Source organism: Nicotiana tabacum, chromosome 14 (genome assembly GCF_000715075.1).
Source record: "Nicotiana tabacum cultivar K326 chromosome 14, ASM71507v2, whole genome shotgun sequence".
Lineage (NCBI taxonomy): Eukaryota > Viridiplantae > Streptophyta > Magnoliopsida > Solanales > Solanaceae > Nicotiana > Nicotiana tabacum.
The window spans coordinates 49,263,416-49,335,504 of NC_134093.1; the positions used below are offsets into that span (position 1 = coordinate 49,263,416).

At 38.2% G+C, this 72,089-nt stretch overlaps 2 protein-coding genes across 2 annotated transcripts; one reads left to right on the plus strand and one right to left on the minus strand.

Annotated features, from left to right (window-relative positions):
• Positions 1-30,090: 30,090 nt before the first annotated feature.
• Positions 30,091-32,583, minus strand: LOC142168934 (uncharacterized). Its single transcript, XM_075230110.1, has 5 exons — positions 31,810-32,583; positions 31,273-31,683; positions 31,040-31,186; positions 30,722-30,814; positions 30,091-30,192 (listed from the first exon to the last, which is right to left on the minus strand). Exons 1-5 carry the CDS (start codon positions 32,581-32,583, stop codon positions 30,091-30,093), a joined length of 1,527 nt encoding a protein of 508 aa, XP_075086211.1.
• A 2,797-nt stretch (positions 32,584-35,380) lies between these two features.
• On the plus strand, positions 35,381-40,973 carry LOC107825205 (type IV inositol polyphosphate 5-phosphatase 7). Its single transcript, XM_016652031.2, has 13 exons — positions 35,381-36,352; positions 36,488-36,575; positions 37,059-37,124; positions 37,234-37,324; positions 37,436-37,540; positions 37,632-38,421; positions 38,533-38,726; positions 38,974-39,082; positions 39,194-39,342; positions 39,516-39,771; positions 40,220-40,297; positions 40,374-40,563; positions 40,701-40,973. Exons 1-10 carry the CDS (start codon positions 36,323-36,325, stop codon positions 39,736-39,738), a joined length of 1,845 nt encoding a protein of 614 aa, XP_016507517.2. The 5' UTR covers positions 35,381-36,322; the 3' UTR covers positions 39,739-39,771; positions 40,220-40,297; positions 40,374-40,563; positions 40,701-40,973.
• Positions 40,974-72,089: the final 31,116 nt, after the last annotated feature.

Consider the following 72,089-nt stretch of genomic DNA (forward strand, 5'->3'; position numbering starts at 1 on the left):
TAGCGATTGCGATACAGGGGTCGCGTTCGCATAGGGCTTCTTGGTTGGCAGGCAAATTATTCTTCACGTTCACGAGTAGGTGCATGCGTTCACGATGATTTGATAGGTAGTGCCCTTTGCGATTGCGTGAGGGGTGACGCGTTCGTGTAGAAGGGAAGCTGGCTGGGGGCATCAGACCTTAAGCCTTTGCATTTGCGGAAGAGGGGACGCATTCGCGTAGGCATATCACTGTTGTTCATCACGTTTGCGACTTGGTCTTCACGTTCGGGTAGAAGGTTTTGGAAGCTTTAGGAGTTTGTTCTTCACGATCGCGAAGGTTTTTTCGCGATTACAAAGGGTATGCATGGGTAGATTTTAAGTACTCTATTTTTTGAGGGTTTTGTCATTTTAACATATTTTGAGTTGTGCAGCTCGGTCTAGGGCGATTTTTGGAGAGCTTTTCATCACAATTATAGAGGTACGTGATCTTTACTCACTTTTGACGATACATATTGATTACCCATCAATTATTACACCTAGATTATGTAGATTTAAGGTGAAATTTGGGGATTTTAGATTGTTATTGGAGAGTGAGATTTGATAATTTGGGGGTCGATTTGTGGTTGGAATTGAATGAAATTGGTATTATTGAACTCGTAATTGAGTGGGTGTCCGGAATTTATGAGTTTGACCGGGTTCCGAGGTGCGGGCCCGGGGTTGACTTTTTAGGTTAGCTTTCCGATTTTGATTAAAGACCTTAGCTTTATTGTGTGAGATTATTTCATATGGCTCTTATTGATGATATTAAGTTTTTTTGCACTAGATTCGAGTCGCTCAGAGGCTGATTCACGTGGGAAGGGCTTTTTGGACTATTGATCTCGCGTTTTGAGGTAAGTAATCTAAACTTGAATTTAAGGGTAAATATCCCATGGAACCATGTTATATGAGACGTATTGGGGTGACGCACGCGCTAGGTGACAGGCGTGTGTGCGTGCACCAGAGTATTTATGATTTGAGATGCTTTTAGACTACTATGGGATGTGTTTTTGCTATCATGCCTCGTTATATCCATATTTTCTAAACCTGTATTATTATTTGAGTTCTGATTCATGTTAGAAATCATGTTTAAGCTATATGCTAGTTGTTTGAGACAAGATATGGCAATACTTGTTGTTTTTGAGCTATTTGCTTTAATTGTACACATACTCTCAGTCATGATGATATATCCGTGTATGATATCTCTGTCTCAATACTTTCTTATTTGTTTTCCTCACATGTTGTTGATACCTCGTATGTGTAACACCGTTGAATTGAGTACTCTAATATGTGGTTAACTGAGACTTGAGCAGTTGATGACTGAGCTTGGGTCATAGAGCCGATTTGGTATTGATTTTGAGGTGATACATGCCAGGCTCATATTGGAGTAAGTGTTACTAATTTGGGGCGACGTGGGCGCCAGACCCTACTATTGGGCTATGTGATTCTGATTAGTGCTTGGGCAGGATCCGCCCCTCTGGAATCTGACATGACAGCATTGGGTGCATCACAATGTTATATATACGTGCTTTGGTAAGAGGCATTTATGACAGGTACCTATATAGTGCTAAGTATTTATGTGTGTGATGGGAAGGGCCTTATGCGGGGCGCCATAAACGTGCTAAGTGTTATTATTCTTGATGGCTCCATCGTGATGATATTGAGTTGACATATAGGTATAGAGATGTATTTCCCTCATGCTAGTTGGTAAATGAAATATTTTTATCTGTGTTTGGCTTTAATTGTTATACTTGAAACGCATGTCTAAATTTCATAAATATGAACGAGCTAAACATGATATCATCGAGTTATTTATTTATATTGTTTCCTTTATATCCTGAGCTGTATTGGTTATTAATATTGGTCTCTGACTGTTTCTTCTGAGTTTGACATTGCTTTTAGCTCATGGTTAGGTTTGTTACATAATAAGTACATGGGGTCGGTTATACTCATACTACACTATGCATTTCATGTGCAGATCCAGGTACTTTCGGACATGGTGATTGCTAGAGTTGTCTTGGTACCAATTGTTGGGAGACTACGAGGATGTTATGTCGTCTGCACACCTTGAAGTTCCCTTTCAGTATTTCTTTCATTACTGTTCTATTATTCAAATAGTTGTATTGAGGATTTGGCCTTGTATTTTGATACTTAGTAGTGCTCAGTACTCGTTGACACCAGATCATTGGGTTGGTTGTAGCAGTATTGTTGTTGTCAATTATTTTATAATATTTCCATTGTTGAGTTTATTAAACCATATTTATTCAATTCATTATTATTGTGTGACTGTTAGCTTGCCTAGCAAGTTAAGCGTCGTCGCGGCTCCGGTGGGAGTTGGGTAGTGACATTGATATTCCTATACTAGGTATCTACTTTGGTCACCACACTTTGGGATATGTGTATGATGCTCAACTTGTACATAATATTGAGCAAAAGGATTGTCAATTATTCCATGAACTTCCTTCAGAAATAAATTTTGGATTGAAGGTAAGTATTTTACCTTATTTTCTCTTTTAAATTCTTGAAATTGTATAATTTGATTTTTAATACAAGGCAATAGATTTTCACTATAACTCTATTAGAGTTTGTAAGAAATTATAATCACCCGAAGTGGTAAAATTTCTATGTCTTGCCATGATCAAATTCATGTATGATTGTAAGCACAAGAAGAGGAAACCCGTCCAATTGAATTTGCTTCATTCTCGGTCGTTTAAGAGAATGTAGTAGCAGTATTGTAACAATCCAACTGGTCATTTTGAGAATTAGCGTCTCGTTCGGTGGCTTAAGGTCTTGAGCAATTTCGTGTTATGTATTATGACTTGCATGTGTGGTCGAGTTCTGTTTTCGGATGATTCGGGATTGATTTGAAAGGATGATTCTTGTCTTAGAAGCTTAAGCAGTAAGAGTTGACCGGAGTTTGACTTTTGTGTAGACGACTCCAAAATGATGTTTTGACAACTCTAATAGCTTCGTATGGTGATTGTGAACTTAGGTACATGCCCGTATTTGGATTTAGAGGTCCGTAGGTTGATTTGATGCATTTTAGTGAAAATTGGAAAGTTGAAGGTTTGGAAGGTTAATAGGTTTGACCAAGAGTTGACTCTATGAATATCGGGCTCAAATTGCGATTCCGAGAGTTGGCATAGCTCCGTTATGTCATTTGGGACTTGCAAGCAAAATTTGAGGTTATTCCGGGTTGATTGGATATGATTCGACGCGAGTTGTAGAAGTTGAGAGTTCATAAGTCCATTAAGTTCGATTTGAGATGTGATTCGTAGTTTTGATGTTGTTTGATGTGATTTGACGACTCGAGTAGGTCCCGCGTTATGTTACGGAACTTATTAGTATGTTCAGACGGGGTCCAAGGGGGTTCGGGTGAGTTTTGAGGTGGTTTCGAACCACTTTTAGGCCATTTTTAATTGTTGGTTTTTGGCCACAAGGGTATGCATCGCGATTGCGAACTTTGGGTCGCGTTCGTGAAGAGAAAATTTGATGTTTGGGCACTGTGAATCTCGATCGCAGAATTGCTTTTGCGATTGCGTAGAGGAAATTCTCGTGTCACTTACCTGACTTTGGAAGCTTATATCTTGCAATCTATAATGAATTTTGAGATGATCAAATATGAAAGTTATACCCCTTTGAGTCTAGTTTCCAGAAAATTAAATCATTTATCATTTGGAATTTTGTACAAAAAGTTATGGATGTTACACTACAGACTGTCTGAGAGGAGTTTAGGAAGGGCAATGGGAATTTGTTCATCGCGATCGTGAATTGTAAAATTTGTGCTAGAAATTTTTTAATCGCGATCGCGAAGGGTACCTCTGGAGTAGTGTTTAAAGCACTCTATTTTGAAGGTTTTGGTTATTTTATCATATTTTGAGTTATGGAACTCGGATTTGAGCGATTTTGGAGGGGATTTTCACACTTTGGATTGGGGTAAATGTTCTTTATCTGGATTTAATTATATTTTGTGATTCCATTTTTATTTTTAACATTAAATTAGTTATTTGAATGGGAGAAAATGAGAATTTTTGTATAAACTTTCAAAAATATAAAATGAGGATTTGAAGGCCGATTTGATGTCGGGATTGGATAATTTTGGTATGGTTGGACTCGTATCAAAATGGGTGTTCAGATTTTGTGAATTTTTCGGGTTCCATGGTGCGGACTGGGGTTGACTTTTTAGTTTTCATTAAATATCGAAGCTTTATTTTTCGAAATTATTTTTTATGATTTTTATTTATGATATTAAGTTATTTTGGCTAGATTTGAGCCGTCCGGAGGCTGTTTCACACGAGAAGGTTATTTTAGAGTATCCGTTTAGCTTCTTTGAGGTAAGTATCTTGCCTAACTTTGTGTGGGAGAACTACCCCTTAGAATTTGAGTCGTTTGTGCTATTTGTGTCATGTAAAAGCCGTGTACGTGAGGGGACGAGTACGTACTCGGGCTTATATGTAAAAAATTAACCGGCTTAGACTCTTAGGTTTCTTCCATGTACTTATTTGGAAATGTTAGCACGTGTTATATCTTTTATTCGGCATGTCTACTATCACATGCTTTATTTGAATGTCACATTCTTTACTTGTCGAGTTTGCTCTTATATGCTTTATTTGAAGTTGTTATCACTTTTATCATTATGTGATTTCTTTTATTGTGGAGTTACTCTTAGTTTAAATTGTTGTTACATGATATCTTTTTTGTTTTCGGATTATTCTCATGCATTTAGACGTAGTGCTAGTTAGTGCCATCTCTTTCATTGTTAGCCTATTCATACAATAGAAGAAGTTTGCCATTTCATAGAAATACTTTCACTATTGAGTTTATCCTTCTACAATTATTTGGGATTGAGGTTATCGAAAGTCATTAATCTATTTTAATTGAAGTTGTGTTTAAAGGGGTTGTTGTTCTTTGTTGAGTTACTTTCTCGTTTATTTTGTTTTTGAGATTCTATACATATTGTGTTGAGCCGTGGGCTATTTGTTGTAAAAATATTGATATTATTGGATCTTCGGAAAGGTTTTGGCCTATGGGCACTTGTGATACGAGTTGATATGTTGTGTTGTTGTGATATTAGCATATATGAATTATTGTGTGGTTTGGTTGTTGTTATGTGGAGTATAAGGGTGGCATTTCACCGTTGTTGTAATGCGAGACGTAAGGGTGGCATCTCACTGTTGTTGAATGTATGGAGTGATACGAGTGGCTATTGTGCTATTGTTCGGGCGGAGTGATAAAGGTGGCTATTATTCGGAGTGATATGGGTGGCTAATGATATTGTCAGGGCGGAGTGATACGAGTGGCTATTATTCGGAGTGATGCGGGTGGCTATCGGAGTGATACAGGTGGCTAATGATATTGTTAAGGGCGGAGCGATACGGGTGTCTATCGGAAAGATAAGGGTGGCAATGTCAGGGATGATGTGTGATGGCTTGGGGAATTTGTGTTTGTGATTTTTGTGTGATAGTGTGCTTTTTCTTGTGTATGTCATACACCTTATGTGATTTGTTGTGTTTCTTCGATGAGCTACTCGATGTCTTTGATATTACTTGTTGACTTGGGCTACAGTAGTACACTCGCACAAGCATACACCGTAGCATGTCACTTATACTAGTTCAAAAGTATGAAACTTGACATTTATTAATCATGCCCATGTGTTTTGTATTATCGTTTTTCATGTGGATATTGAGCCTGTGACCACGCCAGGAGGATTGTGATTATGAGCTTGTGGCCATGGCAGACAAATTGTGATTGTGAGCCTGTGACCATGCCAGGCGGATTGTGATTGTGAGCCTATGATCATGCCGGGCGTATTGTGATTGTGAGCCTGTGATTATGCCGGGCGAATTGAGATATTGGCACGTGAGTTGTCTGTGCGGTTGTGATTCGAGATGTGGCACAAGGTGCCGTGAGTACCTAGTGAAGGTGGGTTGAGACCCATGACTTCTGATTATGATATGAGGTATCACGGAGTGATTTCGCTGTGAAACTTGTGTTAGAACGACTTAATTTATTAGTTGTCCTTTGTGTTGCCTATTTGGTTTTAACAATACTTCACAATGTTCTTATTGTTTTACTGTTTATATCATTTGTTGATTCTTATTTCCATTTATCGATTTCTACTTTCATTATTAGCTTTATACTTCTATACTGCAAAGGTTATTTTGTCTAGTGAGTGTCTTGACTTGTACCTCGTCACTACTCCACTGAGGTTAGTCTTGATACTTACTGGGTACCGACTGTGGTGTACTCATACTACACTTTTGCATATTTTTGTGTAGAGCCGGGTATTGGAGATATCGAACTCGGGAAGAGTTAGCATATTGGTCACGAGGATTCAAGATAGAGCTGCTTAGTCGTCGCAGTTTCTTGGAGTTCTTTCCTTTCATTATACTGTCATCTTGTTATTTAAACAGTATTGTATTTCGATCTTTGAGATCTTTCCATGTACTTAGCTAGAGTTTGTGACTCTGTATTACCAAATCTTGGGAGGTTATTATGATTATTGCCGCGTATGCTTATTACGCTTTTGTTTCGCTATTTATGTTAGACTCTGTTTCAAATTATCATTGTTAAAAATTTGCATAATCGTTGTTAGTAATCGGCTTACCTAGTCTTAAAGACTAGGTACCATCACGACGCCTAGATTGGATTTTTGGGTCGTGACAAGTATGTGGTAAGTCTGAAGAAGGAAAAATTATTATCGTGAATATATCAATGGATGTGGACATGGAAATAGATGAAATTATAATCGTCATCATTGTGATAATGAGAACAATAAGGATTCTCAAAATAATCCTTCACTCTATGAATGTAATGTTTGTCATCGATTTGACATGATATTTTACAAAGAACATATGAATACATATTCATTCTTGGAAGAATATGAGCATGCTAGTGGTAATGAATATACCACAATCACCTCTAGAAAGAGGTTTGAGATGAAATAAGAAAATAATTTCATTATTATGACATGAATGGTCATTGATCAAGTACCTATTGTGATTATGCCAAAATATAATGGCAATATGATTATTACAGGGCAAAAGTAGTGGAAGAAACATATCTTGCCTATAATGATTTTGACCATGACCATAATGGTATAATTTTTATAACGATCCGACCGGTCATTTTTAGATTTAGCATTTTATTTGGTAGTTTAAGATCTTGAGTAGATTAAATTATGTATTATTACTTGCATGTATGGTTGGTTTCGGTTTTTGAGCGATTCACAATTGATTTGAAAGAATGATTCTCATTTTAAAAGTTTTAAGTTGGAAGAGTTGATCAATTTTGATCTTTTGCATAATTAATCTCGGATCAGAGTTTTGATGGTTCCGTTAGGTCTGGATGGTGATTTTGGACTTAGTCATATGCTCGTAATTGGATTCAGAGGTTCCTAATTTGATTTTGTACTTTTTAGCGAAAGTTGGTAATTTGAAGATTTAGAAATTTTCTAAGTTTGTCATGTGTTGACTTTATGGCTATCGGATTCAGATTTTGGTTTCGGGACTTGGAATAGGTCCATTTTGTCATTTGAACTTGTCTACAAAATTTGGTGTCATTCTGAGTTAGTTTGATAGGAATAGGACGCATGGTTGTGTTTCTAGCAATTCTTGAGTTTCATTGTAATTTTCATGTATTTTGATGTCTGATTCATGGTTTCGGATGTCATATTGGTATTTTGATCACACGAGAAAGTTTGTATGATATTTATTTAAATGTGTGGGTATTTGGTGTGAAGACCGGGGGCTCCGATGAGTTTCGGACGCGTTCTGGAGAGTTTTGAATAAGGTTCAATTTTTGCTGGTGTGTTGTTCTCGCATTTACGAGGAGATGGTCATATTTGCGACCACCGCATTTACGAGATTCTCCTAACTTTCACGAAGTGAGCTGGGGACTGGAGAATTTGCATTTTACCCCATTGATTCCATTTGCGATGGGTAATTGGGCAAGGGTCTTCCGTATTTGCGACCAGGCGGCCGCTTTTGCGAAGGGGTCAAGGTTCGCAATTGCGAACTTTTTGTTGCTTTTGCGACATTTGCAGATTTTTAGCATGGGTCATTTTTGTGATGCCTTTTTATGCATTTGCGAGGGTCGCATTTGCGAACTAGTTCGCAAATGCGACATCTGCGGCTTGTTTAGAGTTGGGAATTTCGGGACTTAGCTTCATTTATTATATTTTTGAGCCCTAGACTCAGTGGGAGGCGATTTTGAGGAGAGATTTTCATACAAAACTATTGTGTAAGTGATTATGATTTATTTTTTATTACAAAACTTGATTATTTATGAGATTTAACATCTAAATCATGAGATTTGAAGAGAAGTTTGGAATTCTTGCCTATGTTTTGAAAAAATAAAAATTTGAGATTTGAGAGCTGAATTGGACTCAAATTTGAAAATCAAACACATATTTAGACTTGTGGACTATGGGTAGTCAAGATCTACCCTTCGACTCAGGTTTTGACTGGACAAGCCCGGGATTGACTTTTGTTGACTTTTAAAAAATTGTGTAAAGATCTTAACTTTATTAATTGAAATTAGTTTCTCTTGCATTGTTTGATGATATTAAGTCATTTTTAGTTAGATATGAGCCGAGTGGAGGTGGATATTAGAGGAAAAATATTTTTAGAGTATTGATTGAGGACTTTTGGGGGAAGTATCTTGCCTAATCTTGTGTGAGGAAATTACAGTATTTGGCGTAATTGCTTATTTGTGTTATGTGTAAGCGAAGTGTACAAGAGGTGATGAGTGTGTACACGGACATATATGTGCCTTATGACCGGATTTGACCCGAGGTTGTTTATATTTCCTTGTTTTGATTTAGAGGTCCCTGCACCACGTGTTTTCAATTTGAATATTTACTTGAATCTATATTCCATGCTAGAGATCATGCTTTAGGATTTTAATTTCCTTAATTGGCCATGTTAGTCATTTGTGAGATTGTTGCTAATTTGAGTTAGTTGAATTCATGTTTATAAGTTGAACACACATCCGCATTTTCTTTATTGGTTTGTCCTTGTGCACTGTGCTGGCAGATTGAGTTTATGTCTTGATGATAATTGTTGGCATATTGTGTTGTTATGATTATGGCACATGTGGATTTGTTGGGCGGATTATTCAGGTATTTGCATGAGGTTTTTGCCGTGCTATTGTTATATATATACACGGTGTGCGCATGTGAAAAGACAAGGAGGGATAATTGTTGATATGTGTGTGGCGAGATAAGACAGAATTTATTTTATTGTTGTGCACGCGGCGAGACAAGGGGGCTATGTGGGGATAACATGTGATGTCCTGGGGGTGTTTTATTGATGGGGTTTGTGTGTTGGTATAACTTCTTGTGTGTGTCATGCATTTCTACATATTTTGTTGTGTTATTTTCAATGTGCTAATCTGTGTCTCTGTCATTTACTTGATGATTTGATTATCAAGGTAAATTCACCTACATGGAGTTGTTATCTCAAATTCTGTTGAGTTGTTGGTGACATAACAGAATGAAATAAAAAGAAAGTTGTTATCATGCATTACTTTATTTAATTCTCGATAAATTTCTCTTGAACGTGTTATTGATACTTGGCATGGGTTGTGATATACATTGTGGTACGGGGTATTTTCCGTGTGGTTGTGATATATATTGTGGTAGAAGGTCTTTGCCGTGCGGTTGTGGTATATGTTATGGCACGAGGTCTTTGCGGTGCGGTTGTGATATACATTGTGGCACGAGGTCTTTGTCGTGCGCGTGTGACCTACATCGTGGCACGAGGTCTTTGCCGTGCGATGATGATTGATAAAATGAGCACGAGGTTCTGTGTGTGTGATTCTATTTGATGATTTATTATCGGAACAGGACCTTTATTTGTTCTTATCGGTTATCGCTTTAATCTGATTGAGATTTCAGTCTTTATTTCTTTCTGTTATTATTCTTTTTGCCTGTTCATGATATTTTTCGTAGGTTATTTGATTAGTAATTGTCTTGACTTAAACCTCGTCACTACTCCACCGAGGTTAGTTTTGATATTTACTGGGTACCGATTATGGTATACTCATACTACGCTTCTGTATATTTTATACAGATCCAGGTACCTCAGAGCGAGCTGGACGATAGAGAGCTGATTATCAGGGTTGCTGTGAAGACTTCATGGTATACCTACATGTCCGCTCGTAGGCGTCGGAGTCACCTTCTATTGTTCTTCGCTACTGTTTACTTTATTTTCAAATAGTGATGTATTTAATGATTTCTAGTGTACTCTTAATAGAGATTATGACTCCGTACTATTGATTTTGGGATATATGACTATTGTTAATTTTCAACTATGTTATGCCATTTATCAGATTTTACTTAATAGTTAAATGGCTTTTAATCTGTTAATCTCAGCACGTGTTAGGCTTACCCAGTTCTAGGAACTAGGTGTCATCACGATCCTTAAGGTGGGCTTTTGGGTCATGACAACTTTCTCTTGAAAGAGATATTCACCATATGGATGTTGATGAATATGTGGTAGTATAAAATTAATTAAGAGCTCTGAAAGAGCCAATTATACTATGGAGAAATAAAATTGATTATCAATAAGGTATTATATCGTAGTAAGTCTCAAAGAAACTTATTGAGTTTCTGATGTATTCGCGAAAACGGTTAGTTATATTGAGACTATAAATAAAGGAAAGATTTAATATCTTCTATTACTACAACTTGTAGCGGGATAATATGTATGTAAAAAACTACCCGCTTTATTTTCCAGTTCATAATACACAAATAAAAAAAATATCACAATAAAGTAAAAGTTTATTGATATAAAACACATATCATAATAAACTTGGAGTTTATTGATAATTGCATACATCATGGTGTAAACCTAAAGTTTATCAATGTTGACAATTTATCCATTTGACATAATTAGTTTAGCCATATTAATTTAAGTATAATGTGCAAATATAAAAAAGAACTCATATGGGTAAATATTAAAGAACTAGAAAGTTCTTTACGAATCCTCTTATGTTGCTTGTTCTCATTAATTATTAGACCAACTAAAATTGGGATTGAATCCCATGAATGCTGGAAATATCAAAGGTGAATATAGGCTTATTTACCTGCCATGTATATTATATAAGATGCATCTATGAAATAGTTACATGTGTGATTATTAATAACCCGCAACGTGATATTTGTGAGGTAACTTGCTCAATAATTTAATTTAGAGCATAATTTTCAGATTTTTATTCAAGACAATTCATCTTGATAAGTTGGTTTGCATCACAGTTGGTTTAGCAAAATAATTTATTTAGTGCCCCCACTTAATAGCTAAACTGTTGCTTATGAGAAAAAATTTGTCTGTATAAGTTTGATATACGTTTGTGTGCAGCAAATTTTCAACATATGAAAAATAAATGCAATCATAAAAGAATAAAGTATTTTTATTAATCAATTGAGAGTACAATTATGTTTCTTCCTTGATTCTTCTCTTCTGATTATCTCCGTGATTCGAGGGCTGAAGCAATATGTTTCTCGAATGTAGGATGATGCAGACTTTCTTGGATTTATTTGATATTCATGAAGTATGTTGTGGAACTTCTTGAATTATTTGATTATCAAGAATTATACCACCACATCTTGATCTTTTTGTGAATATATATCCCGTGAGTTTATGGGATTTTCGAGATGATCTCCATTTTTGAGATCCTTTTCTAAGGGAATATGTAACCCTTTTTATAGGAGTGGCCTAGGGTTAGGGCAGAGTAACTTCCAAGTTAGAGTTTTGGTAGAGTAGTCTCCAAGAGTTTGTAGACAATAAATTTGCGTCGAGAAAATATAATCATGACCGCAAAATATTACAACAATCATAATATTTATTTCAAATAATTTAAGCGTTACAATCTCTATGATTCCTCTTATTCTTCTTTCCAATAGTAAATAAATTCAAGGGCCTTTGAGCTTGATCTTGAATCTATATTTGTTGCCACAAATGATGATCTTGAATTTAACTAGCATGAACTTTGATTTGAATTAGCACTCTTTGAACTTTAATTTGTTCTTCGTTCTTGAGTTTGCACTTGATTTCTTGGGGCTGAACTTGATTGCTTGAGGCTTGAAGCTTGTAGAGAAATTGTGATGTTTGATCCACGAACTCTCTTTTGCTTATTGTTATGACTTTTTGGTGTCTTTTCTAAGTTATGAAGACCCCTATTTATAGTTGTGGAAGAGAAGAGTTATAATGAGAATAAACCCTTTCCGACCAATCAGATTGAAGTGTGACAAAATGGCATTTGATTGGCCAGAACATGTCATTTGCACAAGTGGCATAGTTTCGTTGGCCATTTAATTTGACTTGGCATGACTTGTTATTTTAACATATGGCATGATCCTATTGGCTCTTCCATTTGACTTGGTGTGCCACCAAATTGGGCCTCTAGGAAGATGACCTCTCAGGCTTAATAAAGTTGGCTCATCATTTGTAGCCCAACGGATTTGGCCTTATATGTTGGACTTATATAATTAATCTAATTAAATTAGCCCATAATATTTATTTTGACTTATATACTTTGAATTTAAAATAGTCCAAGTTATTTTATTTGATTTAATTCCGATAAAATTTATATGCCTACGACGTTATATACGAAAGTATATTACATTCTCCCCTCACAAGTAGTTTAGGGTCGGGAACAAAATAATTCCATCTATTATTATTATTATCAATGTGCGGTGTATATTTTGATTGACACAATAACGCACAAAGGTGGGTTTCTAAAGTTGAGAAAGAAAGTTAGTTTTTCTAACATGAAGGGGAGACTGGATAAATAGTTGAGAAAACATTATATGAAATGAATTATCATTTGTACATCTAGATACTCGAATAAGATAATATGACCTTGAAGTTCACAAAACGATAACTCATCTGCAATATATTGTAAAGCATGCCAGACACATTTGCTGACCCAAAGAAAGTAACTATATTCTTATTGTAAATGCTCCTATTAGAATTTGTCCTAGAAGGACAAAGTTTATGGTACGCTTAACGCGTATAGAAACATCGGTTTCAAATAAAACTTTTGATAAAGAAAATGAGCAAATGATCAAAATGATCATAATAAAGAGGGAAGTGATCTAGAAGATCACATGACATAACACTTCATAAAATCTCATGAGAGGTTCAGATACATGAAATATGAATGAATATTCGTCGACTACATCTATGATAACACTAAATATATATGAGGATATTAAATCTGGAGAAACAATTCAAGTAGAATTTGTTTCATATAAAAGACATGTAATTTTGGACCTCCAGTTCAAACACTTAAAAGTATAAAGTCAATGGTGTGTGCAATCACTGTATCTATCTTATATGTCTAGCATGACATGAAAATTTGATATGCATCTAAAGTCTATTTATATGACTTATATGACTTAACTTGTATGACAATCTCTACATGACTTAAATCGTTTAAAGCATATACAATTCTTGGTCCTAAGTACCATATCCTAAGTGCAATTTATTCACATATGTATCTTGCTATAACTATAAGCATGATAATATGATAGCGAGAATTTTACCTTTATGGAAGTATTGAAAAGACCATTCCATTACATATCTATCAAAAATGATGATTTCAAAGTGCAACATATTCATTCAAGTTAATATGGTTGATTTATTTATCAAATCTCTACCAACGATCTTTTGAAGATGGTGCATAAGATTGAAGGATCAAAGATGTGAATTGATTTCTCATCGGTGGAGTTAATATGCGTTGTACTCTTTTTTCCTTATAAGATTTTGTCCCACTAGGTTTTTCTTGCAAGATTTTTAACGAGGAAACCAAAAGGTGTATTGTTAGATATGTGTACCCTTTTTTCTTCACCAGAATATTTTTTCACTGTATTTTATTTTAGTTAAGGTTTTAAGGAGGCACATTATTTGTTGAATAGACATTCAAGGGGGAGTGTTATAGATAGTATTTTATTTATCGTGAGTGTGCATCTTTTAGAGATATTTTAAAATTTGTTACTTTGTGGCTAAGTCACATTTTTCCTATAAATAGAGGAGTTCTATTCAATTATAATTCATCCCAAATCAATAAGAATTCTCTCTCTACAATTCTGCTCTTCTTCTTCCTCTTTTATTGTTTTGTAACATATCATTTATTGTATATTATTATTAAATTTTTATTAAATAGATTTACATGCAATTATAGAAACGCTTTAGTCATTCAAGTTCTTGAAAACTCCTTTTTTTTTCACCCGTCCCATTAGGGGATTAATAATGTCCCCACTTATCCTCCAGCATCACTTGAATTCTCAACCTACCTAGATGGAGGATGTGCCCAACCACTAAAGCAACCTCTTGTCAAGTTCTTGAAAACTCTTATAAATTTTATTTTGGATAGCAATTTTGAGTTTTCCGAAGTTTAATTTTGTCTCGGTCATTAAAATTTGACTCGTAATCCGTAAGACAATTAAAATGGTAGCTTATTAATGGTAGAAACTTTGCTTTATATTCTTATGGTGTAAGACAAAAAAATGATTGAATAAATAAACTATAAAAACTGATCCTGCGGTTGTGGATAAAAAACGACTGCACAGTAAATGTATAGACCAACTTTACTTGCTAGTACGCCTCAATGCAGCCAAACAGAACTGCTGAGGAGGCTCTTCATTATCTTCCCTTCAATGGAACATATGGTAATTATATGTTAGCTGATAAGCATTAAGTGCTGATATATTTGATGTTTAATGAAAAAATACTGATAAGTTGTATTATTTTATTAAAATAACTAAAATACTTTTAAATATTTTGCAAAAAATAAATTTAAAAGTATCTTTATGTCACGATTCAAAATCCACAAGTCGTGATGGCACATAACCCGACCTATTAAGTCAGTCAATTAACAGTTAACACAAGTTTAATAAAATAAATGTGATCAATAATTGATATATCTGGATTCCGAACAATAACCCAAGGACTAGTAGTACAAGACATGAGCTACTAAGACTTGATTATTACAAAAACAGATATGAAATAAATACAACTTCTATTTGAAATATACATAAATAGAATTCAACTCTAGAACTACCCAGGGACAAGTGGTAGCTACATCTGGATAGCACGAACATCTTCAGAGTCGGCACCATGTCATCCACTACAGCTTCGCTCCAAAAATCTGTACGCAAGGTGCAAAAGTGTAGTATGAGTACAACCGATCCCATGTACTTAGTAAGTATCTTTACTAACCTCGGTGAAGTAGTGACGAAGATTTTTAGTTAAAAGATACTCACTGATATAACCTATACAATAAATTAGCAATAGAATGATATTACAATATAACAGAAAAGAATACATGAAACGAATATGCTAAGCAATAAATGAGTACTAGAAGATATCACAATTTAGCATTTCTCAATATCTCGACCAATCCTTTCCTTCGAGCGATAACCAATAAACTACGATAGTAACTCCATAACTTTCATAGTGTGAGAAATGTACTCAAGATATCAAGTCAATGGCACGACAACACCCTTCGTGCATTTATTTCATCCTCACCAAATATGCGTATAATAGTACCAACCGGGTAAAAGAAATACCAATAATAGTAATGACAAAGTAAAAAATACACAGGTAACAATAACGAACAAGGCAGTACATATGATCAACGATAGCAGACTAGGTAGGAGGCATAGAAATAATGACAGCAATTAGGAAAGAAGAATATAAATTTTACTAACTAGCATGGTACAAGGCCTAGGTGTAGATATAACAAACAAGAGGGAAAGCATGATCTTTATGAGATAACTCCTAGAAGGCATGAATAACTAATATGATAGAAAGCTTATACGAAAGTGCAACAAATGAGGAACGGTATGGATGTAGATATAACAACAAGGGAAACATGATATTTGCAAGTTAAACAAACAGAAGGCATGGGAAACACAACAACAATTGAGATAGAGAACAAAAACAGAACAACAACGACAAGTCACATAGAAAACTTAGGTACAACAGTAACAACTCAAGGTAAGGGCATGAACGTATACACCATGAAAAAATATCACAATATAATGCATGTCCCTCGTCCTCGCCTGCACGGAAACACCCTTCGTGCCATAAATCCATGATAATATAAAAATATGATAATATAAATAAAATGGCACGGCATCACCCTTCGTACTATTACACTCATCTTCACATGTTAATGTAAATGAGAACACGATAATATGAATAAAACGGCACCGCATCACCCTTCGTGCTTTTACTTTTACCCTCATATGATAACGTAAATAAAATGGAACGGCATTACCCTTCGTGCTTTACACTCTTCCTCATATGATAATGTATATGCAATGGCACGACATCACCTTTCGTGCTTTACGCTCTTCCTCACCAAGCATATGTATACCAATGACAAGCAATGTAGGAAGTATAAATAACATCAAGAAGAGTGTTTAAGCGAATATTCCAAATGAACATCAATCACAGCTTACCAGCCAATAACAATTCAACAAACCTCAAGTACTTTATTATTCAAGTATTTTGACAAGTCTAAAAAAATGATCTTTAACTCAAGTATAGAATCCAATATCTCAAGAATACCGGTCGTCGCGATGTATTAATGATTAAACATAATGATGACCGAATTTAACACATCAATGGTTTCACAAAAATTCGTCAAATTTTAATCAAGTTATAATGAACTAAATCTTGGTTCCTAGCATTTAATTTCATATTCTTGGTAATCTAGAAGTCAAGTAGGGCATGAAACGAGAAGGTCACAAAATTCTACAAGGCACAATTAATCGTATAATCTACCTCCGAGCATAAATAACCCTGACACATGCATATACACTCGTCACCTCATATATGCATCACCCCCGCATGTAGCAAATAATGGCAATTAGTAAAAAAAAATTTCTCAACAAAGTTAGGCAAGATACTTACCTCATTCGGCCAAATCAATACTCAAATTAGTTTTCCTTTACAAATTCACCTCCGCTCGATTCAATCTAGCCAAAGACTACTTAAATACATCAAACAATGCAAGAGAAAATAATTCCAATTAACAAAGTTATGATCTTTATACAATTTCTAAAAAGTCAACAAAAGCCAATTCCGGACCCGCCCGGTCAAAACCCGGGTCTAAGGGTAAGTCTTGACTACCCATAGCCCCACGAGTCCATATACATATTTTATTTCCAAATCCGAGTCCAATTCGACTCTCAAATCCCAAATTTTTATTTTTTTCAAAACTTTGACAAAATCTCCAAATTTTTCCCTTAGATTCTCATGAATTTGATGTTAAATCTTATGTATAATTACGAAATATAATTGAAAGTTGATTAAAATTACTTACCCAATAGTTTGGTAGGAAACTCCTTCCACAAAATTGTCTCCCATCGAGGCTAGGATTCAAAATATATCAAAATAAAGCTAAGTCTCGAAATTACTCAGCTATATGCAAGCTGCAGATGTCGCATTTGGGACATGGGGTTCGCAAATGTGAACCCCGCAAAAGCGGACAAGGCATATCGCAAATGCGAAAACAGCTGCCATCGCAAAAGCGGAAGAAATCTTCGCAAAAGCAAATAGCTCACACTCGCAAATGCGAGGAATGTCTTCACAAATGCGGACTCTTCCCTAACATCCCAGTTTCGCAAAATGCGAGGGTTACTTCGCAAATACGATAGTCGCATTTGCGACAAAAATATCGCAAATGCGATGGAACCAGTACGAGCACTCAAAAATTATATAAAATCATTTCGAAACCAATTCGAAACTCACCCGACCGAGGCTCCAAACTAAACACCCACACCAGTCCAAAAACATAACACGAACTCGCTCGCACGATTACAACATCAAAATAACCTCTAGAATCACGAATCGAACGCCAAACGGCATGGAAACCCCCATGAACTTAGAGAACCTCTAGAATCGCAACCATGCGTCCTAACCATATCAAATCAACTCCAAAAAAAAGCCAAATTTTGCAAGCAAGTTCCATATGAAGAAGCGGACCTATTTCCGAAATCAAAATCCGAACTCGATAGCCTTAAAGTCAAACCATAGTCGAACCTAAGAAAATTCCAAACCTTTAAATTGCCAACTTCCGCCAAATGATATCGAAACCCTCTAGAAATATCCAAATGCAAATCTGGGCATACGTCCAAGTCCAAAAATATCATCCGGACCTACTGGAATCATCAAAACTCCGATCCGAGGTCAAATACTCAAAAGTCAAATCTTGGTCAATTCTTTCAACTTCGAGCTTCTCAAATGAGAATCACTCCTTAAAATCATTTCCGAACCACTCAAAACCCCGAGCCGATGATGCACGTAAGTCATAATACACTAGGTGAAACTACTCATGACCTCAAACTGGCAAACCGGATGTAATTACTCAAAACGACCAGTCAGGTCGTTATACTTTACAGGGAGGAGAACTAGGAGTGAAAGATATGAATGGAGAGCAATTTAGGAGCTTTGTCTTGGGAAAAAGAATTTTGAGAAATAGAGAAAATATAAGGAAAAATAGCAAAAAAATTGATACCAACTTATGGTTAGCTTTTAACTGATTTTTAGCTTATAAGAACTTTTGATATGTACAAACTGTGTGAGTAAGTCAAATATGCTTATAACCTAATTTGAGGAGCTTAATTGCTTACTCAAACCATCCCAATAGAATTTGAATCCAAACAACTTTCCTGCAGACCTAATTCCTCGTTCCATTAGAAAACAAACAAAAAGGCAAATGAAACCAAAAATTAAAGCTATTGAATATCAGTGGGTCGAAAAAACTAGCCATGTTAATTTTCATCACTTATTAATTGCCGTTTGTCATATTATTTTTTTGTATAATATAATGTTCTGCGTCTTGAATGATTCATGACAACGTATTAGAAGCTATAGAAAAAGAAAAAGTGCATCGCAATAACCATTTTACAAATGGAAAAGTGCATGACAACCACTTCAAGGTGGTTAATTGATTTTATGCTGATTAGATAACCTTGATTAGAAAGTCCACATTTATATATATATATATATATATATATATATATTCAACTTGGTTGATTTTGTTCAACATATTCTTAAAGGAAAAAGTTGTTATCCACATTCAGTAGCCATATAAATTTAATTAATTTTATTCGTAACAATATCACCCATTAAAATAGTAGTCAGCATTTCTGTGAGTTATGGCTTGTCATTTATTTATTTTCAGTACGTCTCTTTTCATGGAAATGTACTATATATGAAGTTTAAAATATTTTTTCCCATTATTTAAATTTTGATTACATATTGATTTAACTTATGAATCGTCGTCATAAGAATGTGTGTCTTTTTTGGTGTCATGCATGGGAATATATCTTTATATAATCACCTATTATAAACAAATAATATTCCATTAGGCGCTATAAATCAAACTCATTGAACTATAATTAGGGCTCTTAATTAAATTTGACAACTATGATATCCACCCAATATATACAAACTGTGACAACCAGAGGACAACAAAAAAGGAATTTTCTTTTTCCAAACCTTAATGATCACAAAATTGAGGACCCAAATGGCTTCACGGTAGTGGAAGATACATTGGGTAGTGGAGTTTGTAGTAATATGGATTTCCTTCTCATTTGTCTGTGACATGATTTATGGCTTATAATTTATATGGGTCCTAATAGAAGCACTTCCGCCGTCAGCTGAATTAAAGTAATTTAACTGCTATACTTTAGTAGTATATGATTTTGTGCTTATTGATTACTTAGGCCCATTAATCATGAAAACGTGAAAGATTAGTCCCTCTTTTTCTGTTGCACATATGTTTATGACCAGTCAACCAAATATTTTTTAAAAAGCTTAATTCAGTGGATGATTAACTATATATTCAGCTAAAAACGGTTAGCTGAATATATGTAGCCGGATGAGGGAGCGGCACGGCCTTAGTAGTCAGGAGCAAATCTAGAATATTGACAAGTGTGTACATTTGCATTTAGTATATCTTAAACTGAACTATATACTATATAATTATAAACAATTGTAAATTCGTACTAATATATAATTAAGAAATTGGTCATGAGCGGATCATGTTTCGACTGAACTATATTTGTAGTCAAATAATTCCTAAATTAACATTAATCTTGATGTATAGTCAATACTAGCTACGTAGATAGTACTTATGAAACATGTCCGTTCGTTTTCCCCATAACAAGGAAATTAAAGGGGAAAAAAGCTTTGAGAAACCCCTTTAATGATAAGTCACATTCCTAAAGAGGAAGCTTTAAATCAACAAGAATTTACCGGTCAAAAATTAGGGTTGAAACCCCACGAAACTTGGCGGCTTGTGTGAGAACGATGTATTGAAAAAGAGGACCATAACAACCTAAATTGAGACAGCTGCCCTTGTCTCCCAGGGCACCATTGCCTATTTTGAGCCTCAAACTTGTCCAACAAATACTTTCTAAATTAAATTAATACTGTAATAATATTAATAATAATTTATGTGTGGCTAGATTTTTATACTTTATACCATTCTTTACCCTATGTTTTGTATGTAATATTAATAATTCGAACGGCGTTTGAGCTTGATTGAGTTTAATTTTTGTGTAGAAACACATGTATATGAAGTAGAGAAAAAGTTGCATGAAATGATACCTAAAAGCACAAAATAGAGCACAAAAAGAAGATACTGCAAGGCATTGAAAAGTCAACATCCATAATAATGCAAGGTCATAAAAACTCACGGCCTTAGATATCGCAAGGCAGTGTCCAGCACATCAAGATTGGCGCCCCTAACAGCGCGCACAAGGCGGAGCGAAATTGGTGCCTCTAATGGCGTCTGGCACTGAAATATTGGCGTCCCACGCCCTCAGCACTGACGAGTCTTTTGAGCAGTTTTGAGTCCCAGTCACTTTTGAACTTTGTTATTTCGGCCTAGACTATACCCTGGCATATAAATACCTCATAAACTTAGTTTTTAGGGACGGTCACTACTTTAGGGCTAAACAACACATTTGGAGGCAAGAATTCACTAGGAGCAAGGAGGAAGATTCAACCACGAGTTTTTCCTTCTTATTCCTATTTTTTATTGTTGGTTATGAATTGTAATATTGTGTTTTAACATACTTTTATGACTAGTTAATTTCTTATCTAGAGTTTTGATGGATCCTTACGGAGGATGAATTCTTGTTATATTTTAATATAATGTAGCCTTTGGATTTCTCTACTTGATTAATTATGTGCTTATTTCAGTTGATTGAATTATCATCAATTGACTGTACCTATTTATTATGTATTGCTTGGGAAAGGGTACATATTTTGGTGGTTATTGAACAATGTCACTCCTAACGTATTAAGGAATCAATACAGCGGGTTTAAAGGTAGGTTTAGGAATTATAAAACTTTGAGGTGGTCATAGTGAGTGTTAAGATAGTGCCAGCTAGCGTAGTTCGGAAGAATATATCTATTAAATTGTTGTAGTTACTCGGAAGATAATTACGATACCTGAAGTACTTACGATCGGTAAAAAAATACTTAGGCAAAATTATAGAAAACGTAGCGGGAAGGATCCTAAAAATTGGGAAAATCATAATTCCAGGCCTCCTGAATCTTGTATCCAACGTCATCCTTGTTAGTCGATAATTTTACTGCTTTCTAGTATTTGTTAGTTGATTTGTTAAAATAAAAATCTCAAACTTTATTATTTAAAAAATTGTTCAAACTTGTCTTCTTAGTGATAGCGAACAATTGTTGTTAAACCTTTGTTCTATGTGAGATTCGACTCCGAACTCTTAGACTAGATTGATAATACTAACCTAGTGTATGAACAATCACTACTAGAAAACTGCCTAAAACCGTCCAGAAATACCGACCGAAATCGGTCGAAAAACTGGAAAAACCGACTGATTTCTGACCGACTTTAATCCGTCAAAATTAGGCTGGTTGGTAATAAATAGCGACCAAAGTCGGTCGCAATTTCCGACCGATTGCGGTCAGTCAATTAAATTTCACAAACGACCCAAAAAGAAAAAATCTGCCGAAAAAATCGACCGAAGTCAGTCGGTATTTTTAATTATGCAATTAAAAATACACTGTCTGGGAATCGAACCAGGGTATGTACTGTGGCAAAATACTATTATACCACTAGACAATTAGTACATTTTGGTTTAAGACTTTATTTTATTTTATTTGTACTCTTTAATTGTATTTTGCGCGAAAATAACCGACCGATTTCGGTCGGTTTTATTAAAAACATAAAATTACTTTGGTTGGTTTTTTAAAATGACTGACTGAAATAACCGACCGATTTCGGTCGGTTTCTTAAAAAATAAATTTCTCGGGACGCTAAAATAGTTTACCGCTTTTTTGCGCAAAACAAACTGTCATAAGTTGGTCGGTTTCGTGTAAAAAAATTAAAAAATAAAATATTTTAAAAAATCGACCAACTTTGATCGTTTTTTTGACCGACCGAACTCGATCGGTTGGCCGCAATCGATTTTGGCCGAATTTCTAGTAGTGAATACACTATAGTCGAGCATAGTAGACCAGAACATAGTATGTAATTGACTCAACCGCTAGTTTACTGAGAGTTGATTCCCCTGCTTTCTCAATCTAAACTTGATCAATGGTATCTAACTGCTTACTACATTGACTCTATTCATTCTGTACTTGAGTCATATTGCAATAAGATCTTGAAACTTATTTCTGCTGAATAAGGTTTAGTAAATCAAATAGACTACTTACTACTGACAATTTGTGAAAGATTATGGCCATTTTTAAGATAGCAAACATGAAATAACACATTAGGAAAATAATAATAATAATGATAATAACAATATTATTAATAATATTTTTATTATCATTATTATTACACCTTTGACATGCAAAGTCACAATATTTTGCACGGATTAAGTTCAATTTCTTTCTCTGACTTTGTCAAGCTGCTTAGAAATTTCAATTTTTAAGAACTTAATTTGATAGGATGATTGATCACGCCCAACTTTAGTCCTACAAAAAGATAAGCGGTCAAACTGCAAATATAATCCAGTCTAAGAGTCCGGAGTCGAATCCAACAGAGAATTAAGGTTTAGCTATAACTATTCACTATCACTAAGAAGACAAGTTCGAACAATTTCTAAGTTAAGAATATTAAGATTCTTATGTCTAATTAATTAACTAACAAATTAAAGTATTAAATTAATGATACAAACTAAGGGTCCACCAAACTATATAGAGAACCAGATTCTCTATTAGTTCCCACAGAACACACACACACAACAGTTAATAATCAACACAATAGAGTTTTACGTGAAAAACTCCCAACTCACGGGATTAAAAATCACTACTACACTCGTACGATTTCAACATCACTACTGAGCAAACTTCATATTACAAACTATTGTAACCTAGGAATTAACCTCATAATCCCTCACTAACTTGTAATAACTCTATTACAAGCTCCTTTGTAATAACTTTATTACAAAGCTTACAACTCGACTAACTGTAGCCAAGACATAAATACAAGGTTTATGGTTTTACAAAAGGTTTCCTACACAATACTTCTAACTAAGCTAAGTATGAATTACAAGTAAATCACTTTAACAAAGGTACAACACAACTAAGGACATATAATGACTCAATGCAGGAAACAAGTCCTTCGTTATGTTGTTCTTTGTTCTTGACGCCTTGAATGTCACTTGCAGATTGGCAACACACTTGAGAGAGAGCTTGATGAATTTTGGAATGTGCAAGTATGATGTTTTGCCTTTGCTTCATGTTAATATTACATAAGTGACATCAATCGAATGATGTAAGCATGTTTGGTACAAGAAAATTCCCCATAAAATGATTGGTGCACTATATACACTGTTGCGTATGTGCTGAGGCACAGTTGCAGCCACTTTACAACTGTGGGGAGTTGACTGGCACAGTCAGCAAGGGAACTGATGTCTATATGTTCCCTCTGTTGTTTCTTTGATTCTGAGTGTTGGAACATGTCCCGGACTTGAGACTTGTTGATCTTGAGCACTTTGAGGATGTGGAGTAGGTTCCCCATCTAGTTCTTAACATTAAGTTTGTTAGATCATCAAAATATAACATGACACATAACTTATCAATTTTTCCTTTTTTGATGATGACAAACTTATAATTGAAATTCCTCCTAAGAAACAGAGTACCATACATAGTACCAAAAAAGAATTTCGTATTCCCTCTGAACCTGTTGCCCCCTTTGTTCCCTCCTTCAATTACTTTTCCCTCTTTTGGCATCATAAAAAGATTAGTAACAAGTAATAAGCATAAAGAAGTCTAGCAGGCTTAACTCATGCCACATGTGTGCACACAAACATGACTAAAAACATAGCAGAGGAGCAACGTATGAATAGCAAAAATGACAGGATATTCATTAATTTTGGAAATAAACAAGGAGCAGTACCATTGTTACAGAATTATCCACAAAATAAAATAACAAAAAAAGGCCAGTCACTAAAAATGTCCAAACAAGGGAGACCAAAACAGAGCGAAGACAGAGTAAACTTGACACTGGGAAGGGAACGAGCTTAAGGAGCACTGGAAGGGGGAGGCAGATATGAAGAGGCAAGAGTTTTAAGGAGGATATCCATTCGAGCATTTGCGGACCCTTGCTCATTGAGTAACCTCTCCTTCAAGTCCCCGACCTATCTCCTAAGATCAGCATTTGTTTTGGTCAGACAAGCAACCTCTGCGATTTGTGTGCTACTGGAACCAGGTGCCTCTTGGGCCTGACTAAGTTGTCCATCAAGGATAACATTCCTTGCCCTCAACTTCCTTATCTCTTCATTGGTAATATTCTGAGCTTCAATTAGTTAAGAGATGGTGGAATTGCTGCCAACCCCTCCTTTCTTATCGATGCACTCACACTCTTCTAAGGTAGTTTTAGAGAAGCTCTGCTTGCGAGTACCCACCGTAGCCTTTCCCAAAGGGAATTTGAAGAACTCAAATACGTTGGTGATTAGAAACCCGTAGGGCAGCACATGATTACCATCCTTGAAATCTGCCACTTTCTTCATGTGTTCAATCATGATACCCGGCAGATTGATAGTGGAGTATGCATCCAGTGCCTCCATGAGGAATAAGTCTGCTCATGACGTAATGGAATGCCTTTCTGCACGAGGGAGTGGAACCTTGTTCACCATCTCGAATAACAGTTGGTACACTGGAAGCAGGGCCTTCTTGTGTACCCGTTCCCCCTGCTGCACTGCATCATCCTTCAAGATGGCATTTCTGAAGTTTGAAGAACAAGTCCCCTTAATGGAGGATATTCCTTCAGTAGGCACACCCAAGATGGTTCCCAACATAGCTTCATCCAACACAAAGTCAACCCCATTGACTTTTATGCAGATGTTGTTATCCTCGATTGTGAAGAAGTCGTCATAGAAACTGCGCACCTCTGCCTCATACACCTTAGGACTCTTATTTGTGAACATATGTGTCCACTATTGAGAGTCACAGATATCAACCAGTTGGCGCATCCCTGCCATGTCAAGAATATCAGAGGCAAATGTTCTGCCCCACAGCACCTTCTGGTTTTTCAGATTTTCCCTTCCTCTGTTCTTGGCCACACCCACCTTGGTCATCTTGGAGGAACCATGTTCCTCGTTGGCACCAGCCTTCCGTTTTACTGATTTTTGCACACTCTTCTCTTTCTTTGCAGATTTCTCAGACACAGATTTCTCAGCCACTTTCTAGCCAGACTCTCCCATTTCAACATTGCTAACCTCCATCATTCTCACATATGACTCTTTCCCAGACTTTGGAACAGTAGGTTTCTTGGAGGACTTACGAACTAAGGAACTGGGTTCCTCCTCCACCTCGTCATCAACGTCGAAAACAAGTGCTTTAGGCACTACCTCTTCATGTACTAACTTTCCACCCTTTACCAACCTTCTCCTCTTCTTTTCTTTCTTACTTTTCTTCAGAGCTGACTTAAGAGCTTCCTTCCTTTGCAGCCTAGTAGTAGGTCTTTTAGGAGTGGGTGTTTTGGTAGTTGACCTTCTACTCCTAGAAATAATGAAGCTTGCAAGGGCCACATTGTCATAGTCTTCTTTACTACCCTCATTCTCTTCCTCAGATAGAAATCTCATCTCAGGAGCGACAATGGTTAATGGCTCAGCATATAAATGAGGGGAGGGAGCGGGATCAGTATTGACATGGGGTTCTTTTGAACAATATGAGGTTTCATCACAAGTAGGAGCAGAGGGATCCTCTTGGGCAGAGGGGTCAGGTCCCTCATGTAGTTCCCAAGTAGTACTTTTAGGTGCCAGATTTTTTACAGGCACCAATTCCCTACCCTCTCTCTGTAGACTATCACCTCCCCCCTAAGACTCATTGGTTTCAGACACACCTTCATAACCACCAACCAAATATATCTCAAGAGCTATTGACAACATATTCTCTATGGCCTCTTGTGTTTTTAACTCCAAGGTAAACTCAGAAGGCATAAGAAGAGTATTACCTATAGGATCTGCAATATTCAAATTGAGACCTGGGGTAGTCATTGTTGATTCATCACCAGTACGAACCACACCTTGTTGTTCCTCAGAACTCTCTTCCAAATGCAGACTGGAAACTTCCTGATTTTATTCTCCCTCTACTATTTCTCCCTCAGCCATTTTTTCCGATGAGGCAGAGGGAAAGGTCGTAGCCATAAATCACTTGGGATTCAAAGTTTTGCTACTCCGATGAGAACCAGAACTTGATTGGGTTGGAGAAGAGGCAGTGGGTGGTTAGGAATCTTGCTTAGGGTTTGGACTGGGTGGCGTAGGGTACTTAGACTCTGTCATTGGTGCTTCAAGAGATGAAGATACAATAGGGATGATACTAGGGACATTTGAGGTTTCGAGATTCTCAGACATTATGGAGTGTAATGAGAGTTTATGACCGAAGAGAGTGTTTGATTGTTGAGAGAAAAGGAAAATTTTGGCTTTTGATGTGAACAGTTGTGAGAGTGACAGAGTTTGGGTTTATTAAAAGGGGGTGAGGGACCTGTTGGGAAAAGGGTATTGATTTTCTGGGTAGACAAGTCATTTTGTAACGGGTAGGACGTTTGGGTTCCAAAGAAAAGAAACTGACAATTTAATGATTAGGCACCTTTTTTAGCTGTTTAAAAAGTTGTGCATGAGAGTACAAAGGAACTACTGACCTGTGTCAAAGGAACCAGGTTCCGTGACTAGTTTTCTAAATGTGAGCCTCATCCTTTTGCCAAAGTGCAATACATTAGCTCCTTGTTTTCTCTGTAATTGTCATGCGTGTCTACCTGTAATGGTATAGAAATGAGTTAGACCTTGCGAAAAAATACTTTTTAGCTGTTTTACCTGTACATTTCTTTCATAACCAATCATCGAGGGACCGGGTTCTTAGCTTGATTTTATTAACCCAAGTTCCAGACGATTCTTTTCAAAGTGCTCTTTGCTCAGTGCTTTGGTGAAGATGTCTGAAATTTGATGTTTTGTGTTGCAAAACTTCATGCAGATAAGCCCTTTTTCAACATTGTCTCTGAGAAAATGATGTCGCATGTCAATGTGATTTGTTCTCTTATGCTGAATTGGGTTTTTTGCCATGTTGAGAGCACTGGTGTTATCACATAGTAGTGTCACACAATCAGAAAATATGCCAAAATCTTCTAACTGCTACATGATCCACAACAATTGAGCACAACAAGATGAAGCTGCCACATACTCAGCTTCTGCAGTTGAAAGAGCCACTGAGTTTTGTTTTCTTATACCTCATGAAATGAGACACGATCCCAGAAAGTATGTCATGCCAGAAGTGATTTTCCTATCCACCAGATAACCAGCATAATCAATGTCAGCATACCCGATCAAGTCAAAGATGTCTCCTGAGGGGTAGTAGAGAACCAAGTCCTGTGTTCCCTTTAGATATCTCAGGATTCTCTTGGCAGCCTTCAGATGAGATTCTTTTGGATTTGATTGAAACCTGGCACATAGTCCCACACTAAAAATGATATCTGGTCTGCTTGCTGTGACATACAAGAGTGACTCAATGATACCTCTGTACATGGTCTCGTTCACAGGGGAACCAGGTTTATCCATGTCCAGTCGAGTGGCAGTGGCAATAGGAGTGTCAATGACTTTTGAGCTTTCCATTTCAAATCTCTTCAGAAGCTCTTTGATGTACGTTTGCTGACTTATCATTGTGCCCTTAGGAGTTTGCTTGACTTGCAGGACTAAGATGAAATTCAATTCCCCCATCATGCTCATTTCAAACTCACTTCCCCTGAGCTTTGCAAACTCCTCACACAGAGAATCATTTGTATGTCATCAACATAAACTTGCACAATGAGCAGGTTCCTCCTCCGTTTTTTCAGAAATAAGGTGTTGTCAATTTTTTCTCTTGTAAAACCATTTTCTATGAGAAATTTGGACAACCTTTCATACCATGCACGAGGAGCCTGCTTCAGCCCATATAAGGCCTTATCGAGTTTAAAAACATGCTCAGGATGCTCATAACATTCAAAGCCAGGAAGTTGCTTGACGAAGACTTCTTCTTTTAGAAAGCCATTCAGAAATGCACTTTTGACATCCATTTGGAACAATTTGAATTCCATATGAGATGCAAATGCAATAAGGATTCTGATGGCCTCCATTCGAGCAACTGGGGCAAAAGTTTCATCATTGTCAATCCCTTCTTCTTGATTGTACCCTTGAATTACCAGCCTTGCTTTGTTCCTTGTTGTGTTCCCAAACTCATCAAGTTTGTTTCTGAATACCCACCTAGTTCCTATAATAGTTCTGTCAGCAGGTCGAGGAACCAGGTGCCATACATTATTCCTCTCAAATTGATGGAGTTCATCTTGCATAGCAGTAATCCAGTCAGCATCTTTCAATGCTTCCTTGATATTTTTGGGCCCAATTTGAGAGAGAAAGCCTGAAAAGGCAAGTGAGTTTCTCGACTTCAATCTAGTTTGGATCCCTAAGTCGAGAGGAGTGATCACATTTTGAAGAGGGTGTAAACTTTTGTGTTTCCAGTTAGATACCTGAATCTCATTGTGAGAGGATCCAGGTACTTCTGAATATGACCCAGTTGATGTGAGTCCCGCTTCTTAGCTCAACATCTGGGGTTTCTTGCACAACATCAGCAACTCCGTTCTCAGCTTCAGTTGTTGTGATCGAGGAACCAGGTTCCTCTACATCAGCTGGGGATACAGCTGTATCATCATCATTTGATTCCTTCACGTAGCTCATCATGTCAGCCTTTCCATTTGCCATATCAATGACTTCACCAGGGACCGTTGACTACTCTCCGTCTTGATCAATCTTATCATGTGAATCTTTCCCACGTAGGTGGTGTGATTCATCAAAGATCACATATATGCTTTCCTCAACACATTGAGTTCTTTTGTTGTAGACTTTGTATGCTTTGATTTGTGATGAATAGCCCAGAAAGATTCCTTCATCACTTTTGGCATCAAATTTTCCAAGAGCTTCCTTACCATTGTTGAGGACAAAACATTTGCAGCCAAATGTTCTCAAATGTGTTAGCTTGGGTTTCCTTTCGTTCAACAGTTCATACGGAGTCTTATTCATGAGGGACCTGATCATGCACTTATTCACCAAATAGCATGCAGTGTTAACTGCTTCTGCCCAGAAGTTTTTAGCAATGCCACTGTCAATCAACATTGTTCTCGCCATGTCTTCAAGAGTCCTATTTTTTCCTCTCCACAACACCATTTTGTTGAGTTGTTCTTGGAGCTGATAAATTATGACTTATGCCATTTTCAGCACAGAATTTATCAAATTTTGCATTATCGAACTCTGTGCCATGATCAGATCTTATACACGCAACATTGTGGCTCAGCTTCACTTGGATCTTCTTCACGAAAGCAACAAACACTAGAAAAGTTTCATCCTTGGTTTTGAGGAACAAGGTCCAGGTGTATCTAGAATAGCCATCCACTATAACAAAAATGTACTTCTTTCCTCCTCTACTTGGCACCCTCGTAGGTCCACAAAGATCCATATGGAGGAGATCAATTGGCCTTGAGGTGCTTACTTCCTTTTTGGGATTGAAAGAAGACCTGACTTGCTTTTCTTTTACACATGCATTACACACCTTGTGTTCTTTGAAACTTGACATCAGCATGCCCCGAACCAGGTCCTTCCTGACCAGTTTGTTCAGCAAAGCAAAGCTTGCATGATCCAATCTTCTGTGCCATAGTTCAGCATCATCATCAACAACACTCAGACAAGTGAGATCCCCATTTTCAAGGGACTCAAAATTAGCAACATAAATGTTCTTGTATCTTTTTGCTATCATGACCACTTCACTAGTCACAAGATTTGTGATTGTGCAGACTTTTGACACAAATTCCACTTTGTTTCATTTGTCGCAGATTTGGAAAACACTCTGTAGACTATATTTCAAGCCGCTCACATAGTACACATTTTCAGTTAAGTGAGTGAGTGACTTCCCAATTCTTCCTACTCCCAGAATGTATCCCTTTTTGCCATTGCCAAAGGACACACTCCCTCCTTGTAGGGCTTTGAGTGAAATGAAATCATCGATGCTTCCAGTCATGTGCTTAGAACAACCACTATCCATGTACCATTAGACTTAGGAACCCAAAAAAGTTTGGATCCCTTGTAGTGAGGAAAGGGTCGAATTAAACTTCTTTTTGTCCAGGCAGGCAGTATACGTTTTTTAACGGAGGGACCAGGTTCCTTAGTAATAGTTACCTTTTCAACAAACACCTTGTTTCTCTGTTGGGACTGAATTCTAGCCTTACAGTTTTCTTTAAAGTGACCAGTGTTGCCAAAGTAAGTGTAAAGCTAGTTATCAGGGACAGTAACATATTTGCTATGTGAATTGTAGGGAGTCTTTTTCCTTTGGAACCCGACTCCCTGCCTGTTCCCACTATTACTTGTATGCATGGCAGCAATTGTATCAGAGGACCAGGTCCACTTTAGAGATTTTTTGAGGTCATTTTTAACTCTGCCTAGATCTTCTTAAAGTTGTCTGTTTCTTTCAAGTTTAGCACACAGACTAGATTTCACATATTGAAGTTCATTTTCAAGCTTAATATATGCCTCACTTGCAACTTCCTTCCCCTTTTGGACAGTCCCAGAACTGTTTCCCCTTTTTAATTCCTCTATTGTTTCTTTTAGGTCCATGACGACTACTAACGAGTCATCTATCTCATTCTTTATGTTTTCAACCTTTTTAATCATAACATTTTTTCTTTTACTAGATTCTCGATAGTTTCTTTTAGGTCGGCCACTACAACTACCAAATTATCTCTCTCATTTTCCACCTCTCCTAGCTCTATAGTTAAGGCATTTTTATCATTTATAAGATTGTAATAAGTGTCAATTAAAATATTTCCCAAAGATATAAGCTTTTTCTGAGAGTAAGACTTCAGATTTCTTTGAACGTCTAGAACGTTTACCTCATCATCATCATTATCTTCATCATCGTCAGTTTTTTCCATCAGGGCAAAGATGAAATCATAATCAGCTGCTTCATTTTCGACTGTCATCATGGAGGTGTCACCTTGTGCATCATCTTCTCCAGATTCTCTGGAAGAGTCCCCCCATGCAGCAAGAGCTAGTTTCACAATATTGTCAGCGGCTTCTTTTCTTTTAAATCTTTTGTTAGGAACCGGGTTCCTCTTGGCTGTTTTATCTATGTTGTGCTTGTACTGGTCTTACTTGAGGAGGGGACAATCCTTGGTGAAATGTCCTGGCTTCCCGCACTTATGACATAAGTCATATCCTCTTGGCTTGTTGGAGTTGCCCTTCTTTGGAATACCTCAATTTCTGCGGACCATCTTCTGAAATCTCTTTGTCAAGTAAGCCATATCAGTATCCTCACCACTTGATTTATTGTTGTTTGTCTTGAGGACCATGTTCTTCTCCCTTTTGGGCTCTCTTCTCTCATGATCCTTTTTCTTCTTCATTTCATAAGTTTTCAAATTACCAATGAGTTCATCAATTGTTAGCTTTTGTAGATCCTTTGCCTCCATGATAGCATTTACTTTACTTTCCCAGGAACCAGGTAATACGCTGAGTATTTTCCTGACAAGTTTGTTCCTTAGAATGATTTCTCCCAAGGAATGGAGCTTATTGATGATAGAGGTAAAGCGAGTGTGCATGTCCTGAATGGACTCATCGTCCTTCATCCTGAAAAGTTCATACTTAGTGGTTAGCATATCAATCTTTGACTGCTTGACTTGAGTTGTCCCTTCGTGTGCTGTTTGGAGAGCTTCCCAGATCTCCTTGACAGATTGACAAGTAGAAATCCTGTTGTATTCATCTGGCCCAATGCCACAAATAGGGATTTTCTTTGCTCGAAAGTTTTTCTCTATAGCCTTGCGGTCAGCATCGCTGTATTCCTTCCTAGACTTGGGAACTGTCACTTCTGGTTCCCCAATGGTTTTTAGAGGAATGAAAGGACCATCAAAGATAACATCCCAGAACTCTGAATCTTCAGCCATAATAAAATCACATATCATTGTCTTCCACCATCCATAGTATTGGCCATTGAATCTTGGTGGTATGTAGGTGGATTGACCTTCTTCGAAGTTTGGTGGAGCAGCCATGAGGATCCTTTATAGGTGTTAGCGTGATAGAAAGAACTTGCTCTGATACCAATTGATACAAAATAAGGGTCCACCAAATTGTATAGAGAACCAGATTCTCTATTAGTTCCCACAGAACACACACACACAACAGTTAATAATCAACACAATAGAGTTTTACGTGGAAAACTCCCAGCTCACGGGATTAAAAATTACGACCTACACTCGTAGGATTTTAACTTCACTACTGAGCAAACTTCAGATTACAAACTATTATAACCTAGGGATTAACCTCATAATCCCTCGCTAACTTGTAATAACTCTATTACAAGCTCCTTTGTAATAACTCTATTACAAATCTTACAACTCGACTAACTCTAGCCAAGACACAAACACAATGTTTATGGTTTTACAAAAGGTTTCCAACACAATGCTTCTAACTAAGCTAAGTAGGAATTACAAGTAAATCACTTTAACAAAGGTACAACACAACTAAGGACATATAATGACTCGATGTAGGAAATAGGTCCTTCGTTATGTTGTTCTTTATTCTTGACACCTTGAATGTCACTTGCAGATTGGCAACACACTTGAGAGGGAGCTTGATGAATTCTGGAATGTGCAAGTGTGACGTTTTGCCTTTGCTTCATGTTAATATTACATAAGTGACATCACTCGAATGATGTAAGCATGTTTGATACAAGGGCATTCCCCATAAAGTGACTGGTGCACTGTATACACTGTTGTGTGTGTGCTGAGGCACAGTTGAAGCCACTTTACAGTTGTGGGGAGTTGACTGGTACAGTCATCAAGGGAACTGATGTCTATCTGTTCCCTCTGTTGTTTCTTTGACTCTGAGTGTTGGAACATGTCCCAGACTTGAGACTTGATGATCTTGAGAACTTTGAGGATGTGGAGCAGGTTCCCCATCTGGTTCTTAACATTACGTTTGTTAGATTATCAAAACATAACAAGACACATAACTTATCAATTAATAACTAGAGATGCTAAGGATTGGAGATAAGACTAAGGAGGCCTAGAGTTATAATTTCTCCGATTGTCGGAATCCTTCCTTCTACGTCTCCTATAATATCGCCTAAGTATTCTCTATCGGTCGTGAGTACTTCGGGTGTCGTAATTCTATTTCGAGCAACTACCATAATTTACTAGACATATTCTTTCAAACTACGCTACCACTCACTAAGATCAGACCAAGGTTTCGTTATTCCTAATCCCACCTTTAGACCCTCCGTATTGATTCCTCACAAACATTAGGAGTGATGTTGTTCAACAACTACCTAAATGTGGACTCTTTTCCAAGCAATACACACTAAATATGCACAGTCAATTGATGGTCATTCAATCAACAACAATAAACACGTAGTTGAACAAGTAGAGAAATTCAACGGCTTAACTATATAAAAACAAAACAAGAATTTATCGAACAAAAGGTTCCATCAAAACCCTAAATAATAAATTTGCTATTCATAATAGTATGTAAAACTACAATACTAAAATTCATATCCAATAATGAAAAATTGAAAGAGGAAAGTGAAAAATTCGTAGAAGAATTCTCCGCTTTGCTCCTGGCGTGTTCTTGCCTTCTTAGATCGAATCTCCCCCTTCAAAAGTGAGTTTAAGGACTATTTATATGGTATAGGGTTTGCATGGGGCGAAATAATACAAGCCAACTTCGGAACAACCTTTTTAGGTTAGCTCGTTCATTCTCTCGTGCGCACGCGAGAGTGAACGAGCGAAATTCTTCTCCTTTTCTTTTCCTTCTAGGTCTCTCGTGCACTTCCATGCCTTTTTGCCTCAATCCATTGTTTTGTTCAAGCTCCCCTCAGCTAGCTTGTTCAGTCTCTTGTGTGCACACGAGAGTGAACGAGCAAATTTCTTCTTTTGTCTCTTGGTCCCTAATCAACTTGTTTTGCTCATCTTTCGTCCAACTCGCTCCTACACATAATAATGCATGTAATGAGCATAATTCATTACAAAAACTCATTTAACCTCCCGTATTCACACGCTATGAGATAAACGTACACTCGAAAAAATGCATTTTTTACGGTTTATCAATGATGTTATCTTCCTTTTCTTTTTTCTCCATGTTGTTTGATTAAAACCTGGTTTCTCAACTGAAGGTTCTAAATGCTTTACAAGGAAATAGTTTCTGAAAAGATAATTGTCATTTACTCATTAGTCCTTGTTTTAGTTAAGGTTGCAACCATATTCTGCCCAAAACCTTTTATTTTTTCCTCACTATTGTACTGTTACTTGAAGGATACAGCATCTTTGGGCGAATGGTAGTTGAGCCATTATATAGTCAAACAGTTTTGGTAAATAGATACACATTATATTTATTTTGCATCCATTACTACAAAGTAGTAGTGTGCGTTGTACTTAAAACAATCATTGTATTTGCAGTTTACGTTAGCAACATGGAGACAAAGTTCGATGAATTTGATTCACATAAAATTTCTTGCACAAATTCGCTGGCTGTTTTTTTTTTGGCTATTCGTTATTCCCATCAGAGTATGACTTCTTCGAAATGTTAGTACTTAATTCTTTACAATTGATTCGTTATCTTCTCGTTTACTATGAGCATTGATTCACACACTACATTATTACCATAAAAAGATAACAAAAATGCCATTATCCCAAATAGTTTTATTACAAAGAACAAAAAAAAGAGAGTATTAAATCCCAGAAAGCCTGTTGGAGAAGCATTCCTATATTCACAAACAATTGACAATTCCTTCTTCCCTAAAACATTCCTTTGCATAGGAGTATATAATATTAACAACAAAGACCAAGAAGAAGAAGAAACATCAAAAGCAAACAGACTTAAGGAAACATAAAATTTTTAAAAATAAAAAAGGAAAAACAGATAGCAATAATATGTGATAAAGAATAGTACTACAATTACTGCAACAACAACAACATCACATTGTGCCTTTATCTTTAGTTGCCTTCTTTAAGTACCTTTATTTTTTAACTTTGATTTTTGTAAGACCAAAGAAATTTTGTTTCTAAAGATGGGGTAGTATTAGTCTAACCAGATCTTCTACCCTCTCAACCTTTTGCTGACCAATGGCAGCACATCTTTAGTGTAGCTGACCAAGTCGTTTTATACTTCCAATCACATCAAAACGACATATGGGGCATTGGGTTTTGGGTGAAACATACTAAAAGCAAAGAAAACAAAAAATTTAAAAAATAAAGAAACCAGTCTTCAGTGTGTGTGATTGTGTGTGCACTTTATTCTGTTCAAATTCTTTACTTTGTTGCTGTTACTAAGTTCAAGAAAGAAGAGAAGGACCCCTCCTTTTACTTTCTCTCTCTCATTCTTTTTTTCTCTCTTTATTTCTTATATCTATTTTTGGCCTACATTGTCTTGTGCTTAACTTAAAGTAGTGTAGTTGTCCTCTATTCTTGGTCATTGTGTTTTTGGTTTCAAGCCCCCTTTTTCTTTCTTCTATATAGTGTAATCTTTGTGTTAAAAACAAGGGAATACCGATATAGCTGAAGAGTGGTTTTGGCCAAGAATGGAACAATATTTGTGCTTTTAGAGATTCACGTAATGCTTGAAAATTGAACTTCTCTTGTAATCAGAGCAAGATTTGAGGAGTGCCCATTTGCAATTTGCTAATTTCTGAGCTTTCTTGATTTCTGATCTTAATTTGTATGATTCTAAGTATAATTTGGGAAGTAGAAGGTGGGGGAGAATAGAAAGAAGGGTGCATGAAGGAATAGTGAAACAATGAGAGATGAAAATTCCAAGAAAAGCAAGGTGAATGAATTACTTGTGTTTAGCTTCTTCTTTTTTGTTTTGCTTTCATTTCTTGGAAATTGTAATTTTTAGAAATTCTTTTTTTTGCATTCCTCCAAGTTGACATTTTTTTGTTTCTGCTTTGATCGTCTGAAGCTCTCCTGGTCGAAGAAACTTGTCAGAAAGTGGTTCAATATTAAGGGCAAAACTGAAGAATTCCAGTCTGATGAAGTTGTTTATGGAGGTTGGATTTCCTCAACCTTTGTGCTTATTCTCTTTCTTCTCTTTTTCTTTGGTTAGTTTTTGTTAATTGGGGTTTTCTCCTTGGCAACTGCTAACAAATTTAGGTGAATCTTTTATTGTTTTCTCTTTTTCTGTTTCTTGTTTGCTTTGGAGGGGTGGGTGGTTAGATGGGAAATCTCATGTTTTGTCTTTCATGTCCTAAATTCTGGAAGGTTATATTTATCTGTCTGGAGCACATGTTGAAGTTTTTTGCCTTATAATGTGAAATTGTAAGGGTAATCACAAAATTTCTACAAGTCATAATTTATTCTTTTTCTCTATCTCCTACTGAAATCAATGGCTACATTTCCTAAAAAAATGCCACCAAGATAAAGTCAAATTCAATCATTTCTATTTCTGTTACTTAGAGTTTGGTTGATTTTACCAACTTTACCTACCCTTCAACTGTGATTTGAAGCATAAATGTGTGTCCTCCTTACTTTAGGTGGTGATGAGTGGAGAACGAGCACCTCGGAGAGGGAGCATTGCACAATTAAGAAAACCATAACAGGTTAGTGACAGGGTACTGGTGAATGTAAATGAAATATAACTCCCAATCTATATGTAAGTCTGTTCTATACTGATTAATTCATGTCACCTTGCCCCTCTCGAATAAGTAGAGAAATCAAATTCGAGTCGGAGTATGGAGCGTCCTCGACGAGGAAGAGCAGATCTTGATCACCCTCAGATTATAAATGTACACAACTACAGGTTTGTGCTCTTCATAAATCTCCAAGTCATTCCAGACTTTTCTTCTAAAGGGCTAAAAGCATGATTGTGTTTCCTTCTTGTTGATGCTCTCTTTATCCCTTCCTGGCACAGCGTTTTCGTAGCTACATGGAACGTGGGTGGAAAATCACCGTCGAGTAATTTGAATCTAGATGATTGGCTTCATTCAGCACCACCTGCAGATATCTATGTACTTGGGTATGAAGTTCTAGATTTGTCATTACGTATTCTTACAGGTTTTGTCCTTTTACAGTAGCTGACTGAAACAAAAATTTGCGTTTACACTCAGATTTCAAGAAATAGTTCCTCTAAATGCTGGTAATATTCTTGGCGCTGAAGACAATGGCCCTGCCAAGAAATGGCTATCTCTGATCCGGAAGACACTTAACAATGGTCCTGGTACTAGTGGAGGCAGCAGCTGCTATACTCCTTCTCCTGTCCCAGATCCAATTGCTGAGTGGAATGCTGACTTTGAGGGGTCAAGTAGACGCAAGGCATCATCCTTATTCCCTCGTCGTTCATTCCAGACTCCTCAATGCTGGAGAATGGAAAATGATCCATCCATCTCACAACCTCGCCTTGATAGACGATACAGCGTGTGTGATCGAGTAATTTTTGGACATAGACAGAGTGATTTTGATCCTAACATAAGATGGGGGCACAGACCTAGTGACTATGGTCCCAGGCCAAGTGACTATTCATCTAGTCACAGACCGAGCGATTATTCCTCTGGTCACAGACCAAGTGACTATTCCTCTGGTCACAGGCCAAGTGATTATTCATCTGGTCATAGGCCAAGTGACTACTCTTGGGGACAGAGGCCAAGTGATTTCTCCAGATGGGGCTCTTCAGACGAAGATTATGGTCCTGGAGATTCACCAAGTACTGTTTTGTATTCACCTGTGACGGGTGAAGATGGTAATAGATTGCCCAGAAATTCAAGATACTGTTTGGTAGCCAGTAAACAGATGGTTGGCATTTTTCTCACTGTATGGGTGCGAAGTGAGTTGAGGGAGCATGTCCGAAATATGAAAGTATCATGTGTTGGCAGAGGGTTGATGGGTTACCTTGGAAATAAGGTAATATTGATTGGAAAAGAATTGCTCTTTTTGGCTGAATTAAGTGTTTCTTCCTATTGATCTGGAAAAGTATACATTACTTAACGTGTTATTCCATGTGCGGTTTTGCAGGGATCTATTTCAGTAAGTATGCTGTTGCATCAGACAAGCTTTTGCTTTGTGTGCACTCACTTAACCTCTGGTCAGAAAGAAGGTGATGAATTACGCAGAAATGCAGATGTGATGGAGATCCTAAAGAAAACAAGGTTTCCGCGAGTAAATGGTGCGGATGAAGAGAAGTCCCCTGAAACTATTCTTGAACATGAGTAAGACCACCATTTACTCTGTACAAGTAACTGTAGTTGCTGTCTCCTAAATTCTGATGTTAAAATCAAGATCATTAAAGCGGGAAAATGGAATAAATAAAGTTTATATAATTAGTTCTGTAGAACATAAGGAACAAATTCTCTTGTTTTGTCGTGACAGTGAACAATGTGAATTTCTACTGTCCATTTGAGTTTATCTGAGATATGTAATATTTATGTTTTCTAAATGATTATCCTTTTTCTTTAGCCGAATTATTTGGCTCGGGGACCTGAATTATCGAATTGCACTCTCGTACCGTTCTGCCAAAGCACTTGTTGAGATGCAAAACTGGAGGGCATTGTTGGAAAATGACCAGGTATTTTCACAATTGGAGTAGAGTTTTTGTCCAACTTTTATTTTCTAAAATTCAGTTTGGAAATCATCATACGACAATTTTGAACTAATCTTGTTTGAGTTTCCTTGACAGCTGCGTATAGAACAGAGACGAGGTCGGGTTTTTGTGGGATGGAAGGAAGGAAAGATATATTTCCCACCGACATATAAATATTCAAGGAATTCAGATAGGTATTCAGGAGATGACATGCACCCAAAAGAGAAACGACGAACACCTGCATGGTACAAGATTTTCCTTTATAAATGTCAACTTCATTCATGAAATCTAAAAATAGCACATAGGCAGAAGTATTAAGATAAGTGAACAAGATAAATGCCGATGCATTCTTTATCAATAAAATGGTTAATTTATCTGTCTGAGACTAGAACTGATTTTTTCCCTGTCTTGTATAAAGGTGTGATCGGATATTGTGGCATGGAGGTGGGCTTCAACAATTATCTTATGTTCGTGGGGAGTCTAGATTTTCAGATCATAGACCCGTTTCCAGTGTGTTTTGGGCTGAAGTGGAGTCGGTCCCTAGCAGATTGAGGAAAAGCATGAGTTGTTCAAGCTCAAGAATTGAGGTGGAAGAGCTGTTGCCATACTCACACGGTTATACAGAACTCTGCTTCTTTTGATGGAGAATGGATGATACCGAACCTCAGCTTTTGGTATGCTCCCTATTTCTTTCTAGGAACATTTTTATATTCACGACTGCTTTTATTTATGTGGATGTAATTTTCTATCTCTACATGGAATGGTTGATTTGGTAAATAAAGTACTCCTCTCGGTTACATTTTGGCATGAAGCGGCTTATGAAGAAAGAAAAGCTCAGTTCTTTTTCTTCCGAACTTCTTAACTGATCTTTATCACTCTGTGGAGAAAGTTAACCATCCATAAAATGTTTGTTTGTTATAAGTTATGCAGATTCTTCATAGGATTCTTATCCAATAGCAAATTAATTTCTTGTTTTTAGCATATGTTTTGAATCTGCTGTAGATACTAGTACTATTTCTTGATATCGTGTCCCTTGGTCTCTCCGGATTTGTCTTTACCTCTGAATTTTCATTTGGACCTACTATTGCATGGTCCTTATCATGCTTCTCTTTTGGTCCCCAGATTCAGGCGGGAATCACTTTGACTAACCTCAAACCTGAAGGGTGCTTGGGACCGTCCTTATCCCACTAACCGAAAAAGGTTAGTCCTTTTCTTGATTCTGCAAGTTTTACCTTCACTTTTTCTAAAAAAATATCCGTCCTCTTTCTTTGGCCAGGTGTATATTCAAAATTTTGATGACTTAACTTAACTTGAAGCAACGTGGAGGAGGACTATACATTCTTTCGTTGCAAATGAACATTTTCAGTAGAACTTAGGAGCATAACTCGATCGACTGTTTGATTAACAAACTCCCACTGGCAGTGTCTCTTTTGGCATGGTTATCATCTTTCTTCTGTTGTGATAAGGTAATTCACTTCAGTTTTATATCTCTAGAGAAATTATTAGCTGGTTTATAACCATCATCTATACTTATGTGTGATTAGCTGTAGTTATGATGTTTTTGGTTACTAAATGTGTACCTCTTTTTTCAATTTATTTGCAGGATGAACTAGACCAAGATCAGTTAAAAAGGACTGCCAAGTGGGAAAATGACAATGATTTTTGTTCCAAGATTCTTTTATTAGTTAAGAATAGGATAGAGAGATTCAATGACAAGAAGAGCATGAGGACATGAGTGAAAAATAATCATGTTTGAGTTTTCCCTTTTTGTTTTTAATGAAATGAAGAGAGATTCTGAATCATCTGATGTATACTCAATTGCAAACGTGATAGTAAAAGATTTATTAATTGAAACACCTCCACTGTCTTTTGCCAATGATTTACCTGAAAGTCGCTTTTCTTGGGTTACTCCCTTAGCCCTGTTGTCTGCTATTTTTTTGTTTTTTTTTTCTTTCTCTGTAAGGTTAAAGATAAAGTAATAGACAAATTTTACAGAGATAACAGTTAAAGTCATATTGGGAGGGAAAGCATGATTCAAATTCAGAAATACTTTATTCTTGGAAGGATACCGTTCACATTCTTCTTTTTTATTGTCTGTAATAGCAAATTTTCAGTTTTTGTTTACCACTTAGCTGTGTCAGAACCAAAGACTTTAGCTTTACAGATTCCAGTGTCTGCTACTGCTAGGGATAATTCTGTAGTTGGATTTATCTCTTGCTAAGAGAGTTACAAGAGAGTGCTCCATTTTTGGTTGGACGGAGGTTAAATATTTAGTAGAAAGCCTAAGGTAAAAGAGATTGTGGCAAGTGGCAGATTACTGAGCTATGCTTTGAATACAAGGTTTTGAACCCCTTGATTACTGAGCTATATTTTGCGCTATTTTATGCAGATTCAAAATATGATATATATAGAGGCAGAAAACGGATTCCATCAATCCAATGATTGAATACAAGTGAAAGTTCGAAACAAGGTTGATTGAGACGGTCAATTGCACGAGAGGAGAGGAAAAAAACCAGAAACTTCTAGTTTAATTCTTGCACATTCTTTAGACCGGTATTAAATTTACAGTCTTATTTTTTTCTTTCTTTTTACTATTTCAAATTATGGATTTTAGGAGGATGAGTGGTTGGGCTGCAGCAAAATACTTACCTTGTATGGTTTTATGTGATGAAAGCTTACATAAACCAAGCAAGGGAAGATATTGGGCGAATATTAAAAGGAAAAGTAACAGCTCCTATTATATGACTTCTTTAACGGTCCTAAAGATTTGATATGACTTATTATGACTGTGAGGACCCTAAAGATGTGACATACCTTTGCTTTACTGGATTTAGAATTTACAAAAGTTGGGTCAGAAGAAAATTGGTTGGTTAGGACTTAGGACTTAGGAACAAGACAATTTAGTTAGTAAACCTAGTTTGCTGTTCCTATTTGTGACATTTCCATAATGTGACAATTATCAATTATGGCCTATTAATAGTAAGTCAAAGGTTACGTTGAAGAAGATGTAGGTTTAGTCACTTATACTTCATATGTAAGGGAAGTTATATTATTTTCAAATCCATATAACGTGTGAAAGTTGCAATAAACATCTCATCATTACAAGAAAAATTAATCCAAAATCCTTTGCAAATAATTAACTCAAAATTATGGACTTATAAATATTCAATTTTCTAGAAATGACAAATAGGGCCGGGATGGATGACATCTTACTCCGCAAAGATTTTGACCTGCCCTATTTCCTGCTTAAATGTGTTTTTTTTTTGCTTCTCTCCACTCTCTTTTTAATTCCCATGTCCCAGCTCCATTCTTTACAGTCTTTATTTATGGAATTTCTTCTTTTCCTTTTAACTCTTCTCAAATACAAGTTCAGACAATATTTAACCAAGTGTTAAAAGATGGCCAAAACTACTCATCTCGCTTTAAGGCAGTGAAACACTAAACAAAAATCCTGCAGACTCTTTGCTTCTCTTTGCCGCTTTAGACAGGGAATATCTCTGGATAAAAGGCTTGTTTTCTTGATTATGTCCTTGTCTGTGTATTTCACTTTTTTATGGGGCTGGAAGTTGATAGATAATGGACAGGTAAAAGAAAATTTAAGGTGTTGAAAAAAAAATAATCTAAAGGGGTAACATAAAAAAGAAAAAAAAAAGACAAGTTGCAGATTTTTTGCTGCAGAAGTACAGGATAATGGGAGAAGTCATGATTTAGAGTAAGACTCTTTTTCTTTTTCTAATAAGACACGTCTATTTCAGTTTTGTAATTTTGCAGCAAAGAGTGCTCGACATAAAACAGAAAAACTAATACTATCATTTGTTTTAATAAATTACTTTTTCTTTTCATGAGTTCTGAGAGAGCACTAACGTTGGTATTCATACTTTTAATGAATGGGACATTGCTTCAAATTCTAATGGCATTTGGACAGTCCACACTTCCATTTGCTTTGTTTCTGGGACCAGAACCATGCCACACATTTACAAATAACCTCCAAATCCATCTTTTAAGTTTGTTTCCTGTGTTCATATATATGGGAAGATGGCGGAGGCAAGAATTTCGCTTAGGATTTAATGTAAATTATATATATATATATAAAGCAATTTTAACCTATATAGATAGTATAATTTTTGTATGCATGACATAATTTTTCAAAGAGAAATATTCAATTGACCACCATTTACTGTATAACTACGCTACTGCATGACGAAAATGACATAAGTAAGAATTTTAATGAGACGATTAAAAAAATGTAAGAATATCACAATAGAGATTTGAGTCTGTGACCTAAGAGAACTTTTGAGCCACTCCGTCTCTACACTAGAAGCTTTCTTAATGTCAACATTAGGATTCAACAATTTATACGTACACAAAAGAAATCATTTTTATCCTATATTTGCAAAAGTATATTTTTCGGAGGAAAGAATTCAATTAAACTATTTCGAAGCATGTAGCTCCGCCCTGTTCATATATTGATTTCGTAGCAGGAACCATCTTGTCACTTATTGATTAACAAGTTGTATGGTTAAAGGAAAAGGAAAAGAAAAGTTCTATGGCAGGGGTGTATTTTTTTATTTTTTTTTGAATGTCAAGTGGCAATGGAGTTTTGTCTCGAAATTGGCTAGAGTACAACTAGGGGTTATTTCAATCACAATTCTTTCACTGATGATGATGTGATTGAAGGGAAAAAAGAATTACTCATTATTTGAGACATCTCTAAGAGATCCCTGTCTGTGCGGCTCTTTTCCTCTCTATATATTTGGAGTCCGAACCAAAATGATGCAATATTGGACTCAACACACAAAAATAAGTGGAAAAAAAAGTTGATACCATTTTTATATATAACGCATGTTTTTCATGCGCTATACCTTAACGGTCAGTTGCTCCGTTAAAGTATAACGCATGAAATACATGCGCTATGCTTATTATTTGTTGACCCATAATAATTGATGAGTATAGTATAGCTCGTGTATTATATGCGATATACGTACAACGCATATAATACATGCGCTATATATACCAATTGCCATTCCCTCGCATTGGATATTTGCTTACTTAAGATACAACATTCGTTCTTCAACAAATTATTCTGAAAAATTCATTCTTCAACATCCTTTGTATCACTTCATATTCATTAATATTTTTTGAACTTTACTAGAATGTCTGAAGAGCGAAAAATTAGGGTTGCATTATATCGGGGTGGTGAGGTTGTGGTAGAGAATAACTCAATACATTACAGTTGTTCTCCACAGAGTATTGTTAAGTTGCCACATGCACATTGGAGTACGACAAATTGGTATCTTTGTTTTGTAAAAGAATGAGTGTGAGTAAGCGTTTCGTAATATTAAGGTAACCGGAAGATATCCTTATTCGCTTACTCTGCAAAGGATTGCTTATTATGACGAGTTTAACATCGAAGATGATGAAACTCTACAAGATATTTTGAGGATATGGCAGATGCACATAGTGAGGAAGATGACAGTAATTATGACAACAATGCTGATGAGTCTGGAGATGATACACCCTTCCCTAATGAGAGCGACAATGAGGAACCACACTTCACAGATGAGAGTAAGAATGAGCAACATGATTTGACGAGGGAGCATGATGCCACAACTGAGCATGCTCCGTATATGCAAACTCCACCTACCGTTAGACCCACAGTGTACGAGTCCCGTATGCCCTTTCATTCAAAGGAGATTCCCTACCTTGATCACTTGCCCAATATGCCGGATGTGGATGCCCTCACAAGGGATCTTGACGATATTCATACAATAATGTGGGATGAATCTAGACCAACAGAGCTCTGTAAGAATATGCTTTTTGGTGAGAAGTCACGCCTTAGCAAGGCGGTGCGAATTTCCAGCATAAAAAACTTTCAAGAGATCAAGGTTATTGAGTCATCTAAGCAAATATATAAGGTTGTTTGTCGTAGATGGGACCACGGTTGTAAGTGGATGATGCGTGCGAGAAAGTTGAAAACTAATATGTGGATCGTGGGAAAATACATTAGCAAGCAAACTTGTGATATGGACACATTCAATGGGAATCATTTTAACTTAAATGTTGATTTGATTGCCCTTGTCTTGATTTCACATATTTAATCGTCCATAAGGTATAAGGTGAAAAAGTGTATAACATCAGTTGTGTAGGTATATGGGTATACCATTACTAAAAGAAAGGCATTTCTCGGGCGTAAACGTGCGTTTGAGATTGTTTATGCAACTGGGATAAGTCATTTGCGGCTCTACCGAGGTACATGGCTACTTTGCAACACTTTAACCCCGGTACAGTTGTTGAATAGAAGCACGATCAGAGTCCTAACTTATCAGAATACATATTCAGATATGTGTTCTAGGCATTTAAACCATCCATGGATGGTTTTGTTCATTGTCGGCTGGTGATCTCCTTAGACGGCACACATGTATATGGAAAGTATGATATAAAGATATTGATTGTCGTTGCAATATATGCTAATGGAAGCATATTTCCCCTTGCATTTGCTATTTGTTCCAATAAAAGTCAAGAGACTTGGACATGTTTTTAAACCACTTGAAGGAGCACGTTGTGAGACAGCGTTCAAATATTTTCTAATATCTGATCGGTACGGTGGGATTTTAAGTTCCGTGCGTACTTTGGATGCATGGAACGAGCCGTACGCCTACCACCGTTACTGTGTTAGGTACTTGAAGACCAACTTCCAGCGGGCTTATCAGAACAAGAGCTTATATGATTTAATGTGGATGGCTACAACAGACCATCAATAGTGTAAATTCAGGATGCGAATGGAATTGACTAGGCAGGAAGACGAAGGAACTTATCATTGGTTGATGCAATATGAGCTTGGTAAGTGGACTTTGCATAAGGATAGTGGCAGAAGATGGAAAATTTTGACTACAAATGTATAAGAGTCTTTCAACGGGTTGTTGAAGTCTGCCCGTGGATTGCCTGTTATTGCCATGGTTCAGATGTCATTCAAGCAGCTGGCGGAGAGGTTTGTCGAAAGATTCCGCAGTGCATCGTCCTTGTTGGAAAAGGATGTTCAATTTATGTCACAAACGATGAAACGATTTGAGAAATATAGGAAGCAGGCACATTGGCTTACATATTTTGAAATATTGCAGCGAACGAGATATTTTTTAAGTTCGCACCGGTTTACATCAAAACCGTGATAATAATATCCATACCATCAATGAATCCACGCGATTATGTTCATGTGAGAAATGACCGATTTATCACTTGCCATGAAGTGCTTTCAACATAGTGGATTTGCAGCGATGAGGTATGTTGATAAAGAATATATTGTGGCTGCATACACAAATACCTATAGCGGCCACTTCCGACCAGTGGGTTTTGAGCATTATCGGCCGCTGGAACCATTTAAAATGGTTTTTAACAAGGATTTCGTGCGTCCTAGGAAGGTGAAAAAAAGAACGCGGATACAGAACTAAATGGATGTTAGTGATACTGTATATTCACATAAATGTGGTATATATTCCCAAACAGGACACGATCGCTGTAAATGTCCTACAACCAGTTTGGGAAGCGGTGACAATTCAGCTCCAGGTGGCAGTTCATCCAATATTGGCAATTTTCAAGCACAAAATTTGTTTTTTGTAGCAATATATTTAGTAGGAATAAGTTTCTGTAATGGTGCGTGCTTGTAGTATTAATGAAATAAAATTATATTTTCAATAGTGTTAACTCTAATTGAGACTTAGCATTGAAGATTCAATATAATACTTAAAAAACTTGAAGAAAGAAATAATGATTTTCATTCGTCATTATCGTCACTGTCGGGGACTAATTCATCATTACTTTCGTCGGTCTCTTTATTATCATTTTCTTCATCTTCTTCGTCACTGTCTTGTTCGCATCTGTCCGGACCGAGGGCATCACAATCTAGGCCCCAGTTGATACACATTTCTCATATTTCATCGCTATCATAAATAAGAACACTTGCTTGATTTTTACAATAATATGGCATTCTTATGCGTAAAGCCCTGTAGCTTCTATGAATAATTTGGATTTAATTTGAGCTTAAGGATGTAATTTGATCAAACCCAAGCTACATGAATTATTTGAGTAGAACGAAGTTATTGAGATATTTGGAAATAATTATTTTATCGAAGAATGAGTATTGGATTAATGGTAATTAAAAAGATTATTAACAACTCTTGAAAGGAAAATATTAATGTCACAAAGATGAAGGTTTGGACCAATATTTGAGTTTTCGAGTGGCTGGAATAGATACACATTATGGGACCCAAGGAATTAATTATTAAATGCCATGAAATTGAATAATATGCATGGAAATAAGTGAAAATAAAATAAAGAAATCAAGCTTGCAACAAAGGTAGCTAATTAAAAATGAATTGGAAAAGTAAGGAATGTCATGAAGTAAGGGGACAAGGAGACAAAGGAATACAAAGTCCAAGAGTGGTAAATTAGCAAACAAAGAATGAAGTTTATATGTCTCGATTTTGAAGCTGCCAAAATTTGAGGCAGTGAACTTGTCCCATAGCGCCAAAGTTGGCGTCCACACAAATTGAAGGAGCTGGGATGCACGCGATGAAGCATGCGACGCGTCCCATCCGACATCCGAGTTCTAAAGCCTTTTAAAGGCAATTATGGGAGGAGATTGGTCTTTTATTTTGGGGATTTGTCTTTGAAGACTTAGAGAGAGAAGAGAACTCTCTACCATTAATACACCTTTAAGGTAAGAATTTAATTCTTTCTTAGTAGATTTAGTTCATTAAATACATTACTTAACTCTTCAACTACATGAAAATTATAAATTCTTGAAGAAAGTCTCAAGAACACTTCACGAACTCAAATATTGAATTTTCTAGGTTTTGACAAAGAGGTATTCTCTTCACTCCAAACTTATATATTATACTCCATGGACATAGTAGAGTATGTTTATGAAGATAGATTTGTATTTAAACTTCTATTCATGAAACCCTAGAAGAGTTGGTTTATAGGGATGATGAATAATGTTGGGTCTTGCTTGAACGATGTTATTTTGAGTTTCTAGTGGAACGACTAGATCCAATAACAAGTTTAATGAATGAGTTACAGTTATAATTCAAGGATTGACCTTCAAATGATTAAATGGGGATTTTTAATAAACTTATTAAGTTGGACTTAAGTGTTAGACACTTAGTTGAATTAGTTGGTATTGTTGTGATGCGTTATTAAATTATGTGAGTTCGTATATGTAGATTGCGGCTCGTCGGCATTATTGGATCATTTGGGGTAAGGTTGGAAGCTATTTGAGGTACGTGAAAACTTATTACCCTCGGAGCGTTTCTCCAAACTCATATCGAAATACGATTAAATTGAGTTTCTAAATGTGAATCCTAGCTTGTGGGGACGAGAGAGTTGGGATTGTACCATTTCTTGCATCATAAAAGATTTAAGTGCTATGAATATTATTTTCTTGAAATGTTTTTCCAATTTTTAAAACAAAAATAAGGAATAACACTTGTAGTATTTTTGAAATGGAAATATATGAGTTGTGAAATATCTTGGATTTAAGTATTCTCAAATAGTTGATTTGGCTATGAACATCGTCATTGATTAATGTAAAGGTTTTGGGAATTACTTAAGTTCACCCAAATTGACCTTGGATACTTTTTCTCATTAGGTCATGAAACTAGACGCGCCGGTATAGGCGTAGAACCTACCTTACGGTTAGGAAGTACGACATAGTACTTCCCATTAGGGGGTACTATTGTGCAACTTTATTAGCACGACTGAGTAGATTCGCGCGGCACAACGATGAGACGACCTTAGCAAGTAGGGTATATGATACTTGCCGCTAGGTACATAACCTAGTTGACCTTCTTTCGTATCGGTGATGGTATAGTGCTCCCGATAAATGAAAATTGTAACATGATTTGCAAAGATTAATGCTAAAGGAAGACTTTGAAATATGTTTTACCATACTATTTTATTTTATTGTCTAAATTGTTAATGGATATGTAGGCTTCTTTTTATATCAATTGTTATTGCATATCTTATATCTTCTTAAGTCTTGTCCTATTTTCTTTTGGGGAATGATTCATGATTCGTACTAGGCATGTAGAGATTAGGCCTTTCGGCCACATTTCCATTTCCGTTTTGAGGGACTGGAATTGAGCAGCTTGGATCGCGTAGTTAGGGCAGCTCTACATTTTCTGTTGATGCTTTTGGTGATACTCCGCACTCGTACCCATGGAGAACTTTATTATATTATTATCCTTTGAGCCATTGGGTTATACATTGGTTAGCTATTTCATTCTGTGTCATAGAGATTCCACAGACAATAGTAGTATTCATTTTGGGTTGTAATCCTATGGTTACTAATATGGCATGCATGAATAAAACTTTCTTTTATATTTATGAAGTTCTCTTTCAAGGAAAAATATTTACTTAAAGATATTATTCATGTCTTGTTTTATATCTTAAAATGATTGTACTTTAAGAGGCTTTCGCATCCTCCTGTTAGGCACATAGGTGAGTATTAATTTATGGGATGGTTCACTTGGGTCAGGTAGATTACCGAGTGCCGGTCACGTAGTTTTAGGGCGTGACAAACTTGGTATCAGAGCCCTAGGTTCTAATTTGAGTCCTAGGAAGTCTGTGGAATCGTGTCTGGTAGACTTCTCCGTATTGGTGTGTTGTGCACCACATTTATATCGACAAGGATATATGGACATTATAAGAACACTTCACTCTTTCTTCTTATTCTAGAATCGTGCAATAGAGCTAAGAAATATTTCCTAACTCGTACGCTATATCCATTGGCAGAAGATGGTGAACACGCGTGGCAGCAATATGAATCGGGAAGCTGCTCCTATACCCGATGCAGCTTCGGGAGGGGTACCCGCTAGACCTAGGGGCCGACCTCCGAAGGCTGCAAGAGCACGGACCGTGCCAGTTCCAAAGGCTCTAAGGATGGTCCAGGAGCTCGAGGAAAAAGTTGATGAGACACCCGCTCCACCTCTAGAACCAAATCACTTGGAGAAGACCCTCAATGATATTAGGAAGGCTATGGATACTTTTGCAGACCCCATGGCTATGCAGACCCAACATAAACTTCAAGTGGGTATTCAGACACTCCAACAAGGAGGGATGAGAGCACCAGTGGTTGAGGACATGGCACAGTTGGCCATGAAATTTGTGAGACTTGAGCCACCAGTTTTCACCAGTACAAATCCTACTGCATACCCTCAGGACTTCTTGGAGGAAGTTGAGAAAGCTACTACTTTGCTGGGAGTTAAAGACTATCGGGTGGTTCGATTGGAAGCCTACCAGTTGAAAGACATTGCTAACCTCTAGTTCAAAGGGGTAGAGAAGAGTCGACCGAAGGATGCACCTCCAATGATTTGGGCGGAGTTTAAGAAGATCTTTATTAAGAAGTGGTTACCACCGGGAGTGAAAGCTGCCCTTGCAATATTGTTTGAGACCATAAAGCAGGATACCATGACAATCCTAGAGTATAGTATCAAATTTGAGAATTTATCCTGCTATGCTCCCCACCTCATCCCTACTGAGGATGAGAAGATTGACCACTTTGCTCGTGGCTTGATTCCGGGAATCAGAAAAGATACAGCTACTGGGAGAAGAAACACCACCTTTACTGACTTTATGGATTTAGCAATGGATCTTGAGAGGATTCATCAGGAGGAGAGGGCCAATAGGGAGCAGAACAAAAAGGCTCGGACTTTTGGCACTTTCAGTGTAGTGCCTAATTCGGGCAAGGGGCAGAGCAGCAGAGGGCCATCTAGCCCACCGCAGTTTAGGATGCAGAGAGCTTCCAGTAGCCCTCCAGTGGCATACAGTACCGGACATGGAAGCCAGTCTAGGCCCGTTCAGAGTGACCACCCTACTGGACAACAGGCTCAGAGTAATGTGGGTTCTCATCAACGTCAGTCTAGTGCTACCAGGGGACCCCGTGGTCCGTGCTATGGTTGTGGGTTGATGGGTCATATCCGAAAGTTTTGTCCTAATAGTCAACAGGGTTCGATAGCTCATCTGTCACCATCTATGGCTACTACTTCGGTTACACCGCCCCCACCTAGGGGTAATGGGGCCCACAGTGGGTGCAATGCAGGAAAGGTGCCACAGACAACAACAACTTCCCAGGGGTCTCATCCCTATTTCTATGCCATGCCTACTCTCCCTACTGCGGAGGCTTCAGATGCTATCGTCACAGGTATACTTACTGTTTGTACTCTAGATGCTTATACTCTTGTGGACCCCCGATCTACTTTTTCCTATGTTACTCCGTACTTTGCTTTGGATTTTGGGATAGAGCCAGAAAAACTACTTGGACCATTTTCTGTGTCAACTCTGGTGGGAGATTCTATTATTGCCTCCCGCGTCTATAGGGGTTGTTTGATTATATTTTAAGATTGAGAGACTACGACAGACCTCATTGAGTTAGAAATGGTTGACTTTGATGTGATCATAGAGATCGATTGGTTATACAAGTGTTATGCCATTCTTGATTGTCGTGCTAAAGTGGTCAAGTTTGAGTTTCCTAATGAGTCAGTTCGTGAGTGGAAAGGCAATATTACTGAGCCTCGAGGTAAGTTTATTTCATACCTTAAGGCGAATAAGATGATTACAAAGGGCTGTCTTTATCATTTAGTCAGAGTCACTGACACAACTGTAGAGGTAACACGCATTCAGTCTGTGCCAGTTGTTAATGAGTTTCCTAATATTTTTACTACAGAGCTTCCGGGTATTCCACCAGATCGGATCATCGACATTAGGATAGATTTGGTGCCAGATACTCACCCAATATCTATCCCCCCATACCGAATGGCTCCAGCTGAGTTGATAGAATTGAAGGAGCAATTGAAAGATTTATTGGATAAAGGGTTTATTAGACCTAGTGTATCACCTTGGGGTGTGCCAGTGTTATTTGTGAAAAAGAAAGATGGTTCTTTGAGGACGTGTATTGACTACAGGCAACTTAACAAGGTGACTATCAAGAATAGGTATCCATTACCTCGAATAGATGACTTGTTTGACCAGTTGCATGGGGAGAAGTACTTCTCGAAGATTGATTTAAGGTCAGGGTATCATCAATTGAAAATTCGAGAGAAGGATATTCCCAAAATGGCTTTTCGGACCCGCTACAGGCATTATAAATTTTTGGTGATGTCATTTGGGCTAACAAATGCACCCGTAGCCTTTATAGATCTAATGAATCGGGGTTTTAAACCATTTCTTGTCAGGTTCGTGATTGTTTTCATTGATGACATATTAATCTATTCGCGAAGTCAAGAGGAACATGTCAATCATTTGAGGATAGTGTTACAGATGCTTCTGGAGCATAAGTTGTATGCCAAATTCTCTAAGTGTGAATTTTGACTTGAATCCGTAGCATTATTGGATCATGTGGTAACTCGTGAAGGTATTAGGGTTGATCCTCAAAAGATTGAAGCAGTTAAGAGTTTTTCTAGACCAACTACACCGACATAGATCCGTAGTTTCTTGGGATTAGTGGGATACTATCGGCGGTTTGTTGAAGGATTTTCTACTCTTGCATCTCCGTTAACCAAGTTGACGCAAAGAGCAATGAAGTTTCAGTGGTCGGATGCTTGTGAGAGAAGTTTTCAAGAGTTGAAAGCTAGATTGACTACGGCGCCGGTGTTGACCTTGCCAACAGGTTCAGATGGCTTTGTGGTATATTATGACGCCTCTAGAGTTGGGTTGGGCTGTGTCTTGATGCAAAAAGGTAAGGTTATTACTTATGCTTCTAGAAAATTGAAGATCCATGAGAAGAACTATCCGACCCATGACTTGGAACTTGCCGGTGGTATTTGCTTTGAAAATTTGGAGGCATTATTTGTATGGTGTGCACTGTGAAGTATATACCGACCATAAAAGCATGCAATATATATTCAAGCAGAGGGAATTAAACCTGAGGCAAAGAAGATGGTTAGAACTATTGAAGGATTGTGATTTAAGCATTCATTACCATCCAAGGAAGGCGAATGTGGTAGCCGACGCGCTAAGCCAAAAGTCAGGAGGTACTTTGGCACATTTACCGATAGCTAAAAGACATTGCCGCTTGTGCCATAGCATGTTCCTCACTTATTGAGCGTGTCAAGGCTAAGCAATTTGAAGATCCAAATTTGATGAATATTCTAAATGGCGTACAATCTAAAGATATCCTTACATTTTCTCTTGATGAGAATGGGGTGTTAAAGATGAACGGTCGTTTGTGCATACCAGATATTGATGGAATTCGTAATGAAATTATGGCTTAGGCACACAGCTCGAGATATTCTATACATCCAGGGTCCCTAAAAATGTACACATACTTGAGGGAGATCTATTGGTGGAATCGAATGAAGGAAAACGTTTCAGACTTCGTGGCTAGATGTTTAAATTGCCAGCAAGTAAAAGCTGAGCATCAAAGACCTGGTGGGTTGGCTCAGAATATTGAGATTCAACTTTGGAAGTGGGAGATGATTAATATGTACTTTGTGGTGGGTTTGACTCGTACTCGCTTAGATCATGACTCTATTTGGGTGATTATAGACCGACTTACAAAGTCGGCGTATTTCTTACCGGTAAATATGACTGACACGACACCGCAGTATGCTAAGTTGTACTTGAAAGAAATTGTCAGACTTCACGGTATTCCAATTTCCATTATATCTGATAGAGGGGCCCAGTTTACTGCTCAGTTTTGGCAGTCCTTTCAAGAAGGATTGGGTACAAGTGTCAATTTGAGTACCGCTTTTCATCCACAGATTGATGGACAGGCTGAGAGAACTATTCAGACGCTTGAGGATATATTGCAGGCTAGTGTCCTTGATTTTGGTGGGAATTGGGATGAACACTTACCTCTGGTTGAATTTGCCTACAATAATATCTATCAAGCTAGTATCCAGATGGCTCCCTATGAGGCTTTGTACGGACGACGTTGTAGATCACCTATTGGATGGTTTGAGCCGACTGAGGTAGTACTACTTGGTCCTGGTCTTGTGCATGATGTCTTAGAGAAGGTGGCTTTGATTCAACAACGACTTAAGACCTCTCAGAGTCGACAAAAACTCTATACAGATGTACATCATCGCAATTTGGAATTTAAAGAGGGTGATCAAGTATTATTGAAGGTATCACCAATGAAGGGCGTTATGAGATTTGGGAAGAATGGCAAGCTAAGTCCTAGATTCATTGGTCCATATCGAGTCTTGAAAAAGATTGGTGAAGTAGCCTACAAGATGGAATTACCTGCATCGATGACTTCGGTTCATCCTGTTTTTTATGTATCGATGCTACGAGGGTACATTCTCGATCCTGCTCACATCATCTCACCGGAGGTAGTAGAAATAAATGACGGTTTAACTTATGATGAAGAACCGATTGAGATTCTTGATAGACAAGTCCGTAGGTTGAGGACTAAAGACATAGCTTCACTTAAAGTTTTATGGCGTAATCATGACGTTGAGGAGGCTACTTGGGAAGCTGAAAAAGATATGAAAATCCGATACCTACACTTATTCGCGACTTCATGTATGACTACTTTTTAGAAATCTTGAGCTTAGAGTTTATATTTTACTTCCATGGGGAAAGTGATTAATTGATTTATTTTACGTATGGGTTGGGATTCGGTATTTTCCGATGTCATCGATTCATTTACTTCTCATGATGGTAAGATTTGTCTCATGGTAATAGATTTTATTTTCGTGATGCCGAGAGAGGCTATGTAATGGTGTTTGAAGGTTGTGAAATCGTGGAGGCCTTTATTGGTGTAGTTGTGATGAGTAGATCCTTGTGGGACATTTTATATTGTATTCTCATGGTTCACAGGTGGATTGAAAATTTAGGTAGGCCTAGAAACAAAGAAAATTCTGCCGAAAATTTTAGAATTTGGAGAGTTAGTCAATTTTTGAGGCATTAACGATTTGCAAGTAAAAGAAAAGCTTGGATAGTAAACTTTTGGATTTAAATGTGACTAAAGACTTACATTCGAGGACAAATATTTCTAAGTGGGGGAGAATGTAAAGCCCCGTAACTTCTATGAATAATTTAGATTTAATTTGAGCTTAAGGATGTAATTTGATCAAACCCAAGGTACATGAATTATTTGAGTAAAACGAAGTTATTGAGATATTTGGAAATAATTATTTTATCAAAGAATGAGTGTTGGATTAATGGTAACTAAAAGGATTATTAACAACTCTTGAAAGGAAAATATTAATGTCACAAAGATGAAGGTTTGGACGAATGTTTGAGTTTTGGAGTGGCTGGGATAGATACACATTATGGGAGCCAAGGAATTAATTATTAAATGCCATGAAATTGAATAATAAGCATGGAAATAAGTGAAAATAAAATAAAGAAATCAAGCTTGCAACAAAGGTGGCTAATTAAAAATGAATTGGAAAAGTAAGGGATGTCATGAAGTAAGGGGACAAGGAGACAAAGGAATACAAAGTCCAAGAGTGGTAAATTAGCAAACAAAGAATGAAGTTTATATGTCTCGATTTTGAAGCTTCCAAAATTTGAGGTAGTGAACTTGTCCCATAGCGCCAAAGTTGGCATCCACACAAATTGAAGGAGCTGGGACGCACGAGATGAAGCATGCGACGCGTCCCATCCGACATCCGAGTTCTAAAGCCTTTTAAAGGCAATTATGGGAGGAGATTGGTCTTTTATTTTGGGGATTTGTCTTTGAAGACATAGAGAGAGAAGAGAACTCTCTACCATTAATACACCTTTAAGGCAAGAATTTAAATATTTCTTGGTTGATTTAGTTCATTAAATACATCTCTTAACTCTTCAACTACATGGAAATTATAGATTCTTGAAGAAAGTCTCAAGAACACTTCAAGAACTCAAATCTTGAATTTTCCAAGGTTTGACAAAGAGGTATTCTCTTCACTCCAAACTTATATATTATACTCCATGGACGTAGTAGAGTATGTTTATGAAGATAGATTTGTATTTAAACTTCTATTCATGAAACCCTAGAAGAGTTGGTTTGTAGGGATGACGAATAATGTTGGGTCTTGCTTGAACGATGTTATTTTGAGTTTCTAGTGGAACGACTAGATCCAATAACAAGTTTAATGAATGAGTTGAAGTTATAATTCAAGGATTGACCTTCAAATGATGAAATGAGTATTTTTGATAAACTTATTAAGTTGGACTTAAGTGTTAGACACTTAGTTGGCTTAGTTGGTATTGTTGTGACGCATTATTAAATTATGTGAGTTTGTATATGTAGATTGCGGCTCGTTGACATTATTGGATCATTTGGGGTAAGTTTGGAAGCTATTTGAGTTACGTTGAAACTTATTACCCTCAGAGCTTTTCTCCATACTCATAGCGAAACACGATTAAATTGAGTTTTTAAATGTGAGTCCTAGCTTGTGGGGATGAGTGACTTGGGATTGTACCATTTCTTGTATCATAAAAGATTTAATTGCTATGAATATTATTTTCTTGAAATGTTATTCAAATTTTTAAAACAAAAATAAGGAATAACACTTGTAGTATTTTTAAAATAAAAATATATGAGTTGTGAAATATCTTGGATTTAAGTATTCTCAAATAGTTGATTTGTCTATGAACATCGTCATTGATTAATATAAAGGTTTTGGGAGTTACTTAAGTTCACCGAGATTAACCTTGTATACTTTTTCTCATTAGGTCATGAAACTACACGTGCCAGTATAGGCGTAGAACCTACTTTATGATTGGGAACTATGACAAAGTACTTCCCATTAGGGGGTACTATTGTGCTACTTTATTAGCACGGCTGAGTCGATTCATGCAGCACAACGATGAGACGACCTGAGCAAGTAGGGTATATGATTCTTGCCGCTAGGTATATAACCTAGTTGACCTTCTTTCGTGTCGGTGATGGTATAGTGCTCCCGGTAAATGAAAAATGTAACATAATTTGCAAAGATTAATGCTAAAAGAAGACTTTGAAATATGTTTTACCATACTATTTTATTTTATTTTCTAAATTGTTAATGGATATGAAGGCTTCTTTCTATATCAATTGTTATTGCATATCTTATATCTTCTTAAGTCTTGTCCTATTTTCTTTTGGGGAGCGGTTCATGATTCGTACTAGGCATGTGGAGCTTAGGCCTTTCAGCCACATTTCCATTTCTGTTTTCAGGGACTGGACCTGAGCAGCTTGGACCGTGTGGTTAGGGCGGCTCTACATTTTCCGTTGAAGCTTTTGGTGAGACTCCGCACTCGTACCCGTGAAGAATTTTATTATATTATTATCCTTTGAGCCATCGGGTTATGCCTTGGTTGGCTATTTCATTCTGTGTCATAGAGATTCCATAGACAATAGTAGTATTTATTTTGGGTTGTAATCCTATGGTTACTAATATGGCACGCATGAATGAAACTTTCTTTTATATTTATGAAATTTTCTTTCAAAGAAAAATATTTACTTAAAGATATTATTCATGTCTTGTTTTATATCTTAAAATGTTTATACTTGAAGAGGCTTTCACATCCTCCTGTTAGGCACATAGGTGAGTATTAATTTATGGGATGGTTCACTCGGGTCGGGTAGAGTACCGAATGCCGGTCACGTGTTTTTAGTTCGTAACACATATCCAACGTCTGCGGTGAAAATTTTGGTAGTCCCTCCCACTCCACAACTGTTAGGAATACAGGATAATCAAGATCTCTATGCAATTTTTCATTCTCTAATAAAACCCAATGCTGATCCTTTGTTCCTTGGAGGTAGTTAAGATCATCTAGTGCATGATGAACGGCTAGTGCTTTTTCCATCTCTAAAATCTCCTTCATCAAATGCCAAATAACTTCTGGTTCATCTTTGTATGTGTTAGTTTAGAATGTTGTAGACAATGCTTATGGTATAACTAGCCCATACCAATGACATAATACTTCATAATCACATCTTTTTGAGTATAGGGGAATCCATTGTAGGTTTTCACCCCAAATTCGCATACCTTCAGGCTTTGTAGAATACGCTCCCCCCTCAATAATGTGCCCTGCAATTTTGAGATCTATATTTATATTGATGGACTTATATATATATATATATATATGAGCTTTTGGGTAGGGATGTAGAACACCATACCACTTGTCATCTACCAAATCAGTATAGCAACCTAACATGTTTTTTTATGGAAGGGATCGATCCTATTCTGACGTGTTCCATGTGGATCTTTTAAACTACCTTCACTCCTTTGCCTCTTCTTAAACCACTTATTAAATGTAAGTGGAATTTTGGAAAGGGTTGTTTAAATTAATGACTAAATATTTGGTTAAACTTAAGAAGAACCAAATAGGAGGTAGTTCAACATGACGCATGTGCAATATGCGTTATCTTGTCTTGTCGACCTAAAAAAGTCTGTACGCACTAGTACCATAAAGATTCCACTGTAAGTGAACCATGTCGTATGAAAAATATGTGTTATGCAGTAGCTTAGTAAACAATACAAATTTAATGTGTGTCTTGTCTTGTCGACCTAAAAAAGCCTTCACGTACTAGTACCGTAAAGATTCCACTGTAAGTGAACCATGACGCATGAACAATATGCGTTATGCAGTAGCTTAGTAAATAATATAAATTTAATGTGTCATCCTAAAAAAGCCTGCACGCACTTGTACCGTAAAGAATCCATTTGTAAGGCCCCGTACACTATGCGATCGCAGACCAGTTATACGGTGCATTATGCGATCGCAGAACAGGTCTGCGGGTGGCATAATCACCGCAGACCCAACCAGATGACCCCCAGTTTTGGAGCGTCAATTATGCGACCGATATGCGGGCCGCATAATGGTTCTCGGTACGGTCTGCGATCGCAGACCCGATTTTGGCAAGTTTAAGTTTTGGAAATTTTACCCGATCCCATTTTTATAAAAAGGCATTGGGGGTAGAGAAGTCCCAAAATAAATATGCAAAATAAGGGGATCTCCCGGAATACTGTTCCGTAGTCCCAAAGTAAATATGCAGTACATGGGGATCTCCCGGAATATCGTTCCGTAGTCCCAAAGTAAATATGCAGTGCAACCAACCGAAATAACAATTATAGCAGGAAATCCTACAGTTTAGACTAAGTTCAAGTCAAGGAAAACAGGTAATTTCACTATACATGCTACACAGAGTCCAAATAGGCAGTTAAACAAGTAGGCATGCTATTCTAGTCTAAACAAGATAGTTACATATGCTAGTGTGTTTCAATAAGGAGAAAACAAGTTATGACTTAGTAAAAAATGAAGTTTTACAACAAATAGCCCGTGTACGTACTCGTCACCTCACGTACACGGTGCTCACATATTAAACAGTACCAAATCCTAAGGGGAGTTCCCCCACACAAGGTTAGGCAAGCCACTTACCTCGAACCAAGCTCAAATCAATCCGTCACAATGCTCTTTCCACGAATATCCGACTCCGAATGGCTCAAATCTAGCCAAAACCAATTACATAACATAAATATAGCTACAAGAAACTAATCTAGCTAACAAAATAAAAGCTAAGGCAAGAAATTAGAAAAACGCCCAAAAAGTCTCCCCGGGCCCACGTCTCGGAATCGGGTAAAAGTTACCAAATATGAACACCGATTCACTCACGAGATCATTCGTACCTAAATTATCCAAGTCCGATGTCTAAATCCCACTCAAAACTCAGAAATTCGGTTGGGGAACCTTTCCCCTATTTTCCCAACTTTCTCACTCAAAATCCTTAATTAAATGAAGAAAATAACAATAGATTAATGAAATACAACCAAAAACAAGTTAGGAATCGTTACCCCAAAGCTTTCTCTGAAAATCCCTCAAGAAATCGCCTTCTCCCGAGCTCAAAAATCAAATTTGTGAGTATGAACCTCAACCCTCGATTCTGACCCTTTTTGCCCAGCGATCTTCACACATGCGGGCCTTGGGTCGCACCTATGACGCTGCATCTGCGGAAACTCCCTCGCAGGTACGGAATCACTTAAGAGGGCTGGGTACGCATCTGCGGCAATGGGGGCCGCACCTGTGCGTGCGCGCCTGCGGAACACTGTTCGCTTCTACAGTCATCCTCCGCGTCTGTGAATCCTTGGGCGCATCTGCGGGCATCGCAGATGCGGAACTTCCTCGCACCTGCGACCCCTGGTAAAGCCTCCATCTTCCGCATCTGCGCATGGTCTTCCGCATGTGCGAGTTCGCACCTGCGATCTCCCCTCCGCAGGTGCGAAACACTAGAACCAGTAGAACTCAACAACTTTCCTAAGTCCAAAATTCACCCGTTGAGCATTCGAAATAGACCAGAGGCCCCCAGGACCTCAACCAAGCATACAAACCAATCCTAAAACACCATACGAACTTAGTTGAGCCTTCAAACCACATCGAACGACATCAAAAACATGAATTATGCACGTATTCAAGCCTAAAGAACTTTGAATTTTTCAAATTCTACAAAACGATGTCGAAACATAGCAAACCTCATCCGAATGACTTCAAATTTTACACACAAGTCAAAAATGACACCACGAACCTACTCCCACTTCCGGAATTCCGTTCCGGACTCGATATCAAAATTCCACTACCGGGCCAAAACTTCCAAAAATTTGACTTTAGCCATTTCAAGCCTAAATTAGCTACAGACCTCCAAAACACCATACAGACACGCCCCTAAGCCCAAAATCACACAACGAAGCTAACGAAATTGACATAATTCCATTTCGGAGTCGTCTTCACACAGTTCCGACTACAATGCCCCTCCTAAGGCTTAAACCTCCATTTAAGGACTAAGTATCCCAAACACTTCCAAAAACCAAAATAAAACCTCCCGGCAAGTCACAATAGCATAAATAGATATGGGAGAAGTAGTTAATAGGGAATCAGGGCTATAACTCTCAAGACGACCGGCCAGGTCGTCACATCCTCCTCCTCTTAAAACAATCGTTTTTCCTCGAACGAGTATAGAGACATACCTGAAGCTGTGAAAAGATAAGGATAACGGCTGCGCATATCTTGCTTGGTCTCCCAAGTCGCCTCCTCGACCGGCTGGCCCCGCCACTGAACCTTTACTGATGCAATGTTCTTTGAGCTTAGCTTCCGAACCTGTCTGTCAAAAATAACCATTGACTCCTCAACCTAGCATAGATCCTTGTCCAACTGGACTGAGCTGAAATCCAACACATGAGACGGATCACCGTGATAGCTGCGGAGCATCGAAATATGAAATACTGGATGAACTCCTGCTAGGCTAGGAGGTAAGGCAAGCTCATAAGCAACCTCCCCTACTTGGGCTCAGCTTGCCCCTCTTTCCAAACCTCATACCACCCTTCATAGGCGAAACCCGAAGCAGGACCCGCTCTCTAACCATGAATGCAACATCAAGAACTTTTCGGTCTGCATAGCTCTTCTGTCTGGACTGGGCTGTGTGAAGTCTGTACTAAATCACATTCACCTTCTCCAAGGCATCCTAAACCAAGTCCGTGCCCAATAATCTGGCCTTGCCCGTCTCGAATCAATTCACTGGGGACCGACACCGCCTACCATACAGAGCCTTATACGGTGCCATCTGAATGCTGGACTGATAACTATTATTGTAGGCAAACTCCGCAAGTGGCAAGAACTGATCCCAAGAACCTCCAAACTCTATCACACACGCACGAAGCATATCCTCAAGAATATAAATAGTGCGCTCGGACTGCCCGTCCGTCTGAGGGTGAATGATGTGCTCAACTCCACCCGAGTACCCAACTCCTGCTGTACGACTCTCCAGAACTGAGATGTAAACTGCGTGCCTCGTTCAGAGATGATAGATACCGGCACGCCATAAAGTCTGACAATCTCTCGGATATAAACTAGAGCCAGCTGCTCAGAAGAATAGGTAGTCATCACAGGAATGAAATGAGCTGACTTGGTCAGCCTATCCACAATCACCCAAACTGCATCAAACTTCTGCTGAGTCCATGGGAGTCCAACCGCGAAGTCCATAGTGATCTGCTCCCATTTCCACTCCAGAATCTCTATCTTTTGAAGCAACCCACCCGGTCGCTGATGCTCATACTTCACCTACTGCCTCAAGTCCTTATACATCTTCGCGGCATCCGGATGAATGGAGTACCGCGAGCTGTGAGCCTCATGGAGAAACAGCTCACGCAAACCGTCCATATTGGGCACACATAACCTTTCCTGCATCCTCAATGCACCATCCTCCCCAATAGTGACCTCCTTAGCATCACCGTGCTGGACCGTGTCCTTAAGGACAAGCAGATGGGGGTCATCATACTGACGCTCCCTGATACGATCATAAAGAGAATATTGAGAGGCCACACAAGCCAATACTCAACTTGGCTCAGAAATATCGAATCTCACAAACTGGATGGCTAAGGCCTGAACATCCAATGCCATATGCCTCTCTACTGCTGGTAGATATGCTAAACTCCCCAAACCCTCTACCCGGCGACTCAAAGCATCGACCACCACATTGGCCTTCCCCGAGTGGTACAAAATGGTGATGTCATAATCCTTGGGCAGCTCTAACCACCTCCTCTGACGCAAATTAAGATCTTTTTGCTTGAACAGATGCTGCAAACTCCGGTGATCAGTTTAGATCTCACAAGGAACACCGTACAAATAGTGCCTCCAAATCTTCAAAGCATGAACAATAGCTGCTAGCTCAAGGTCATGGATAGGATAGTTCTTTTCATGCACCTTCAGCTGTCTGGACGCTTAGGCAATCACCCTACGGTCCTGCATCAATACCGCACCGAGGCCAACTCGCGACGCATCACAATAAACTGTATAAGACCCCGACCCTGAAGGCAATACCAATACTGGGCTGTAGTCAAAGCTGTCTTGAGCATCTAAAAGCTCTCTCACACTCTTCCGTCCACCAGAACGAAGGACCCTTCTGGGTCAGCCTGGTCATAGGTCCTGCAATAGAGGAAAATCCTTCTACAAAGCGACGGTAATATCCTGCCAAACCAAGGAAACTGTGGATCTCTGTAGCTGATGATGGTCTAGGCCAACTCTGCACCGCCTCCACCTTATTTGGATCTACCTTGATCCCATCACTAGATACTACGTGGCCCAAGAATTCCATTGAATCAAGCCAGAACTCACACGTAGAAAATTTTGCATACAACTTCTTTTCCCTCAAAGTGTGAAGCACAGTCCTCAGGTGCTGCTCATGATCCTCCCGAGTCTGGGAATACACTAGAATGTCATCAATGAATACGATGATGAAAGAATCAATATAGGACCAGAACACAATGTGCATCAAATGCATAAAAGCTGCTGGGCCATTGGTCAGCCCAAAAGACATAACAAGAAACTTATAGTGACCATATCTGGTCCTGAAAGCAGTCTTCGGGATATCTGGCTCCCGAATCTTCAACTGATGATAACCTGAATGCAAGTCAATCTTAGAAAATACTTTGGCATCCTGTAGCTGATCAAATAGGCCATCAATATGAGGCAAAGGATACCCGTTCTTCACTGTGACTTTGTTCAACTGGCGATAATCAATACACATATGCATAGAACCATCTTTTTTCTTCACAAACAAGACAGGAGCACTCCAAGGTGACACACTGAGCCGAATGAAGCCCTTATCAAGCAACTCCTGCAACTACTCCTTCAACTTAGGAGGATCCATACGGTATGGAGGAATAGAGATGGGTTGAGTGCCCAGAAACAAATCAATGCCGAAATCAATATCTTTGTCGGGCGGCATGCCCGGAAGATCAGCTGGGAACACATATGGATAGTCCCTCACTACTAGAACTGACTCGATTGTAGGGGTATCAATACTGACACCTCTCACATAAGCTAGATACGCGTCACACCCCTTCTCAATCATTCATTGAGCTTTAAGAAATAAAATAACTAGGCTGGGAGTATACTCTAAGGTACCCCTCCACTCTAATCGCGGTAAGACTGGCATAGCCAGCATCACAGTCTTAGCGTGATAATCAAGAATAGCATAATGGGGCGACAACCAGTCCAGTCCCAAGATAACATCAAATTCTACCATGCTAAGTAATAATAAGTCGGCTCTGGTCTTAAAACCATTAAGAGCTATCAAACAAGACCGATACACGTGATTCACAGCAAGAGAATCTCTCACAGGATTGGACACATAAATATAGGAACTCAAAAGATCCCTAGATACGCCTAAATGTGGGGCAAAATAAGAGGACACATATGAATACGTAGAGTCTGGGTCAAATAATACCGATGCATTTCTATGACAGACTGGAACAATACTTGTAATGATAGAGTCGGAAGCAACTGCCTCTGTACGAGCCTGAAGAGCATAATACTTGGACTGGCCTCCCCCTCTAGGGCGACCTCGACCTCCCCGTCTTCCACCTTGAGCTGGCTGAGCAGGTGGGGCGGTAGCTAGTGCTGGAATCATGGCCTGAGACCTGGTGGAGCACGTGGTGGCTGAGAAGTCTGTGAAGGTGCAACCCTCCTAAGTTTGGGGAAATCCCTCACCATATAGCGGGTGTCGCCACACTGAAAACAACCCCTCGGAGGGCATGGCTGCTGTGACTGACTCAGGCCAGGTCTGCTGGACTGGCCGCTAAAAGTACCCTGAGCAGGAGGCACACTAGATACTGGCAGTGCAAAATAAGGCTCCTAGGGCCTAGAAGGGGCTGGAACACCACTGGCGACTGGAAGAGCTGAATGAACGGGGCGACCTACATAACCTCTACCATGGAGGGCTGCTGGGGCACGAGCTCCAGAATAAGAACTAGTCTCTCGAGACCTCTTGGCCTCTCTCTCCTCTCGGTCCCAGGCAAGCATGCTCTCCAATCTCCTAGCAATACTCACAACCTGCTGGTAAGGAATATCCATCTCCAGCTCCCTGACAATACTAATACTGATACTGGGGTGGAGTCCCTCAATAAATCATCGAACCCTCTCTCGAACTGTGGAAACCAAGGGCGATGCATGTTGGGCCAAATCACTGAAGCAAACTGCATACTCTGACACAGTCATAGCACTCTGGCGCATCTGCTCAAACTCTGCGCGCCATGAGTCCCTGAGGCTCTAAGGGACATACTCTCTCAAAAACATGTCCGAGAACTAAGTCCATGCAAGTGAAACAGCCTCATCTGGACTACTCAACTCATAAGCATGCCACCACTAATAGGTTGCTCCTCTAAGCTGGAAAGTGGTAAAAGAAACCCCACTCGTCTTTGCTACGCTCATAGTATGGAGAATACGATGACACTCCTCCAAAAAACCCTGAGCATCATCTGTAGCCAATCCACTGAAATTAGGTGGGTGATACTTCTGGTACCTCTCAAGTCTGAGCTGCTCCGCCTCAGAAGCGGTTGTCCTAGTCTCATGCTGAACCGGGGCTACCGGCGGCATAAGAATGAACTCTGGGGCCTGATCAAATTGGACCCTCTTCTCAGGAGTGTGGGCTGCGAGAGTCTGTGCCCCTCCCCCGGCCTGAGATGTGGCGGGAGCTAATGGGATCAATCCAAGCTGAGCTAAGGTGCTGAACATGCTCATCAACTGGGCTAGTGTCTCCTGGAGGGCTGGTGCAGCAATAGGGACTTCCGGTGCCTGCCCTCCAGCTAGAACTGTTGGGGGCTCCTCTGTCGCAGCTCGCGTGGGTGCTCTGGCTATACCGCGTGGCCGTACTCTACCCCGACCCCGGCCTCTGGCGGCTCTAGCAGGGGGCGCATGTGTCTGGTCGTCAGATCCTTCAGTACGGGTCCTCACCATCTGCGAGAAAAAATAGAATAGAGAATTTTTAGAATTTGATGCCAATAACTCGCACGACAAGGATTCAAAGGAAGTATGTTTGTTCCTAACAGTTCAATAGCCTCCCGAAGATAAGTATAGATATTTCTGTACCGATCTGCGAGACTCTAATAAACCGGCCTGTGACTCACGACTCCTATGAACCTAGGGCTCTGATACCAACTTGTCACGACCCAATTTCTCCCTCCGTGAACCATCGTGACGGCACCTAGTCTCTACGACTAGGTAAGCCTAACACTTTACAGAAATGAAACAAAAACACGAACATTAACTACTAACAGTCACAATTATCTAATAAGAAACTGAATGCCACTCGGCATATACAATTAACACCTCTGAAAAATGTACAAAATAATTTCCAAAACCCGAAATACCATAAGTCATAAGGTACTAAGAAGTCTTAACCGTTCTATACATCAGTTCTACAGAAAGAAGGAAAAATGAACATAAGGGGATAGAGGGGGGCTCCGAGGATTTGCGGGCACGAGTAGATGTACCTTGAAGTCTCCAATAAGCAGCAACGAGTGCAACTAGTGATGAGGTTGGTAAGATGAACCTGGATCTGCATATGAAAAAATATGTGCAGAAAAGGGTGTGAGTATACCACAACGGTACCCAGTAAGTGCCAAACCTAACCTCGGTCGAGTAGTGACGAGATCAAGTCAGGTCCCTACTGGTATAAATATAATGAAATAAGGCAGAATGAAATATCGTAGTAAAATTAATACGGAAAGCTAGCAGGAACATAATCAAATAAAAGACAACAACTCAGAACACTGTGATAACAACAGGGATCTCCTGATATACCATCTCGTAGTCCCAAACGTAAATGTGCAGGGGAATCTCCTGGAATACCATTCCGTAGTCCCAAAATAAATATGCAAAACAGGGGGATCTCCTGGAATACCGTTCCGTAGTCCCAAAGTAAATATGCAGTACAAGGAGATCTCCCAGAATATCGTTCCGTAGTTCCAAAGTAAATATGCAGCGCAACCAATCGAAATAACAATTACATCAGGAAATCCTACAGTTTAGTCTAAGTTCAAGTCAAGGAAAACAGGTAATTTCACTAAACATGCTGCACAGAGTCCAAATAGGCAGTTAAACAAGTAGGCATGCTATTCTAGTCTAAACAGGATAGTTACATATGCTAGTGTGTTTCAATAAGGAGAAAACAAGTTATGACTTCGAAAAAAATGAAGTTTTACAATAAATAGCCCGTGTACGTACTCGTCACCTCACGTACACGGTGCTCACATATTAAACAGTACCAAATCCTAAGGGGAGTTCCCCTACACAAGGTTAGGTAAGCCACTTACCTCGAACCAAGCTCAAATCAATCAGTCACAATGCTCTTTCCACGAATATTCAACTCCGAATGCCTCAAATCTAGCCAAAACCAATTACATAACATAACTATAGCTACAAGAATCTAATCTAGCTAACGAAATCAAAGCTAAGGTAAGAAATTAGAAAAATGCCCAAAACGTATCCCCGGGCCCATGTCTTGGAATCGGGTAAATATTACCAAATATGAACACCCATTCACTCACGAGATCACTCGTACTAAAATTATCCAAATCCAATGTCTAAATCCCACTCAAAACCCAAAAATTCGGTTGGGGAACTTTGCCCCCATTTTCCTAACTTTCTCACTCAAAATCCTTAATTAAATGAAGAAAACAACAATAGATTAATGAAATACAACCAAAAATAAGTTAGGAATTGTTACCCAAATTGTTTATCTAAAAATCCCTCAAGAAATCGCCTTCTCCCGAGCTCAAAAATCAAATTTGTGAATATGAACCTCAACCCTCGATTCTGCCCCTTTTTGCCTAACGATCTTCGCACCTGCAGGCCTTGGGTTGCAGCTGCAATGCCGCATCTGCAGAAAATCCCTCGCAGGTGCGGAATAACTTAAAAGGGCTAGGTCCGCATCTGTGGCAATGGGGGCCGCACCTACGCGTGTGCGCCTGCTGAACACTGTTCGCTTCTGCGGTCATCCTCCGCGCCTGCGAATCCTTGGGCGCATCTGCGGGCATCGTAGATGCGGAACTTCCTCGCACCTGCGAACCCTGGTCAATCCTCCAACTTTTGCATCTGCACCTGGTCTTCCGCACGTACGAGTCTGCACCTGCAGTCTCCCCTCCGCAGGTGCGACACACCAGAACCAGTAGAACTCAACAACTTTCCTAAGTCCAAATTTCATCCGTTGAGCATTCGAAACACACCCGAGGCCCCCGAGACCTCAACCAAGCATACAAACAAATCCTAAAACACCATACAAACTTAGTCAAGCCTTCAAACCACATCGAACGACATCAAAAACATGAATTATGCACGGATTCAAGCCTAAAGAACTTTGAAATTTCCAAATTCTACAAACGATGTTGAAACATAGCAAACCTCATCCGAATGACTTCAAATTTTACACACAAATAAAAAATGACACCACGAACCTACTCCAATTTCCGGAATTCCGTTCCGGGCTCAATCTCAAAATTCCACTACCGGGCCAAAACTTCCAAAAATTTGACTTTCGCCATTTCAAGCCTAAATGAGCTACGGACCTCCAAAATACCATCCAGACATGCGCCTAAGCCCAAAATCACACAACGAAGCTAACAGAATTGACGGAATTCCATTTCGGAGTCATCTTCACATAGTTCTGACTACGGTGCTCATCCCAAGGCTTAAACCTCCATTTAGGGACTAAGTATCCCAAACACTTCCAAAAACCAAAATGAAACCTCCTGGCAATGCACAATAGCAGAAATAGATATGGGAGAAGCAGTTAATAAGGGATCAGGGCTATAACTCTCAAGACGACCGGCTGGGTCGTCATAGTATAAAAGGATGATGTCTCGAATGAGACGGCCTAGACGATCGGGTCGTGATCAGACGCCATGCCACACACATGGTGGTGATTGTGCTGGAAATTATAATTGAAATTGTGATTGTGGTTGATGTCTCAAATGAGATGACCTAGCCGATCGGGTCGGGATCAGACTTCATGCTAAAAGTACGTTGGTATTGATATTGTGATCATCGGTATTGCGAAAGGTGGAATTTTGGTACCATAAATTTCCCAACTTAAGATATAGAAATTTATTTGAACATTATCTTGATCCTAATTTGAGGTTTGATGTTGTTGTGGCTTCCACTGATATTATGATTATTCTTACTTGTATTATTTATCATTCTATTGAGAGGGTGTTTTGTCATTCATACTAGTACTATTCCATATGTACTAATGTCTCTTTTGCCGGTGGCGCTGCATCTTCAATGGATGCAGGTGGTTCCACAACAGGAGACATTGATCAGTGATAGCGGTACACCCTCTTCCCAACTGACTTGGTGAGCCCCACTTAATTTTGTGATCATGTATCTTTTGTTCCTTGTGTATTGTGTTTGAGGTATAGCCGGAGCCTTGTTGCCGGCATTATCATAATACTCTTATGTACTTATTAGAGGCTCCGTAGATATAGTGTTGGTTGTATATTGGTGCTGGGAAAGTCAAACAATGTTATGTTGTGTTTAAATTACTTGTTCCATTCTAGACCATGAAAAATGTGTGTGAAATTTGAGACTTTAAAATGAAGTAACTAGTGGTAATAATTTGGTATTGTATACATGATCTCTTTATGGTCTAATTAACGAAAATATGTATTATCTTTATTCATAAGTGAGTTTGGGTAGAAAGTATCTAACATGCTTTCTTGACCGAGTTCACTCGGTTGAGCGCTGGTCGCGCTCCCCGATTTTGGGCCGTGACACCATTGTAGGTGAAACATAGCACATGAACAATTTGCATTATACACCAGTTTAGAAAATAGTATAAATTTAATGCGCGTCTTGTCTTGTCCAACTGAAAAAAGCCTGTATGCACTTGTACCATAATTATTCCATTCATTAGTGAAACATGGATCATGAACAATATGCGTTATGCAACCTAAAATCACTCATTCTAACCTATAAAACCCCACATATTTACATTATTCATTTCGGATCATCACAACTTAACCAAACAAAGAATACTATTTTCCATAAATTTTCAAGTTCAATCAATAAGATATGTCTGGACACGATGAGGTGCCTAGGTGTTACTGCGGGAAACATGTGATTTTTAATCCATGTTGGTCAACTTGCAATCTAGGGCGCAGACATTGGATATGTAAATAAGTTGTGAGTTATTAATATTGAAATTTATGCTGGTTAATAGATTATTTATAACATCTTCATTAATATTTGTTTTTTTTATCATCATCATTTGTAGGACGAAAATCAATATGATTTTGAAGAATGGTATGACAAACTTATTAACCAGGAATACTACAAATCATGTTTGCTAAACTTTTAAAATCGTACCGGGGAGTACAAAATACAAATCTAGTAACTCAAAGAACAACTTACGGCAGTGAATGAGCAACTGAAAGAGGCAAAAGAAGAAAATAATCGGTTGTAAGAAATATTTCTGTGGTTGAAGCAGAGAATAATGGGTGATAGTGACTAAACGAACAAATGGCTGTTTTAAGTGTAGTATTTATTTTATGTTTCAGATTTCATGTATTATGTGTTTTTATATCATATTTTAATGTATGTTATTCTGACGTATTTTTTATGTTCTAGTATTAACCTAATCAATAAGATTAAAACTGAAAACACAAAGCTTATAATGTAAAAAGTTCAATAATATTAAAAAAATGTTTAATTCATATATACAAATCAAACTAAATATCAATGTGTCCCACAGCCTGCATGCTCTAGTGCATTGGCTGGCCTGAGGTGCATACCATCCCGATCAGCTACGCTATCCAGATTATCCTCATCCCGTAGCCTCTTTATTTAAGGATGCGCTACAGCATGATCATCTGGAAGGCTAGCAGGATCAGTAGAGGCATCCGATGGGTCAGCGATAAGCTACAAAATATTAGAAGATTTTAGTATATGATATATAGAATAGTAACATAATAGCTTAAAAAAATATATAGTCAAACCAGTGTCTCAGCTGGCTCCTGAATAAGATCCCGCGTCTCCGGCAATCGAGTATCACACACTGTCGTCTCCGTGATAGGTGATGGAAAAATCTTAAAAATAAATAAATAAAGAAATTAGATATTAATGACTAATAATTAAGATCAAATAAATTTGAAATTATAACGACCCGTCCTGTCGCTTTGAGTATTTTAGCTCAATTCTCCTATTTATTTCCTCCTCTATATTATATTGTAGTTATGGGACTTGCCGAGGTGTATGGTTTTGGTTTCGGGTGAGTTTTAGAGTGAAATGAGACACTTAGTCCCAAAGTTGGAAGCTTAAGTTGAAAGAGTTGACCGGAGTTTGATTTTTGTGTAGACGACTTCGGAATGGAGTTTTAAGGGTTCCACTAGCTCCGTATGGTGATTTTGGACTTAGTAGCATTGTTCGAATATTGATTTGGAGGTCCGTAGGTCGTTTGGACATGAATTGGCGAAAGTTAGAAAGTTGAAGGTCTGGAAGATTGAGAATTTTGATCCGGAGTTGACTTTATTGATATCGTGATCGGATTCTGATTCCAAAAGTTGGAATAGGTCAGTTGTGTCATTTATGACTTGTGTGCAAAATTTGAGGTCAATTGGAGTTGGTTTGGTATGTTTCAGCATTGGTTTTAGAAGTTAGAAGTTCATAAGTTCATTAGGCTTGAATCGATGTGCGATTCATGGTTTTAGTATTGTTTGATGTGATTTCAGGCTTTGAGCGAGTTTGTATCATGTTTTAGGACTTGTTGGTATGTTCAGACGGGGTCCCAGGGGCCCCAGGCATGTTTCGGATTGAGTTTGGACCATTTGCTCTTGAAATAGGACTGCTGGTTTTTCTGTTCAGGTTTCCTTCTACACATTCGTGGAGGTTCTCCTGCGATAGCGTAGAGTCCTTAAGGACTACTGGGAGTTTTCTCTTCGCATTTGCGAAGTAAGGGGCGCGATCATGTAGGTTGATAAACTTGGGCATCGCGAACGCGTGAGGTAGATCACGTTAGCGTATAAGGAAGGGGAGGCTGGGGCTAAGACACGCGTTGTTCTTCGCGTTCGCATGGCCTGGGGCGTGATCGCATAAGTTGAGAAAGCTGGTCATCGCATTCGCGACTGGCTTCACGCGATCGCGAAGAAGGTTTTATGAGCCGGGAAGAATTGTTCTCCGCGATTGCAAGTGTTTGTCCGCGATCGCGAAAGAGGATAACTGGTGCAACAGTGTTAAATTTAAAAAACGAGGGTTTTATTTC

Excerpts from the sequence above, each read along its gene's own strand:
- LOC142168934 (XM_075230110.1), bottom strand. The coding sequence starts at position 32,583 with ATGGCTGCTCCACCAAACTTCGAAGAAGGTCAATCCACCTACATACCA. Across the intron at positions 31,684-31,809 it reads CAAAGAGATTTCAGAAGATG|TACAAGCACAACATAGATAA; the intron begins GTCCGCAGAAAT and ends AAGTAAGACCAG. Across the intron at positions 30,815-31,039 it reads TTGAAAATGAACTTCAATAT|CTTTACACTTACTTTGGCAA; the intron begins GTGAAATCTAGT and ends CCTGATAACTAG.
- LOC107825205 (XM_016652031.2), top strand. The coding sequence starts at position 36,323 with ATGAGAGATGAAAATTCCAAGAAAAGCAAG. Across the intron at positions 36,576-37,058 it reads TGATGAAGTTGTTTATGGAG|GTGGTGATGAGTGGAGAACG; the intron begins GTTGGATTTCCT and ends TCCTTACTTTAG. Across the intron at positions 37,125-37,233 it reads AATTAAGAAAACCATAACAG|AGAAATCAAATTCGAGTCGG; the intron begins GTTAGTGACAGG and ends TCGAATAAGTAG.